Source organism: Dipodomys spectabilis, unplaced genomic scaffold (genome assembly GCF_019054845.1).
Source record: "Dipodomys spectabilis isolate Male_0828 unplaced genomic scaffold, ASM1905484v1 ptg000327l, whole genome shotgun sequence".
NCBI lineage: Eukaryota > Metazoa > Chordata > Mammalia > Rodentia > Heteromyidae > Dipodomys > Dipodomys spectabilis.
Window position 1 is genome coordinate 2345782 of NW_024871004.1, and position 72089 is coordinate 2417870.

The following is a 72089-nucleotide window of genomic DNA, read 5'->3' on the forward strand; positions in this document are numbered from 1 at the left end:
ATTATTAATTCAGATAATGGTTTAAGAAAAGTATAAATGAATCCAAAATATTAGGCAAAATATATCTTGATGAAATCAACGAAGTAATTCAGAGCTACATAAAGAAGAAACTCTAGTAATTTTAATGTTCAATATGGACTTAAATGATTAAAATGAAATTGACTTGTGCACTAAGATTGAGTACAAAACCAGGCAACCAAGCTATCTTTAGAAAACCTATCTAGAAAACCTTCAGTTTTAGGAAGTAAAAACAATTTAAATGTGTGTAATACATTTTGTTTGCAAACATAATTTTCTAGAATTCCACCAGAAGATATGTAAAAAGTATGCTAAGACTATAGCATTGATAATCTCTGTTTAGTGCACTAAGGTTTCAATTGAAAGGTAATCCTAATTTGAATCAACATCTAAATACCTCATTTAATTACTCTGTGCCAGCATAATTGATTTTCTAATTAGAAACTGAAAACTGCCTACAATGGGGGAAAAACATAAAGTAATTTTAGTCCACCAAATTAGGCGTTTGGCAAAGACTTCATTTAAATTTGTAGGATATATCAAGTTATATATATACTATTAGAACTATTATTTCAGCATCACATTACAAGGTCATCTGAACACAAGTATAGTGAGATTTAGTCAAAGATGCTCATGGTGCTGACACAAATCCTGCAATACAGAAGTATCCTGGTAGAAGCACACATAATATTTAGATGGTGATTTGTTTAAAAACATAAACTAGCTGGGCACTGATGGCTCACACCTGTAATCCCAGCTACTCAGGAGGCTGAGATCTGAGGACTGAGATTCAAAGGTAGCCCAGGTAGGAAATTCTGTGCTACTCTTATCTCCAATAAACCACTCAGAAAAGGGGGAAGTGATGTTATAGCTCTAGTGGTAGCTGAAGAGCTGAATGACAGCTCCCAGGCTCAGAGTTCAAATCCCATGACCAACAAAAAATAAGAATAAGAATAAAAATAAAAGCATAAACCACCGTTACTAGAGAAACCGTTCATAATGAATTATATGGTGTATCTTTTCAGCAGAGTGAATTTTCAGCACAGACATATGTAATATGACTATAAAGAGACATGGAGGTAGTTGCATCTATTTTTTCTGCAATTAATCAAATATGATTAGAATATACTCTCTCGTAATTCTTGATTGTCTGCAGGTATCAACTACATATCTGCTCAAATAAAAATTAATTCTTGCCAACCTCAACCCATGCTCAAATACTTTATATTAGCAGAGGATCATTTTGCTAGAGTCCTTTGCTTCCCACAAATTCTCATGACATGGGCAAAGCCTCGTCTGTGCCACATTTTAAGGATACAACTTGCTCCTGTTAAAACTTGAAAACATGTTCAGGCATTGGTGGCTCATTCTTGTAATCTTAGCTATTCAGAAGACTGAGATCTGTGAACTGTGGTTCAAAGACATCCTGGGTAGGTTAATCCTTGAAAACTATCTCCAATTAACTGCTAAGAATCAGAAAGTGGATTTGGGACTTAAATTGTTAAATGCGCGAACCTGGAGAGAAAAAAAATTTCCAGGAACTGTAACTAGAACCTGAATTCAAGTCCTGTTACTGGCAAAATAAATAAATAAATAAATAAATAAATACTACTACTACTACTACTAAAACAAACAAAAAAAACTTGGAATCATGAAGCATGAATTTCGTGAATCTACAAAGTGAAGGCCAGTGTGAAAATATTCTTAGTTGCTAACATCAGGCTTCTTCTACACTATAATAAAAGAACATTATTTTTAAAAAAAAAATGGTTAATTTTGTTGTTGTTAAATTATTCCATCATCTTTAGAAAGTATACATTTATCCCCATCCTCTTACATGCATGCTTGTAGAGTAATTGGCAAAGGTGAATTGGTCACCATTTTATTTCCTTTTGAATGAATGGCTTCAAGAAAATGTGCTCTTTGCTTGGTAAGAAATGTATGCATTATCCTGCCCATGTAATTGTAACCCCTCTGTACAGTATGTTCACAAATAAAATAAAATAAAAATTAAAAAAAAAAGAAAATGTGCTCTTTGACTCCTTAATATGTCAATGGCAAAAACAAAAAGAAAAAGCAAACAAACAAACAAACATAAGGATAGGAGTTGTCATTCCTTACTGACTGGGCAGTGCTATATAGTACATAGTCTCAACAGACTGATTAAATTTTGATCTACATTTTACCACTGTTAATTTGTTCATTAAAAATATATCTAAACACCATAAATTTTGTTCTGCAAAAACATTTTCAATGTTTTCAATAAAAATATATCTAGATTACCAAAAGATACAATTTAGTTGCAAAATTTTGTAATTTTTAGAAAGTGGCAAGGAGATAGTCATTACACACTGCACATTAAAAGCACCTTTATATAATTATATTTATATTATTAATCATATTCTAAAACTATAGTTATGTACTGATATTAGTTTGTTTCATTTTTGTGAATGCATTATAAGCATATAGTATTATATCGTAGTTGTGAATACTGTGTACTGTTTTATTATTTGGCTAGATCATGGTTCTTGTGACTAATCTATTGGAAAATCAAACTAGATTCAAAGTTTGTTATCATTACTATTATTATTTGCAAGTAATCTTTTATAGGATGGCTAAAAACTCATCTATGATTTATGCATTTAATTCAATATTTTCTAAAATATAATTTGAATATACATATAAATCACACTTTTCAGTTCCATAATTATGTTCATTCAGCTTTATTCCTTGCTCTGGTTCATCTTCTGCCCTTTCTATATTTAATCCATCTGGCTAAAACATCTGGACTGACATTGAGTCAGCTGCACAATAAGTTATACACTCAGCATTTTTCTAACGATTCACTATAAATGGGACCCAGCCCTTCCTGAATAACAATCCTGTAAAAACTTTTTTTTATAAATGATCATTCTTATGCTTAAGTATTTTTACAAAGTAGTTGCTAATCAGTACAGCACTTTGTTGGTAAATATTGCCTCTTTCAACATTCTCATCAATTCCTCCTGTACCCATCTTTTCATGCAAAAATTCCTCTTACCATTGGTGCTGCAGATGTCAGTATGTTTTCTCCTTAGTTCTTTCTAACTGTTTTCTTTTCCTTGGATGTTCCCTTCCTGTGGCAGTGGTTTCCCAATCCTTATTGCTCTGTTTTATTTTAGCTGGTGATATACTGCAATTATCACCCATACCCCTGGCAGAGTTCTTGCTCGTTTCTATAGCAATATAGACGGTATTTTCAATTATCTTTGCATTCAGGTCATTAACATTTGCCTTTCCAGTGTGCAGTCATTTGTGAAGAACTCAGAATGTGGAGTCTGATTTTCTGGTTCCAAAACCTATCTGCAACACAAGCGTTGAATGTCTCTGCGGTTTATTTACCATCCCCTTACCTCAATTCCCTGCTCTGTAGTATTGACAGATATTATATCAGATATTATATAGTACAGTTCTGAGGACTGCTTGAATTTTTATGTGTATAATTATATGTATGCATTCATTAGATTACCGTCTTTATGAAGTAGGCTTAGTGAAAGTGTTTAATTCCATTGTTAAGTTCAATTTTTTTTTTATTTTTAGTCCAGCTCAAAATAGATGACATTCTTTGTTGCTAGTGGCAGTATTTTCAGGATCCTTAATCTCAGTTCCAATAATCTAATTCTTAATCTCTACAAACTTCTTTTCTGACTTTTTGCCTCAAGTGCCAAGTCCAGGATTTGTTGTCTACATGGATTTGCACATATTTGCTTCTACCTTATTGTTCGGCCATTCATTACATTCCCTGTCCTGCCTTCTCTGTCTACTTACTTGAAGTCCCTGGAGCATGCATTACAATCACACCAGTATGCATTGCCTCTTTTTTTATTGCTCTCCCACCTCCACAATCCGTGGTGAAATTCAAGCCATCATAAATACAATCTTCATTTTTTTACTTGTACATAGCTGAATATCAATTGGAAAAGCAAACAACCAAACATGATAGGCTTCATTTTAACTTCATGATCATTAACCTCATAGTGTTTTCTCTTTGTTGGTTACCACTCTTTACCTATTTCTTTAGAAAACTCTCATTTTCTATCTTGTTTCAAACTTTCTCATCTTAAATACTTGCATCTCCATTTTGTTCTTACTGATTATTTCTAATATTTCTAATTTTGCATGATGTATTAGTAAAATGTGGAAAATCTTCACAGGATTATGATATTTCTACACAGGAACACTTACTTGCATCTCTCCTTAGACCAATTTTAATTCCTTCCTAACACCAGATAAAACTTTGTGTCTTTGGCTACCTGATGTAGGTGTTTATTATTTCATTCCAGCTCTCCTATTCCTGGATCTTCTTTCAGTTATCTTCCTTCTTCTCTTGTTTCACAGGTTGCCCTCTCATTGAGTAGCCAAGCATGTTCTTTTGTATCTTATTAACCTTCAGTAACAAAACATGTTCGAATGTGTAACTCAATGACAGAGCCCTTTCCTAGCAAGGCCAAAGCCCTCATTTGATCCCCAGTATGGCAAAACTATTCTTGGATTAACATTTTTTGATTAATGAACTTTCTGTGCTCCTCTATCAAGAATGAAAAATCATTATTAATAGCAGTGATAATTCTGTCTTTATTCAGGGGTGAGCCAATAATGATCATAGACTCTCAACCTCTCATTCTCAAGATTTCGATAATAGCTTCCCAAAATACACTCCTGCAGAGCAAGGTGTCCAAGTTAACTTGTAATTTCTTAGAATCTTAAGAATCACTAAAATGGTTTTCAGAAGCAGACATCACTGTTCCTTTGTCATTTGATGCTCAAAACCCATCTGGTCCTCAAGCTTAGTCACTAGTTGAAAGATCAAAGTTTCTCACACAGCTTCACAACACAGCCAGAGTCTGGTGTATTACAAAGTTCTCCTAAATATAGTAGCTCCATTTTCTTTACTCAATATATACAATTCACAGCCTTGACATCTGTAGCATAGTTCCCATCAAAATGGTTGACTTCCCATCTGCCACATGTGACCAAGCACATTCTTCCTCCGGTTGAAGATGCCTCCCCTCCCCATTTCTTCAGAGTGCAACCTGAAAATGAAGCCATTGGTTGGTCATTTTATGGCAATTCTTCACCAACCCCAATTGGTATTATTTTCACATTTCTACTTTATTAAATTTTATTGTTATTACTATGATGAAATACAAAGGGGTTACAGTCTTTTTGGCCATGTCACCCTTCCATTGTTCTTGCTTGATCCCTCTTTTTCCTCTCCCATCCCTACTCACAAATTTCAGTTTACTTTCAACATAGTAAATATCACTGTTGCATTTGTTCCCTCTTTGTCCCTCCCTTGTGTCCCCCTTACTCTCCCAAAGACATATGATGTGAGAAACAAGACAAAATAAAACAGTGGCTCACGCCTGTAATCCTAGCTACTCAGGAGGCTGAGATCTGTGGATCGCGGTTCAAAGCCATCCCGGGCAGGAGAGACCGTGAGACTCCTATCTCCAATAAAATCACCAGAAAACCGGAAGTGGCACTGTAGCTCAAGTGGTAGAGCGCTCGCCTTGAGCTGAAGAGCTGAGGGACAGTGCCCAGGCCCAGAGTTCAAGCCCCACGACCGACAAAAAATAAATAAATAAAACAAAAAACAATAATAACAATCTCTTTATTCCATTTTCTGGAGTTTATTTTAATAAATATTTTATATGATTTTATAAGGCATACAGACATTGAGAGTTTGTATTCATTCACTAAGAATATCCTCTTTTGATCTCACTGTGTGTTATTTTCACATTTTTTTTAATCTTTTATACCATATGCTCAATATTTGACTGTCTTGAATAGTAAAGGCCTCCTCACAAATCCTAGGCAGCATCTATTCTAGCTGTAAGGCCTGGTTGGTCGCCACAAAAAAAAAAGTACCTCTAATGAAGGCTCTCTGACTCCGAGGTGAGATGGGAGACTTCAGAGGTAGAACTGTATTGGGAGAGGAAAGACTCACACTTGTTCCAGCCATGTGAAAGGTAGCCATGCCCTCCCCAGCTGCCTGGCACCTTGATGAATCTCAGAAATGTTGCTCTGGGCATCCAGGATGAGATTTACTTCTGCTCTTTCCTGGTCCAGCTTAGAAAACTTTCCTGACAGAGGACTTCTAGGAGTACAGTCAGCAGAATCCTGTGTGACCTGATGCTCATTCATGCTGGAGGACATGGTGAGTAGGGCAGGGACTGCACTGTGGGCATTAGTGACCATGAAGATGTAAGATTTGTCATGAGCACCACTGACCCATGAGGTGGGATGGTTAAGTCTCCCATGAATGGGGCTAATGAGGGCCAGCACATCATGGGGATACTGTGTTATCCCCCACTCTGGTCTCAGCTAGGGTTGGCACTGACGTGGGTGAAACTGGGTGTCACCCATCACAGGGAGAAGGATGCATCCAGTTGTGATGGCAGCCACAGAGTATAATCTGCCATTATTCCTGAGAAGAGCTTTCTGTGAAACGCAGTCTCTTTGAGGAATTTCTGCCTCACCTGGCTTCTGGGACAGGCATGTGTGAGATACAGCTGGGCTCCTTGTATCAGCCACTGCTATGGCCTCATGATTCTCATCCCAAATAAACATTCCAGGGACACCTTGGGCTGGAATATCTAGATTGTCTGGTGAGACATTATCAACATTCAGATACAGGGCATATCGGTGTACCCGGAACTTGTGATCACCTGAATGTAGGTCTCAGGGCCTGTGTGGCTGGACTTGAACTTTCCTGGGTCAGTCAGGTTCTGGAGGGCATGACTCCTGTTTTCTTAGAATTCTTCACTACACCAGTGTGTCTTAAGAGTCCACAGGAGTGTTGGCCCACGGCAAAACATTGTCTACTGTCCTAGATAAAGCTCCGCACTGACTTGGTACTTCTCAAGAGGACATGGGTCCTAGCAGAAAGAAGATAAAGGCAGCATCTAAGGTACCCACTTAGTTACCCACTTATGGCTGTGACAAAATATCTGATATCAACTAAGCAGGAAAGGTTTCATTTGGATCATGATATTAGGGCTTTCCATGCTAGAAGGTTGTTCCAGAGCAAAGCCTCACACAATGGGAGAGTTGCCTCAGGCAGTCTGTACAGCCATCCTCTTGTTTATACACAGACTTTTAATCAATAGAGATGAAGTCCCATAATCTTTATGCCCATCTTCAATCACAGATGTCCAAAACTGCACCTCCTGAGTAGAATTACAGGTGCGAGTGACCATGCCTGCGATAGCTGTAGTTGCTATTTACTGTCAAATAGAAGAGTGGAGACATACCCATGTGTTTCGCAAAGCATATCTCTTTTTGTGTCTAAGAGCATCTCAAGAGAGCATTAGTTCAGAAAACGATGGAGACCTGTCCTGAATGTGTATAGTACCCTTCTATAGACTATAAGCCTGAGTGAAAGAAAAATGAAAGCAGGAGAAAGCAGGGACAAACCGGTCCCTTTCACTCCCCCCCTACCTTTGTGAGTTCCACAATTTGAGCTGTTCCCCTCTGTTAAATTCTCCCCACCATGATGGACTGAAATAGTCAGGCAAAATAACCTTTCCTGTTTTCAGTTGTCTGTGTCAGATACTTTGTGACAGCAACACACATCTGACCTGTGGAGTTGATGGTGGGAGATATTTGGAAATGTTTGGGACAGAGGATAGAGAAGGTCCCTGATGCTGTAAGCAGAGGTGAATGGGTAATTACTGTTTGAGTTAAAAAATGCCAGAATTATGTTTTGATTAGACAAGGCTTCTGCCTGTCGTGTATGGTCTTTGGCCTCCATCCCTGAGAGTTGTCTGGACGGTCCTTGGATCTCTAAAGTCAGTGTGTGAAGCTGCACAGAATTTTGGCTTTACAGGAGTGGTATTGTGCTCTTGTGTCCCAAGGCTGGGACTCCATGTCCAAGTTCTTTTCCCTTTTGCTATTTTCTGATTGGAGACTGTGGATGCCTGGGTAATGGCTGGATGGGATGGCAGGTCTCTTCACAATTTTCGCCTATCTGGGATGTCGGGTGTATACCATCGGTCCTAGCTTTTTTATTATTGAGATGGTGTCTTGTCAACATCACTTAGGCTCTCCTTGACTCCTTTCAGTCTCTTCCTGCCAAGTGCCTACATGGGATTATAAGTGTGTCATCATGCTTGGCCCCTTTCCCCAATTCCTGACAAAGGAAAGTTCATCTGAAACCCTACTCTAACTGGCAAATAGATAGCTGTGATGACACATAGGAAAAAATCCTGTTCTGGAAAATGCTTCTTATTTTTATCTCTTGCATTCAAGCATCTAAAACAGGCTCAGAAACCACAGGCCTGGTGTGTGGTTGCCATAAAGCTCTGGACTAGCTTCTCCTGAATGTGTGGCTCTGCCACTGCCCCGATTCTCACCTCCCCCAAAGACAGCCGAGATGGCTGTATTCTCAACCAACCCCTTCAACCGAACACTGAAGAAACTCTACAAGAGCTATAACATATTGATATTTTCTCTAAATATTACTTTCTTTAATTTGAGCATGATCCCATGGTCCCTTCTTGAAAGGTTATCTTCAGGCTGAGCTCAATATGTAGACACAAGGTCAATCCTGATATTGCCTTTTACTTTATCTGAGACTTTTTTTAAACTAGAATATGTGAAGAATGAAAAGGGAGAAGAAGAAAAGAAGAAGCTAGAGGTTGAACGATGATTTGAAGAAAAAAAAGGAAAGATGAGTGGGCATGGTGGTGTGTGTCTGCAGTCCCAGCCAGAGCACACGATGTGCCCATGGTCCATGGCCAGTGCAGGGAACTGACCCGTAGGCCAAGCTCCTGATGCTGTGGTCCAGCACCAGCCCTGGGGCCCACATCCACCCTATGCACATATGCACTCCCCAGCCCATGGATTTGGCAAGCTGAGGCAGAAAGATCAGATGAACCTAGGACTTCAGGGGAAGCTTGGACAACACAGGGAAAACCATCTGTGAAACATTCCCTACAAAAACAAGACAATTTCCTACAAAAATGTCCAACTGAAAGCAACAGAAAAAAGAAAAAAAGAACGTGTTCATGGGTCCAGAGGTCAACATTCAAATGAAAGGAAAAAGATAAAAAAATGAAGTATGTGCTGATGGTCTTTCAACATCAAAGCAAGACCTTCCTGTGATGAGTAAAGGAGAAGTGAAGATGGAGAATGACAGAGGGCTGACATGGAGGTGACTAAAGCCTTAAAGATACTTTACAACATCCTTTGCATCAGCACTCACATTTTGTGGTTTCCTATCTGACCAGAGTTAGAGGCATGAGTCCCTTTGGACAGCCCTTCTTCTCCTTTGATACTATTTTATTTTATTTTTGCCAGTCCTAGGGCTTGAACTCTGGGCCTGGGTGCTGTCCCTGAGCTTCTTTTGCTCAAGGCAAGCACTTGACCACTTGAGCCACAGCCCCACTTCTGGCTTTTTTATGTAGCTTATTGCAGATAAGAGTCTCCTAGAGTTTCCTGCCTGGGCTGGCTTCAAACTATGATCCTCAGATCTCAGCCTCATGAGTAGCTAGGATGACAGGCATGAGCCACCGATGCCCTGCTCTTCATTCCTTTTACCCTTTGTTCTCCCCACCACAGCTATGGTGTCTACTTACCTGTGTTCTCCACCTTCCCTAACCCACAGATCTGACAGATGCTCTCCACCCACTTAATTCATGTCCTCCTCTGTCCTGGCCAACAGGTAAAAAGTGTACTTGTTGTTCTGAATGGCAAACACAAAGCCATCTGTCTACCTCTCATTCTGGAAGGTCACACCAGAATTTACAGCTTCACAGAGGCTCAGGTCAATACACCTCTGGGGCTTCTTTGAGAGGTCATTCTTGTAGTATACCACAGCACCTTCATCATTGCTTGTCTGGCCACTCCACAGGATAAACCAGCATTTCCTGCAGACCTAGATACCACTGGGCAAACATACAAGGGAGTATAATAGGTGAAAGATGGTAGGTGTTGGGGCTGCAGCAGGCTGCATTGGAGCCTGTCTCATTTTTAGGATTTCTACACTGTGAGAAATGGAATAGAGATTTAGAAACTGCATTTGTGAAGCAACAATCTCTGGCAAAAGTTCTTATAATATGTGGCACTGCATACTTCCAGCTAAGACATGGGATGATGACCCAACACCACAGAAAATGCATCCACCCAGACCCAACATCAGGGAAAGGACCCTGTACTTTCAGGTACGATCCATCATTTGAGGCCATGAGATCTCAGTCTGCAAACAGGGATTCCCTTCCCATGAGGCATGGTGAGTGGAGCCACAATAAATCCTGGTTAAGCAGCAGATAAGGTTTCCCATCTTCAGTAGAGTATGTTTGGAAACTATGCATAGCTAACATTTGAGGTTTGCCAGTTTGAACTCAGCCCAGATAGGAAAGTTCATGAAACTCTCATTTCCAATTAACTACCAAGCAAAAGCCAAAGGTAAAAGTGAAGCTCAAGAGAGTTAGAGAGCCATCCAGTAGAGCAATCACTATGGGACTGAGCACTTGCACACACATCCCTAAAGAGTGAGTGGATACAACCTACAGCATCCACTCTATCAAGCCATTAAAACAATAAGGTGATTCAACCTCTTTACACTGGCAGTGGGCTACCACCTGAAGAGGCAGGCATTGGGAAAGACTCCTCTCCCTCCCTGCCTGTGCCCCAGCATGAGGGCAACATCTGGGTGACAACACCTCCCCTCCCTCCAAAACAACACTTCCCCCCCTTGGGGGTCCATGCTCTCTGGTTCTGACACCTGATGTGGGAACCTCACTCTGAGGTGTCTGTGGTGAGTCACCCAACACTTGAGCACATGAAGTAGCCTGTGCCATAACCTCCACTTCCCCAGTCCCCCCAACATTCACATCCAGACCCCTTCCACATCTTGTTCTGGGTAACCCTCCTGCCCCTTCCTGAACTCACACATAGTCCAGACTTTTTCTCCTGGGATGACTTCTTCAGCCAGCCAGAGCATACGATGTGCCCATGGTCCATGGCCAATGCAGGGAACTGACCCGTAGGCCAAGCTCCTGATGCTGCGGTCCAGCACCAGCCCTGGGGCCCACGTCCCCCCTATGCACACATGCACTCCCCAGCCCATGGATTTGTCCTCCCCAGCCCCACTGGGAACCCCCAGCCGGCTTCTATTGATCTGGCTCTGGACCTCCTGGGCTGACGTTGGGGATGCAGAAGGCCTTAGAACTTCAACAACAGGGGTTTCCCCAGAGCCTGGGAGAAAGAAGGAAGGGTAGTTCCAACTAAGATGTGGGAGAGCACTTCTGCACACCATCCTTCCCTGGTGGAAACAATGAAGAAACATCTGTGTAACAATCAGGAGAAGAAGGTAGGACCCACACACGTTGCACCCAGCAAAGCTCCCATTGATGGAGAAGGATGGCACACAGACATTTTTTAAAACAAGAAGGAATTTAGGAAAGAAGCTAGAACTCTTTCAGGAAGAATGATCCAACTAATCGACGATAAAAGACATGAATTGGTGACTAGAACCCTTTGTTTTCAGATGGGAGACAGTTTACAAAATCCAAGGACTAGAGAATGAAATCGAGGGAGGCTGAGGATCCAGGCATGGGCACGGAGGTGGGTGACTGCATAGGGTGGGGAGGGGCAAAGCCACGGGCTGGGAGGCACACAGGGCAAGAGCTGGGTCACTGCTTCTGGAGTTTGCCCTCTAGGTCGGGTGTCTGTGCTCGCCATGGATGGTGTACACATTGTGTGTTCTGGCTGGCTGAAGAAAGCGCCCAGGGAAGACAAGTGTGGACCTTTTGTGAGTATGAAAAGGGGCAGGCCCAAAGCTGCTGGGAGGGGCATGCAGGGGGGCGGGTAAGGGTGAGGTAGGGACAGTGAGGGAAAGTTGGGGTAAAGGCACAGGCCAGGTGGCTCTGTAGGTGGGATGGGTGCCCCCTCCCCCTAAGCCTCCTGCTTCATGCAGATATGGCACAGTGAGTGAGGTTCACACTGCATGTGTTACAGCATGAGAGTACAGATCCACAAAAGGGGGGCCATCACCCCAATGCTGCCTGCTGCGGCACAGGTAGGGAGGGGCTCTTCCCCTGTGTCTGCCTCTCCATATGGCAGCCCACAGCCTGTGTAATCTGCTTGAATCACATTATTGTTTTTATGGCTAGATAATGTGCATGCTGTAGAGTTTAACCCTTCACTTATTAGTGTTGGGGGGTGTGGTGGGGTACATGTGTGTGCAGGTACTGGGGTTCAACTCGGGGCCTGGGTGCTAGCCCAGAGCTTTTTTACATAGGGTTAATATACCTAGAGAGCTTGATCCAAAGCTATGCTTCTGGGTATTTTCAACAGCTCGTTCCAGAGTCTGACAGACTTTTCTGCCCTTGCTGACTTTGAACCGCTATCCTCACATCTCAGCCTCCTGAGTAGCTAAAGACAGGCATGAGTCACTGGGACTGCAAAATGTTTTAAATTTTTGTTCTGCAATATTTAAGAGTTTTCTTGCTGTAGGATTGCTGTTGAAAAGGAAATATTCTTTGGGATTTCATATGGAAGCAGAATCTCATTTGCAAATAAGAAAAGTGTAGCCAGGGGCCGGTGGCTCACACCTGTAATCCTAGCTACTCAGGAGGCTGAGATCTGAGGATCACAGTTCAAAGCCAGCCTGGGCAGAAAAGTCCATGAGACTTATCTCCAACAAATCATTAGGAAACCAGAAGTGTCATTGTGGCTCAAGCTGTGGAATGCTCGCCTTGAGCTGAAGAGCTGAGGAACAGTGCCCAAATGCAGAGTTCAAGCCCCACGACTAACAAAAAAGAAAAAGAAAAAGAAAAAAGTTTTTTTTTTTTTTTTTTTTAGATATCTTTACCTTACTGCATTGTTGGTGGGAGTGTAAACTTGTTCAACCACTTTGGAAAGTAGCATGGAGGTTCCTCAAAAGACTCCACATAGAGCTCCCCTATGACCCAGCAATCCCACTCTTGGGCATTTATCCAAATGTTTACAAACAAGACCACACTAAAGCTACCAGCACGACTATGTTTATTGCAGAGTTATTTACTATAGCTAAGATATGGAACCAACCCTGATGCCCCTCAGTAGATGAATGGATCAAGAAAATGTGTTATATATACACAATGGAATTCTATGCCTCCATCAGAAAGAATGACATTATCCCATTTGTTAGGAAATGGAAAGACTTGAAAAAAATTATATTAAGTTAAGTAAGCCAGGCTCAAAGAAACATACGTCTCATTGTTTCCCTTATTTGCAATATCTAGTATATGTTTGAGTCAAGCAGAAAAGGTCAGATAAGGTGATGTTAGGGAAATGAACCCTAAGATATGTGCTCAAATGTTTTTTTCTTTCATGTGATTGTTTCTAACACATTTATAAGATTATTTCTTTTTTGCTTTGTATGTCCCTCCCCCACAGTAGAAACCCTGCTTTCACTGTATTTGATGTTGGTATAACTTGTGGAGGGGCAGGGGAAAAACAAATCGTTTAAATAGGGATACAGGTGGACTCATTTCAACAATAAGATGTCCAAGTTGTTATGTCGAAAACAAACTTCACAACTTTGGTGTGGGGGGGGGCGGGGAGGATTGGGTGGGAAGGTGGGGAGAGGATGGGGAGGGATGGGAAGGGGAAACAAAGGAGGAGGCTACAATGCTTGATAAGAAGTGTACTCATGGGCTGGGAAGGTGACTCAATGGTAGAGTGCTTACCTTACATGCCTGAGGCCCTGAGTTCGATTCCTCAACACCTCATAAGCAAAAAGAAAAAAGCCGGAAATGGCACTGTGGCTCAACTGGTAGAGTGCTAGCCTTGAGCTGAAGAGCTGAGGGACAGTGCTCAGACCCAGAGTTCAGGCCCCATGACTGGACCCACCCCCCCAAAAAAAAAAGAATTGTACTCATTATTTTGCTCATGTAATTGTAACTCCTCTGTACAGTATTTTCACAATAAAAAAGAAAAATAATAAAAAATAAAAAGAAAATATCTTTGTTGTAAAGGTGATGAAGTGGGGGCGGGGTTCAGTTACCTAAGTAAGATAATGAGTACATTTCTTTTTTTGTGACCAAATATTTTTAATGGAGATAAATAATTTTCCTTAAAAACTCGTAAATAAGTGCTTTGAAAAGTTTCAAAATCAGTACCAACTTCTAGTGCAACAAAATAAACTTACTTGCAGAAGAAATGGAGAATGACTTTTAGTTCCAAGACTGCCCATGTAACAGGAGACACTTGCTTGGCTCAGATGTGAGATGCCATCGCTCAGCCTCATGGTCAGAGAACACACTTGCTTATCGTATGTCAGTGACTCAGAAGAGTTCAGTAATCCATGATTAAAAACCTAGAACCATTATAAACCCCAAATTTGCATTGTGGTTTAAGAAAAAAAATTCATATCTCAAACACTGAGAAGCAGCATCTGGAGGCAGGGATGTAACCCAGGGAAGAGCCTTGGTCTAACATATACAAGACTTTGGGTTAGAATGTCAGCAATACCAAACAATCAAGATAAAGTAGCTAAATCACCAGTGACCTTAAATCAACAGATTAAGGTGATGATCCCATCCTACAAGTAGAAAATTCTAAACCATGAAATTTTGTTTCAAATACATTATTAAAAAACACATATAAAAGAGTGCGTTTCTTTATAAATACTGTTACATATTCCTCATTTTCTTCCACTTATCCCCACTACTCCCTTTCACTTCCAACACAGTGTCTAGTGAGTATCATGGTTGCATTACTTGAGCTCTGCTTTTTCTTTGATTCCCTTTCCCTTCCATAGATCAGATAAACTCATATACAAGATAAAGGATACAGAAAACTGAAACAGAAAAAAATAGAAATTGTCTTTGTGTTCTGATTCCTTTTCCCACCTCATAACCCTGTCTAGATGTTCCAGTATTTACTCATGTGAATTCCAAATTCATATCCTGTGGCTGACAATGGCAAAATCCAAAAGGGACTGCTTGGGACATGCAGGCCCAATACCTATATGCTCATATTCAAAGCTTTGATATAAGTCATGTGAATTCTACCTCCTCTGTGTTTCCTAGTGGTCTGAAAGAAACACTGGGTTGTCCTGTTGAGCAGCAAGGTATGGTGACCCAGATGTGTGAAATACTATACGAACAACTGTAAAAGCCTGGCATTGGTGGCTCACGCCTTTAATCTTAGCTACTCAGGAGTCTGAGATCTGAGGATCACGGTTCAAAGCCAGCCCGGACAGGAAAGCCCATGAGACTCTTATCTCCAATAAACCACTGAGAAAACTGGAAGTGGCACTGTAGCTCAAGTGGTATAGAGCTAGCCTTGAGCTGAAGAGCTGAGGGACAACACCCAGGCCCAGAGTTCAAGCCCCATGACTGACAACAACAACAAAAAAACCCAAAACAATCATACCAAGAAGCCCCTGAAGAACATCGATTTGAGCTTCTGCCAGTGGGTAGGTACAGAGGTGAACTTCCACACGATGAGGCAGCCGAATGGCTTTGTGTTATGCATTGATACCACTGAGAGCCCTTTCTACTTGTTGGCCAAGATAGAGGAGGACATGACTAAGAGGGTGGATAGTATCTGTATGATCTGTGGCTTTGTGGAGATCAACCAGAGAATAGATAGGTAGATATAGTGATTCTGTAGTGAGGAGAACCATGATATCACTGAGCCTTTCTCCTCGCCAGGGAAAATAGCCAAGGAGAAGAAGAGGCTGGCTGACTATCAAAGAGACTCCAGTCCCTGATGACTGTTGGATTGGCAATCAAGAAAAGTGGGTTGTGATGAAGCAAAAACATCTTGTAAAGTGTCTTTGTGGCTCTAGACACTGCTTCCTTGGCCATCTGCCATTCTTTTCTTCATTTTTCTTGTACACCCACCACTTGCTGGCCTAAAAAGCACCTAAAAGTACCTAAAAAGCATCAAGTCTTGACTTCTGATCCCAGTTCTTAAAACAAATAAGTTCAAGATTAAGTGTTGCAGAGCAACAACATACATACATATTGAGCAACTAGTACAGTTCTCATTTTGCAAGTGCCTATGTGGCAAACAGAGCTACTTTTTCTATCATGTGTATATTCTCTTCGATTACATAGAAATATAAAGCAAGAGGAAAGCTGGGCACAAGTGTCCTAGGACTGATATTTTACCTACTCAAGCTGCTGAGGTCTGAGGACCACATTTAGAGGTCAGCCCAGGCAGGAAAATTCAAGTAGGCCCCAGTCTCCCTTCAGAGCCCATGTTTTGGTGGTTAAGGCACAGGTGGCTATCCTAGAGGTGAGTACCTCTGCTCAGGGCAGAGTGAGGTTCCCATGGTGAGGGATGGAGGGGAAGAGGGGATCCTACCTGTAGGCAACCCCTCTGGATCACAGCCCACAGCCCTTGTAAAGTGGCTGAATCACATTATTTTTTTATGGCTGGTTTGGATGCCATAGTATTTAAGCACTCACTCATTAGTGTTGGGAGTGAGAGGTGGGATGAGCTGGTGTTCGCTCAGGTACTGGTACTGGGGTGGAAACTCAGGCCTGGGGACTATCTAGAGCTTTTTTGCTCAAGGTTGTTAGTCCTAGACCACTTGGGCCACGGCTCTGCTTCTGGCTTTTTTTTTTTCAGCTTATTGCAGGTAAGAGTCTCACAGACTTTCCTGTCTGGGCTGACTTGAACTGTGATTCTCATATTTCAGCTTCCTGAGTAGCTAGGATGAGAGGTGTGAGCAGCAACTGGAATTGTGTATCTATTTTTAAACTTGCTTCGGTAATATTCAAGAATTTGCTTGTTGTAGGTGTGCTTTTGAAAGGGGAATATTCTTTGGAATTTTCAATGGAAACAGAATCTCATCTGCAAATAGGCAAAATTTTATTTATTTATTTGTCATTTCTTTTTTGGCACTGACATTGAACACAGGAATTTGTATTTTCTAGGCAAATGCTTTGCCACTGAGCTACATCCCAGCCCCAAGTTTTTTGTTTTGTTTTCTTGTTGATCATGATGTTATTTTGCGAGTACTGGGGCTTGAAATGTTCTTGAACTCCATTTTACTCAAGGCCAGCACTTTCCCACTTGAGCCACTGTACCACTTATGTCTTTTTCTGTTTATGTGGTACTGAGGAATTTATTGTTTTTGTGGGGGGGTCCAGTCATGGGGCCTGAACTCTGAGTCTGGGCACTGTCCCTCAGCTCTTCAGTTCAAGACTAGCACTCTACCACTTGAGCCACAGCCAGGTTTCTGGTGGCTAATTGGAGATAAGCATCTCACAGACTTTCCTGCCCCAGCTGGCTTGCAACTTTGATCTTCAGATCTTTGCCTCCGGATTACCTAATATTACAGAAGTGAGCCACAAGTGCCAGGATTCTCCTTAATTTTTGACATATCATAGAGAAAAAAAGTCACTCACAGATCTGGGAGAAAAATCTGTCCGGATCTCCTAATCCCAGTTTAGATTCTGTTCCATCTACTCTCCCAGGTGAGATGACTGGAGAGGAGGTGAGGAGAAAGTCGAAGGCCCTTGCTCTGGTTTTCCCATGCCGCCACCATACATGTGTGGACTGGAAGGCTCAGCACGACAAAGCTGAGGGTACTGGCCTATGTTGCCCTGTAGGCTCCAGGAATGCAGCTGTTCCCTTGACCAGATGTGTCCCCTAGTCCCTGCTCTCATACTGGGAAGGCTACTGGGGAGGAATCCAAATGGCAAGGCTAACCTGGAGCAGCCCCTCACCAGATGCTCACTTAAGCTGGGTGCTGACCTTGCCTCATGGCCTATCTCAAGTTATGATGTGGGGGCCTCAGCCTGATTGGAGGGAGGCAGGGTGAGAGAGCACACTGGATTCTCCCACAGAAGCAGCACCCTCCCCTATGCCTCCTCCCAGGACCTGGACCCCTGGCCAGGCCTGCTCATGGCATCCACAGAAGTTAGGATAATACCCCTGCTCTCCTCTTCCTCTCTTTCATCCTCACCGGGGTGGACTCAGGGTCACTGGGAGCCCTGAGGGGTGGGGAGTGAGGGGGCCTCATGTTTACAAGGTCTTCATGTCACCATCTCATGTCCCCCAACCACACAGCAGAGCGACTCCTCTGAGGTCCCAGGAGGTGATGGTCTGGGCAAAGATAGCACTGCCCCAGGTGGTGTGCAGCTGACATGGAGAGCTGCACCCATCTCCAGTGGAGGCCTCTTCTCGGGGAGCGAAACAGCTCGTGACACTAAACGAATGGAAGGTCATATGTAGCGGGCTCACACCCTTCATCCTACCTCCTAAATGAGGCTGAGATGGGGAGGATTATGGTTCCCAGAGCTAGCCTTGGTGGCTGGAGCAGGCCTTGGTGTGCCCTCGGTGGTGGCTTGTGGGGAGGGGGAGACAGGTTTTTGGGCGGAGCATGATCAGAGATTGGCCAGGAGGATCAGTGACCAGTCCCTCCAAGGGGCAGGGCCTGTCACCTGGCCTGAGAGAAAGGGGGACCCTGGGGCCTGTCATGCTGGGGAGCAGGGTGCTGGCATAAGTGAACTGAGGGTATCTCAGTACTGGGTGCCAAGGATGGGCCCAGCAGGGGTCGCACCTGTTCCATCTCCGTGGTGACTGGTGAGGCCACTTGGGTGGTAAGTGGGGTAAATCAGTGTCCACACTACGGGGCCACATCCAGGATGCCATTCAGGGAAGGCCGCAGTGCAGACAGAGGGATGGACATCCAAAAATGCCGAACTCATCTCCTGGGCCTGGAGCTGTCAGGGGCAGTGGGCATTTTGCTCTGAAAATCACTGGATTGCCTGGAGATAGAGGTTTTCTTCTGGGCATTCGTGGTGATTGAAGGTGGTGATGGGTGACTAAGCAAGTAGGTTTGAATGGGTGGTCTGCAAATTCCTCATAGGATGTGTCCTCACTTGACCTAGAGACCCAGGGTAGGGTCAGCCCCATGAGGAAAGGAGCTGCGCCCATTGCTAGCCAAACCCATGTTCGCAGAGAATCTCTGCATCTCTCACACCTTGAGAATTCTCACCATCAAATGGTGTTTCAGAATGTGTATATGGTTTACCTGTGATCATCTCAGGCCAATGAACGTAACTCCTTAGCGTCTTCCATCTGGGGATTGAGGTTCAAAGCCAGTTCCACAGACTGACTGAACACTACATTTTTTTTCTTTGAAGGAAATTTTATTTTTACTTGATAAATAATTGAATATATGTGTGTTATATAAAGTGCCACACACATTCTAGAATAATTCAGGTTAACTTGTATATCAGCTTAAACAGTTATCATCTCTTTGTGAAAACAACATTTAAAATCATCTACCTATTTTGAAATAGATAAATTATTACTATTCACAATATCACCTTGCTATAGTATTTCAGTCATGTTCACCCTTCATCACATTCTCCTTTTGCTCTCCCTCATTCTCCATTTCTGACACAATTATTTATATATTCATGGTGTGTGTGTGTTTGTAACTGCGCTGTATTAGAAACATTCCAAATATTCACAGTCAAATAAATGTGGTTGTTGACTAAAATTGTGCTATGTCTAACAATGGAGTGCCACTCATCGATGAGAAAGGGAGGAACTGATATAGTTAAACATTTATATTAAGTTAAATAAAAACCAGGGAAAAAGAACTAGCACTGTGTTAGGTGCTGGCAGATCATCCTATAATGACATCTGCACAGGAGACAATTGACAACTTGTGATAGTGCTTTAAAGGCAACACGGGCAGAAAATCCTGAGATGCCCTATCTTCAGTTAACTGGCAAAAATTGGAGGTGTGGATCAAGGGGTAGAGCACTGGCACAGAGTTAGAAAGCTGAAAAAGAGCACAAAGTCCTGAGTTCGACACTGTATGATTTCATCTATATGAAACTTTAGAGACAGGCACCAGTTGTTACTATCGCTAGCTATTGAGGAAGCTGTGATCTAGAGGACTATGATTTGAAGCCAGTCAGCCCAGCTAAGAGAGTCTGAGACTCTTTACTTTTTTTCATTTTTATTCTTATTATAAAAGTGGTGTACAGAGGAGTTACAGTCACATTAGTCAGATATCCAGCCCATTTATTTTTAAAACAATATCCCCCTTTCCCTCACTCACTACTAGATTTTCCCTGTCCCCGCTTACAAGTTGTATAGTTCATTTCCTATGTAGTGTTCTGTCAGTACACTGTTGCATCTGTTCACCCTGGGTTTTTGTTTTTTCTTTTATTTTTGAGATTGTATTGTTTCTGGCCACCTTCTTCCCCTGGATGTGGCAAGTATTAGGCATATATAAGAAGAGAATTCTTTTCTGATTGATCATTTTCTGTGTATGTGTGCCAATATGGGGACTTGAATTTAGGTCCTGGGTGCTAAACTTTAATGTTTCTTTTTCTCCTATTACTTGTGGGCCTTGAACTCAGGGCACTGTGCCCCAATCCCGCCCTCCTTTCTCAGAAACCATCACCATCAGGGCTGGGAATGTGGCTTAGTGGTAGAATGCTTGCCTTGTATGCATGAAGCATGTACTGCATGAAAAGGAAATGTCAGAAATGGTGCTGTGGCTCAACTGGTAGTACACTAGCCTTGACCAAAAGAAGCTCAGGCACAGTGCCCAGCCCCTAAGTTCAAGGCCTAGGATTGACAAGAAAGAAAAGAAAGGAAAAGAAAGAGAGACACACAGAAAGACAGACAGACAGACAGAGAGAGACAGAGAAACAGAGAGAGAGAGACAGAGACAGAGAGAGAGACAGAGAGAGTGCACAAGAGCGAGAGCGAGAACCGGCACCATTTAAGCCACATTTAACCACTGATGATGAACTCCATGTCCTCTATTATCTGCTCTGAGCCTTGCTTTCCTCAGAGGTTCCTGAGATATCCAGCTGCCTTCCCAGCACCTTGGGTTTGGTCTGGTTTCACTGGTCACCCACAAGTCGCAGCCCTGGCCTGCACCTCCACCAAGTGGGGGGAGAGAGCCCTCTGGTGGCTATGGTAGGTATGGCAAGAGTGCATTCTTAGGCCAGGGCAGAGAGGAGAGTGGAGCCTAGGCCAAGCCCAGGCTGCCTGTGCCTCACCAGGAGGAGGAGGCCTGGACCTTAGGGGCCGCCTGCGGATCACGAGGAGGAGATGCCAGCACCACAGCCATTAGACTTCTACCCTCTTCAGAAAATATGCTGGAATTGGCACATTCCACCCTCCCATCCATTCCCATTTCACTCACCTGTTTGGGAAGATTAGACACAGGATCTGGCAAGTGCATTTGCCATGTCTATTCTTTTGGTCTGAATATTTTTGTCTTCCTCATTTTTCATAATTCTCCATAAAATTATGGAGACCACCACCAATGTTGACCACGAATGTCTTTGATATTGCATCAATGTATCATGAATGAATAGTTATTTAGTGCAAGTATAAATAATAAAATAAAATAAAAAATATCATTTTAGTACAAGTATACATCATAACCCTAAATATTATTTTCTATTCATCAGAAATATACAGATGAAAGATAGATAATACCTATATTATGTACAATATACACAAATACCTGAAAAATCAGGAGGAGGGGTTGGCAATTAGAGCCAGTAAGGCTGCTGCATTTCATTCTGTGAGTTTATGTGAACATTGTGAGATTTGCTGGCATTGTGTTCTTAAACACATGATCTGTGAGCGGTGACGTGGTTGGTTCTGCATTCTCCATTCTTAGATCTCTCCTCTGTACCTCACCTGACTCTTCTAGCTGGTGTGCCAGTCCAAGGTATGCTTGCAGGTAAGGCGTGAGACACCACCGGTAACAAAAGGATCTTTTTCAATATCTCAGTAGAAAACACGACACTTACTGGTAGGGTTCCTTGGAGATTTGTGCACCAAGTTTTTTTTTCCTATTTCATGTTCAAGCACCATGACTGACCAAAAAAAAAAAGAGTCTCACAGACTTTCCTGCTCTGGCTAGCTATGAGCTGGGATCCTCAGATCTCAGCCTCTCCAGTAGCTAGGATTACAGGCATGAGCCACCAGTGGACCAGCTGTTGTCAATAATTTGTTTCTTCACTAGTTTATAGAACTCAGTCCTTAACAATGACTGTGTTTAATAAATTGGCTTTCAAGGGCCAACTATGTATTCCGCAGGGGGGCTGTGGCAGCATCAGAGATGAGTTCCACTCTCAGAAGTGTCTGGATTCCAAGCAATAGGGTTTTTAAAGTCTGGCTGAGCCTCTCCCCAGTCTTCTAGAGTCTAGCTCTGGCCTAGGGAAGAAAGCTTCAGGGGGGCTGCAACCTTCACTGTGCCCTGGGGCTTAAGATATGCAAATTAACTTCTATGGAAGACATCAAAGGGACAGAGGTAGCCTGAGAGTTAGCAAGACATGCCTGGAAGACATAGAAAGCAGACAAAAATGGAGCAAACCTAAACCAATTCACTACTCTTCAAAGGCATTCATAGATTCCCCAGCCTAGTCTACAAAGAAGCCTGCAGTAGAACTTCCTGAGCAGCCGGTGGCCATTCCTGAGCCCAGTGGACCTGGAGACACCCCAACCCATGTGCAACTTAACCTAGGACAGAGTGATATATCAGGTGAACCTTCCTGGGACAGACATATGATGAAGTTGAAATAGGATTGTGTTAGGGGAGTGAAGTCTGACACCTAATGGATAGTAATGGAATAGGAATGCTAGAGGAAATAATTACCTCCACTCACCCACATGATGATTGTGCTCCCTACACACACTAGCCATGTTGGTGGTCTCTTTTAAATCATGATGGGTTTATTTTGATCTAACTACATAATGAATGTAGGAACGTCAATATTCTATAATAGACGTTCTATATTCTATAATAAACGTTAAGGATCTGATTTCCATGAGCAAAACTTTTCCCAGGGAAGTGACGTTCCTTCATAACTGGTAATAATCAATAATACTCCTTTTTGTTTTTTGGCAGGTGCTGGACTTGAATTCAGGGCCTGGCCACTGTCCTTGACTTTTTCAGCTGGAGGTGAGTGCCCTGCCACTTGAGCCACAACTCTACTTCTGGTTTTTTGGTGATTCAATGGAAATAAGATTCTTATGGACTTTCCTTCCTGGGATGGCTTTGAACTGTGATCTTCAGAATTGGCCTTTTGAGTAGGTGGGATTACAGGCATAAGCCTCCAGTACTTTCACATTTTCATGTTTTTGACATATTGAATATTCTTGAATATTCTTGAATTCTTCCCTCGCCTCCCCTTCTCTCCCCTTTTCTCCCCTCTCCTTCAATTCTCTTCCCCCCTCCCCTTCTCTCTCCTCCCCTCCTTTTCCCTTCCTCTCCCCCTCCCCTTCTTCTCTCCTCCTTTCCCCTCTCCTCCCCTTCTTCTCTCTCTCCTTCTTGGTAATGGTGCTTGAATTCAGATCCTGAACACTATCTCAGTTGTTTTTTTTTTGTTGTTGTTGTTGTTGTTCAAGGCTGGCATTCAACCACTTGGGCCACAGCTCTATGCTTAGCTTTTAGTGATTAATTAGCGACTCTTCTGAACATTTTTTGTTTTGCCCAAGGCTGGCTTTGAACTTTTACCCTCATACTTAGCCTCCTGAGTACCTAGCATTAGAGGACTAAGCTTCCAGTACCCCAGCCTTGCTTTCTTGAAGCAACCCCAGGCAAGAAAGTCTGTGAGACTCATATCTCCAACTAACCATCAGGAAGCTGGAAAAAAATGGAGCTGTGGCTCAACCGGTAGAGTGTTATCCTTGAGCCAAAAAGCTCAGGGACATCGCCCATGCCCTGAGTTCTAGCTCAAATACTATCACACAAGGCAACCAACCACAAAACTTGTATGGAGAAGGGAGAGTTATAGAGAAGATGAGATTGGAATACATTATAATCATGTGGAAATTTTAACAATGAAAAATTTCACTGTTTAATATAAGCTAATAATGCATAAAAATCTACATTAGAATCATCTCTGGATATAGTTAGCAGATCACTTCTCAAGCTATGTACCAGCCATTTGATGAGGTCTTATTGAACCTTGGTTTCCCCATCTGTCAGTGTGGCTCATGCTTCCTGCCTTGGGCTGTTGTTATGAGGAAAGAAGTGAAATGATGAGTAGACAAAACGTTGCTGTATTGGAAACTCCCATAGAACCTGAAGAAATTGCTATTTCATTCATAGTGATCTTGGATAAAGGCATCCTTACTACTGATATTTTTTCCTAAATTACTCTATGAAAAATCCAGCTTACCACAGGCTCTAAAGAGAGCTGCAAAGTAATTTAAATGATGCTCCAGAAATATACAGACTTGATATACATTTCTCTGTAATCCAGTAATTTGAAATGAAGTGCAGGAAGTGAGAATGGAGAAAACACTTGATACTTAAGAAAAAGGTATTTTTCAAAGAGCTGGTTTTCCAGACAGTTGTACCAGAATTACTAGAAAGCTAGGCTAATTAGCCAAGACACAGCAGTGACACATTAAAAAGATGAATAAACTTGTTTGGATGGCACATGCCCATAATTCCATGCTCAGGATGCTGAGGAAGGAGAATTGTTAATTTGATCAAATTTAACCTACATAATGAGTTCCAGGTCAGCCATGGGTACATAGTAAGACCCTGTCTCAAGATAATAATAATAATGATAATGATAATAATAATAATAATAATAATAATAATAATAATAATAATTGTTGAGTGCTAAATGCATGCCAGGCATTTTATATTGAATTTCCTCCTTAATCTTCACAGTGAAATTTTTTATTCTGATTAATATGCAAAGGGAAAAACATGAGACAGAGAATGCTAAAGGCAGGCCGAAGATCAAGATCAACAGGGCTTGCTTGCTCCACTGCGCCCAGTTGAATCCCTCCCTCCCCCACTCCACTGCCTTTCTGCAGCCTGTCTCTGAGTACACATTCAGGTCTTCTCTTCCTGCTTGTTGTCCTAGTGCTGCTAGTGGAGTCTGTCCCAGGCACTTGTTGCAGTGTCTTTCAGGGAAGCAGTACAAGTGATGCGTGGCTGGCTGAACTGGAGTAGCCATTGCGATAGCTTCACCTCTTTGCTTGCACCTTCCCAGCCTGCCGAAGCATTCATGATCAGCTCACCTTATTGTGGATTTTTTACATGCATTTTGACCAAGTGTGGCAAAAATAAAGAAATCAATCAAAAGAAATTTCAGAAATAAAAATGTTTTCCCAAGTTGGTTGATGAAGAGAAGCTCTCAAGGCATCCTATGTTTTGTCAGTTGTGCTTAAATTAGGCAATCTCCTGAGTGTTTCCTTGTCCTTTACTTTGTGAAAATCAGCTTCCCTCCACTCAAAAAGCCAATGGCAGCCCCCCAAAAAGGTAAAAATTTCATGTGCTTAATTTAAAGGACAGAGTAAACAAAATGAGATTCATTGAGAGGTGTGCCTATTGCAGTGATAGGGGTGTGCTTGGTAGTGGTAGGGGAAAAATGAATCAAGAATCTGCAAGACTGCACTGAATTTTATGTATCCTGAGCATGCATTTTCCCCCTCAATATCTGTCTCCTTTTAACCATTTCTCTGTGGATACCTTGTCTCCCTGCAAAGTCACCAAGGTGTTGTTAGGTTCACCAGACAAAGAGGGCAGGGTGATTTTAAGCAGCTGTTGTGTTGCCATCTGGTTCTATAATCTCTGATTCTCAATCTCTGTGGAACAAAAGCTCACATGTCCACTGCACAGTGTTTCCATGGTGATTAGAGAAGAACAAGATCTGTAAAGGACAAGATAGGACCAAAGTTAGATAAATGGTAGTTTCCTTCCCCGTCTTTCACTTCCTCGAGCAAGATGTAGAAATATATCCTGTAACCAACTATAGCCATTCCTCTTTGTGGAAAACTCAGTCACATTTTCATGCTTCCTTCTCTCTCCATTCACAGGGTTCCCACATATACCAGTGTGGCAAACAACACTGACTTGGCTCTTTGTCTCTAGACAATGGAGAACAAGGCAGACCACATGCCATGATCAGTGCTGAGAGAGGGGACCAGGTATACCAAGAAATGGATTTAGCATCTAAGTAGGTGACAGCTCCCTGAATTGCTCTCTGCCTGATATCCTGCACCCAAAGTGAGTGGAACATCATCTCTTTTGGTAGCTAAAGAGTTTGCCAATGGCTCTGATTTGAGAATGAATGATTGAAACATGAAGTTCTGCTGCACAGACTCCCTCACACCCACCCCATTTCACAGAGATGTGTGTGATAAGATCCCCTTGGAATTTGGAGTTGATGTGGCAAACACACTGTAATGGCCCCAGAAAAGCCACCCTCCTTCCTATTTTCAGAAAACCACGTGACCTGTGCATTTCATCTTTTTCTCTGGCCCCTATGGAAGTCCATAGCTCAATTTAAAGAACAGTTGTAGGCACCCCTGCAATCCTCACACTCCTTTTTCTATTCATGATAACTTTTTAAATCTATTACTTTTAATTTTTTAAATTATCTTTAAGCAGTTGTGCAAAGGAGTTCCCATTTAACAAAACTTATAAATATATCTTAATCAGTGTCAACCCTTTCAATATTCTCACCCATCCCTCCTCTACTCAACTCTTCTTTCACACTTCTTCATTTTGTAGGATATAAATTGGATTCTTGTCTGCATTTCTCCCTTTTTCTCTTCATTTGTCTATACCTTTCCTCTTGGCCCCCTCATCCCTTTCAATTACTTTCTTCCTGGTGTTTTATTTTGCTGGACTTTGATTGGCTTTCTAAAGAATTACATTTTTGAGATCTCCCTTAAATAAATCTACTGTATTTTAGTTAATGCATTTGTATAACTTGCATACTACTCAATATATGTATTATGTGTTTCTAAGATTCTACATATTAAGTAAACATGGTTCCTTTGTCTCTCTGGGCAGGCATTGCTTTTGTTGCAAACTTAGATCATAATGAGAGAAGAGAGACATAAGAATTATCAAGATGACAAGGGAAGTAGATGCTCTTTGAACAGATAGTATGTGCCAGGCAATTTATATGCATCATCTTATTATCATTGAGGAAATTCCTAGAAAGGTGACCATTTTACAGATGAGGAAATTGAGGCTTAAATTAGTGTCCTAATACCTCAAGTCAGAATGGATGTCATTTAGAAAACAAATGACAGGTTCCGGGAAGATGGCGGAGGAGAAGCTGGAATCTGAACAAGCTCTTGCATAGAAAACAGTTTCAGAGTTCCAGTGAACAGTCCCAAGCCAGAGAATCACACCAAGTGTGCCATCACAGGACAGAGAGTTAGTCAAGAGAGGGGAAGCCAAGCAGACACATCTGAGCGCCTGCCAGCAGCTGCTGTGGCAGCGGCAAGGTCGCGGCAGCGACCACCGCCTCAGGGGCACACCTGAGACACAGTCCGGGACGAAGGAGCCAGACGCAGCGGACAAGCGGATTCTACTCAACACCAGCAAGAACCGACAAGGAGCGGACAACTTCATCCTGCACTTTGCAGACCAGAGACGACCCGGGATCCAAGACTCGGCGTGAGTAGAAGCCCCACTTCCTCACTCCTTCCCAGGGAGCAGAGGAGGGAAGGCCACCCCTCCCCCCCAGCACCGGTGATCTCCATCTTGGATACCGACAAAGCTCGGAGGAGCGGCTAGCTCCAGCTCAGGCCTTGGAATTAAACGAGTCATTTAGCAGGTCACAAGAACTTAACGGCGAAGTGACCTCACAGACTCAGTTCCATCCAGGGAAAAGTCACCCAGCTCAGGCGCCAGCCATTGGAGTGGCTCTCCTCACTGGGTAACCAGAGCCAGAGGCTGCCCCTCCCTCTAGCAGCCTCCACAATCAATTGAAAAACAGAAACCCTGAGAATGGCTCCAGGCTGGGTGCTGTGAGTTTTTTTCACAAAATAGCCCCAGGGAAAAGCTACTGTTGGTTGAAAGGCCTCAACTCTACCCAGAACCTAGCCTCATCACTGCATCCCCCTCGTTTGTGATTCTCAAAGCAGATCACCCTCCCAGTAAACTAACCTGGGAGGGGGATCTCAAACTCTTGGGTAAAGCAGAGCATTTTTCTGCCTGTTCCAACAAACTGACTTAAGAAACCAATCAAGCCACAGGACCTCAAGCTGACCAGAGACTCCAACCAGACTCTGGTTACAGACAAAAGGGAGATACAGGACTCTTCCCACCCCTCCCAAAAAAAAAAAAAATCAAAGAACTTTTTTTTTTCTTCTTCTTCTTTTCTTTTTTTTGTTTTGTTTTTTGTTACCTTATATATATAAAAAATTTTTTTTTGCTTTTCTAAAACTTTTATTAATCTTTAATTTTTGCCTCTTCTGAAAAAATAATTGTTTTTCATTAACTTTTTTTTTTCTCCTCTTATAATTTTTATTTTAGGAATACGTGAATGTGTGTTTTCCTTTCTTTTCTTGCCTTCTTTCTCTTTTTCTTTCATTCTTAATTATCTTTTTGCTTTTTGTCTAGCTCTACTGAACTTCTGATCTTTTCTTCTCACTTTCCTATCCTTTCCATCTTTTCCTCTTTGTTCTTCTTTATGTGACTTAACTCTTGTCCTGCACATCCTCAGATAAACCCGTAGTTAACCAGTAGACCCTATCCCCCATTGTGTACACACGTAATCCACAAACTTATTACTTAATTCAAAACCTCTGAGACTTAAATTCATTAATAGCAGTACTACCTCTTTATACCTATATAATATTTTAAGCATTTTTTTAAAGTTTTTCACATCTCCTCTATGTCCCTCCCTTTCTCTCAACATATTCATATTCCTCTATAAATAGATGGTCTTTTAATCTCTAAAATAACATTAATTTTTACGTTTCTATTTTTTTTCTGGTTTCTTTTCATTCCCCTTTCCCTTTCTTCTTTTTCTCTCTCTCTCTACTTGCATCCTATCCAACCTACTTCCTGCATTGTGATTAGGACATAGTTAACTCTCCCTGTGCCTCCCCACACCAATCTATTCCTAATTTTTACGCACATCTCTCCCTAACCCTAATAATTTCTGGTTTTCCAAATTCTTCTCTGCGGTTCGAAGCCCTTTAACATATAGTAGTTTGATGTCGAATAGATGTATCTGTTGAAGTAGATTGTATCTGTAGACTATTGACTGTACAAATGCAAACTTTGGTTGATGGTTGCCTTAAGATAGTGTTCTAGCACAAAACTGGTGCTATCTTCATCTCAAATGGGCAGAGTAAGCCGGAAAAACACAAGAAAAATGGCAAATTCGGGTATCTCAATTCCCAATCTTGATAATCAGGGGTTAGAACAGATAATGAATAATCCAGAGGAGAGTTCCCAAACAGCTCTACAAACACTGCTGGGAAACATGATAAATGAAAAGTTTGACAACGTACAAAGGACTCTGTATGAGCGTGATAGGGAGAGAGAAGAGGCATCCCAGAAGTTTATACAGGAATATCATAAGCGTGAGGAAGCTACTCAAAAACTGATACAGGATTTGCGTGAACAACTTGAGAATACTCAAAGAGAAAGGGAGGAATGGCGTGAGCAGGCTGAGAACACTCAAAGAGATCTGCAGGAATCCCACGAACGGGAGGAAGCTAATCAAAGAGTAATACAGGAATTGAGAGACCAGGTAGAGAACACACAAAGATCACTAAAGGCATTCATGGAATCCATTAACAAAGAGCTGAAGGAAGTCAGGGAGACCACAAAGGGAATGCTGAATGGAACCCAACAGTAGGAATGGGAGCCCAAAGAAACCATAACCAATCAACTAAGCGATTTGAGGACAAACACTGAACACCAAATTAAGGAAGTAAAGAAACTCATACAAGACCTAAAACAGAGCTTCAACAAAGAACTTGAAGCCATCAAAGCTTACCAACTAGAAGGAAAAGAGATAAAAAACAAAGTAGAGAGTCTTGACAGCAGGTTAGACCATGCAGAAGATCGAATCTCAGGGATTGAAGACAGCCTAGATATTATAGAGAAAGAACATACAGCCATCCAAGACAAGTCCAAGAAATATGATAGATCTATCCAACACCTGGAAGACACCATCAGAAGGCCTAATCTAAGGATAATGGGTGTAGAGGAGCACCTAGAAACAGAAGTTAATGGTCTAGGAAATTTGTTTAACAGGATCCTAGCAGAGAACTTCCCAAACATGCAAAAAGATAGGCCTGTCCAGATACAAGAAGCCTTTAGAACCCCAAATAGACCAGACCAGAATAGGACATCCCACCGCTACATTATAATCCACACAGGATCAACTCAGAACAAGGAAAAGATCCTTAAAGCTGTCAGAGAGAAAAGGGTAATCACTTATAAAGGGAAACCAATTAGAATCACCTCAGATTTCTCAGCAGAGACAATCAAAGCAAGAAGAGCCTGGAATGATGTATGCCATGCCCTAAAAACAAACAACTATCAACCAAGAATACTGTACCCAGCTAAACTCTCCTTCATAACTGAAGGCCAAATAAAAACCTTCCATAGCAAAGAAAAATTGAAACAATACATCTCCACCAAACCAGCCCTACAAAAGATTCTTAAAGATGTCCTACACATAGAAAACCAACAAGACCGCAATAAAGGCCAAGAAACTGCACCCAAACTGAGAATCCAAGAACCATAGGAAGAACCCAGTTTTCGCAGCCCCCAAGAAGGTAGATAACATGGCAGGAACTCCCAAATACCTCTCAGTCCTATCTCTTAATGTTAATGGACTGAACTCTCGAATTAAGCGACATAGACTATCTAGTTGGATTAAAAAACAAGACCCTTCTATCTGCTGCCTGCAGGAGTCACATCTTGCCCATAAAAACAAACACATTTTCAATGTTAAAGGCTGGAACAAAATCTACCAAGCAAACGGACCACATAAACAGGCGGGAGTTGCAATCCTAATATCAGATAAAATAGACTTCAAATTAAAATTCGTGAAAAGAGATAAAGAAGATCACTACATACTAATTAAAGGATCTCTCCTTCAGGAGGATATTACAATTCTAAATATCTATTCGCCAAACAATGGAGCACCCAAATTTATCAAAGAAACACTACTTTCCCTCAAATCCCATACAGATCCAAAGACATTAATTGTTGGGGATTTTAACACACCACTATCCCCACTAGATAGATCAACTCGGCAAAAACTCAACAGAGAAACCGCAGATCTAAACAGCTGCATAGATCAACTAGACTTAACAGACATTTACCGAACATTTCACCCAGCAGCATCAGAATACACGTTTTTCTCAGCAGCACATGGAACGTTTTCTAAAATAGACCACATTTTAGGCCACAAAGCAAACTTGTCTAAATTCAGAAACATTGAAGTTATACCTTGCATTCTCTCTGACCACAAGGGAATAAAATTAGAACTCAACACCAAAAGCCACCAAAGAAAGTCGGGTATCACATGGAGGCTGAACAACACACTGTTGAATCATGAGTGGGTCATGGAAGAGATTAGAAAGGAAATTCAAATGTTCATGCTATTCAACAAAAATGAACACACAAAATACCAGCTCCTCTGGGACACAGCAAAGGCAGTACTCAGAGGCAAGTTTATAGCTCTGAGCTCCTACATCAACAAATTGGAGAGATCTGAAACTAACAATTTAATGACACATCTAAACCTCCTTGAAAAAGAGCAGCAAGATAAACCCCAATCCAGTAGACGGAAAGAAATAATCAAAATTAAATCAGAATTAAATGAATTAGAATCCAAAAAAACTATAGAAAGAATCAACAAAACAAAGAGTTGGTTGTTCGAAAAACTTAACAAAATTGACAGACCCTTAGCAAATCTTATCAGAAAAAGAAGAGAACACACCCAAATTAATAAACTCAGAGATGAGAATGGAAACATCACCACGGAAACAACCAAGATTCAGAACATTATAAGGGAATACTTCTCAAAACTTTATGCTAATAAGTTTGAGAACTTGACAGAAATGGACCTCTTCCTAGCAAATATTGACATGCCAAAACTAAACCAAGATGAGCTAAACTATCTTAACAGGCCCATATCAAGCATTGAAATAGAAACAGCAATAAGAGACCTCCCAGCTAAGAAAAGTCCAGGACCTAGCCATAAAAGAAATGCAAATCAAAACAACATTGAGATATCACCTCACTCCAGTTAGAACAGCAAAAATCAAGAACTCTAACAACAGATGCTGGAGGGGATGCGGACAGAAAGGAACCTTACTTCATTGTTGGTGGGAATGTAAACTTGTTCAACCACTTTGGAAAGCAGTATGGAGGTTCCTCAAAAGACTCCACATAGAGCTCCCCAATGACCCAGCAATCCCACTTTTGGGCATTTACCCAAATGATCACAAACAAGGCCACACTAAAGCTACCAGCACAACTATGTTTATTGCAGCATTATTTACCATAGCTAAGATATGGAACCAACCCAGATGCCCCTCAGTAGATGAATGGATCAAGAAGATGTGGTATATATACACAATGGAATTCTATGCCTCCATCAGAAAGAATGACATTGCCCCATTTGTTAGGAAATGGAAAGGCTTGGAAAAAATTATATTAAGTGAAGTAAGCCAGGCCCAAAGAAACATAGGTCCCATGGTTTCCCTTATTTGCAATATCTAGTATAGGTATGAGTCAAGGGGAAAAAGTCAGAGAATGTGATGTTAGGAAAACGAACCCTCAAATATATATTTTAATGTTTTTGTTTCTTTCATGCATGTGTTTCTAAAGCATTTATAAGATTATTTCTTTGTTGCTGTGTATGTCCCTCCTCCACAGTGTAACCCCCGCTTTCACTATATTTGATGTCAGTATAACATGTGGAGGAGACGGGGACAAACAAGTCGTTTAAGGATTCAGGTGGACCTGTTGCAACAATGAGAAGTACAAAATGTCAGGTCAAAACCAGCTTTACAATGTCGGTGGGTGGTGAAGGGGGGGTATGATTGGGTGGGGGGGAGGGGGGAGGCTGGGAAGGGAGGTGAAGGGTAAACAAAGGAGGAGGCTGCAATGCTTGGTAAGAAATGTATGCATTATCCTGCCCATGTAATTGTAACCCCTCTGTACAGTATGTTCTCAAATAAAATAAAATAAAATTAAAAAAAAAAAAGAAACTCTGACCAAATTAAAAAAAAAAAAAAAGAAAACAAATGACAATAAATGTGAAGATGCAAAGGGAAAAGGAAATGTTATTCACTGATGGTAGTAACATAAATTAGAAGAGCTAGTGTTGGAAGCAAGTATGTGATCAAGTTATAGCACTTCTGGGTATATATGATAAAAGATTCACGTCAGCTTGCTATAGAGATACATGGGTGCCAGTGTTTATTGTAGCACTATTCACAGGCAAATTATGGAATCAATCTAGGGTTGCATTGGTAGATGAACTGATAAAGAGAACATGGCATACATATACAATGGAATATTTTTCAGCTATCAAGCATAATGAAATTATGTCATTTGAATGAAAATGGATAAAAAACAGAATTTGTTATTTCAAGTGAAATAAGCCCATCCCACAAAGAGAAGCATTGTATGCATATTTTCTTTCATTTGTAAAACAAAGCATCCAAGGTCAGGACTACTAGGAATGTAGAAAAGGAAGGTAAATTAAGGAGGTCAAGAAGGGGGACAAGAAATAAAGTGGCAGGGGCAAATTTGATGAAAATGCATTATATGCACATATAGAAATACCATTATGAAACATTTTCTAATGTACAATTTAATATATAGTGATTTTAAAAAGTGTCATAACTCAGTTAAGACAAGATAACTGAGAAGCCAAGCAAGACCTTAAATCCAGTTTAACCAGAACTCTGCCCTGGACCTCCTTGTGTGCTTTTGAAAGGCTTACTGTGGTGCTGATGGAGACTTTCTAGGAGAACAGTTCTGAAAATGGTGCACAGCTCAAATTGCATGCAGATTTCTAGAATGCAGGGAATTGAGTCTTATCCGTAAAGTTCTTCTTTCAGAAGGCCATTGTAGGGGCCTAAGAACTTGCACTTAAAGCCAGCTCTGATGTAATGCTGGTGCTGCTAGCTCCTACCACTACCAGTAGGAGATTTCAAAACTGGTTCTTCATGAAGGCAGTACTGAACAATGTTGGAAACGTCTTGTGATGCTCAAGTATTATGTAGAAATAAAGATACCAACTTGGCTTGACAAGGCAAAATTTCCTTCTGCATGTTACTGATAGGGAGCCAAGTAAGCAAAAGCTCCAGGTGGGCATTTTGTCCAAACTTATTCCAAGTAAATTACTGCCATTGTCAGTACTGCCATTGGTCAGAACTTTAGGTTCACAACTTGTAGAGTTGACTAGTTTGAAAGGGGTTAAAAGTTTATCTGAGAAATCAACCAAAACAGGACACCTGTGGCAAAAGCTGGAAAACAAGTCTTACTCATCTAGCATTCTACCACATTCTGAGTTATGACTGTAGCGACTAGAATGATAATTCTTACAACAGCTTAACTAAAATAGCTTCTTGTAAGATGGCAGTGTTTATGTCAAGCAACCAGTTTTACAGCAAACATCCTGACTCCTAAATAGCACTGAAACATAAGTGATTTTGTACAGGGACTAATAAAATAAGAACCAGGGAAAGATTACAGATCACATTCATTAGATATTTACTGAATTCCAGCCATTGTTCCTTCAGCAAATTTGTTAGAATTGTTGAGATTAACTGGACCACACATGCTGGGGAGAGGTTCAGCAACTAGTGCTTCTGCTTTTGTTACTTTGCCCATTCTAGGTCTTGAGCTCAGTGGTAGAGCACTTGCCTTGCATGCCTGAGGCCCTGGGTTCGATTCCTCAGCACCACATAAGCAAAAAGAAAAAAGCCGAAGTGGCACTGTGGCTCAAGTGGTAGAGCACTAGCCTTGAGCTGAAGAGCTGTGGGATAGCACTCAGGCCCAGGGTTCAGGCCCCACGACCGGACCCTCCCCCCAAAAAAAAAAACGTGGCACGGATGGAAAGAGAGGATCCAGAATTTGAAACCAAGGACTCAGACTCTAAAATCTATGTTCTTACCCATTGGTTGGTGGAATTCCATACCTGTTGGAGCTCAATGACCACAATGCAGGAGTACAGACTCTCTCTTTGGTGATTTACAAAATGATTTTTCCCTGTTGCCTCTTTATTTTATGCAGTAATACTTCAGTTGACATTATTAATTTCATCTCCAGACTGGAGAGGAGAAAATCACACTGCTGGTGAAGCTCAACTCAAAGACGGCTGTCACCTAGGGCTTGGAACCTACACCCTCAGATCTCTTGTCCAGAGGGGGCAGTACAAGGATCTTGAGGTAAAGGTGTGTTTCATCATCTTCATTATTAAGCCCTCATTTTTCCCCATCTAAGTCTGAGAGTACAGTTCAACTATTACTGAAGTTTCTGGATTTAGGAAGTCATTCTATGTGTTTAGCTCCCTTCAGAGTACAAAAATAGCACTGAATACAACTTTTGGAACCAGGGAAAGTTCATTTGAGAGCTTGATGCTTTAACCTCAGCTTCTTTTCTTGGGATACTGTAGTTCTAAAATTCAGGTGTGTGTGTGTGTGTGTGTGTGTGTGTGTGCATGTGCGCGCGTGCCCGTGCATGCACGTGCACACTCATGAGTGAGCTTGCTGTTCTGTAAGGTTTCATCTATCTCAGGGTCTGGATGCTAACCTTGAGCTATTTTACTCAAAACTAGCAGTCTACCACTTGAACTACTGCTCCATTTTGAGCAATTTTCGTGGTTCATTGCAGATAAAGGACATTGGATATTCCTGTCCAAGCTGTCTTTGAACTTCAATCCTCATATACTAGCTTCCTGAGTAGCTTGGATTACAGATGTGAGCAGTGGTTCCCAGCTCCCTTCAGTTTTGAATATGGGCAACAGAGTGCCTATGATGTTGTCACTCAAAGAAACATCACTTTATCGACCTTTCAAAAAAGCATTTGTATTTGCCACTACTTTGAAAGGATGAAGTTTTAAAACTACCAGTAGATTTTTATTAATCATGTATTAACAAATGAGCATATTTATTATTATTATTCTCATTTTTATTTTGTTAAATACTACTGGTTATCAACTACAAGAGCTCCTGTTGACTCACCTCTATAAACCTAGCTACTCAGGCAGCTGAAATACAAGAATTGTGGTTCAAAGCCAGCCCTGGAAGAAAAGTCTGTGAGACATTTTATCTCCAGTTTACCAGAAAAAAAAGATGGGAGGGACCTATTGCCCAAGTGGTAGAGCACCCAACTTGACAAGATAGTTAAGGGACAGTTTTCAGGTCCCGAGTTCAAGCCCTAGTACCAGAACAGGAAGAAAAAAACCAAAAACAAAAACAAAGGATCTTTGTTTCCTTGTGTATGTTATTTTGGTTTTAAAGATATTTTATTATACAATGTATTTCTCTGTAAATGTTGGAAAAGATAAAAAGTAACATACTATAGTGTTCTTATATGTAAAGTGGTATAATATCATTTGAGTTTAGATTATGTTATTAAAATATATGTTTTAGCTAGGTACTAATGAATTATACCTGTAATCCTAACTTTCAGGAGACAGAGATCTAAGGATCTTGGTTTGAAGCCAGCTGAGGAGACTATGAGAATCTTATATTCAATAAATTATAAGAAAAGCCAGAAGTGGAGCTGTGACTCAAGTAGTAGTACAGTTATCTTAAGTTTAAAAGAAGCGCAGGGATAGTGCCAAGAAAATGAGTTCAAGCATCAGACTGGCACTGCCCCCCCACCCCACCCCATATATGAAAGTGTCATAAACTCCAAAGCAAACACTGGAAAAACTAAGAGTAGTGAGCTAATGAAGAAGATCAATGGAAACATGAAAAAATGCACAATCCAAAGGAAGACAAGAAGAGGAAAAGGAAACAAAGATGGCAATTGGAAGATAAAAAGCAAATAGACAAAGATAATGAAATTAATTATATCAAAATTCACATTGAATGTAAGTGCTTTAATCTTTTTAGTTGGTAGTCTAGATTGACTGTTTAAGAAAGCAGGGTCCAACTCCATGCTGCCTGCAAGCAACCCAGTTTAAATATAAAAACACAAAGTAAAAAGTATAAAATATATGATAACACTAGTCAAAAAAACATGTCAGTGGCAACATTAATAGCAATCAAGGTAGATTTAAAAGAAGAGAATGATTATGCATACAGAAAGACATTTCATAAGAAAAATTCACTTCTGAAGAGATTACATTTTTTTCCTGTCATGGGGCCTGAACTCTGGGGCTGGGCGCTGTCATCAGCTCAAGGTTAGTGCTCTACCACTTGAGCCACGGCACTACTTCGGGCTTTTTCTGATTGTGTGGTACTGAGGAATCAAACTCAGAACCTCATGTATGCAAGGCAAGCACTCTATCACTGAGCCCATTTCCCAATCCTAATTACAACATTCTTAAATGTCTGCATACCTTGTGAAAGAGTTCCAAACAATGTGAAGCAAAACAGTATAGAAATGTGAGGAGAAATAGAACCACAATTAGTAGAGTACAAAATCTCTTTGTCAACCATTGATAGGACACACAAAGAATCAGCACAGAGATGGTAGACTTGAATGTCACTATTAACCAAAATATCCTAATTGATATTTATAGGACACTATCCAGTAACAGTTGAATGTACAATATTTTTTAGTAAATATGGACTATTTACCAAAGTAGAGAAAATTTTAGGCCAGAATCAATTCTCCATCCATTTAAAGTTTTTGTTTTGACTGGGCACCAGTGGCTCACACACTCAAAAATCTCAGCCACTTGAGATTGGCAGCCTGTATATACACATGATACCTCATCTCAACCAATAGCTGAACATGGGTGATACATGCTTGCCTTCTATCTATGTGATAGGCTAAGATTGAGAGGATCATGGTTCCAGGACAGCCAAAACAGAAACATCCAAGAGACTCCCTTTCAGTGAGGAAACTGAGTATGATTACAGACATTTCTCATAAGATAGAAAAGTTATAATAGGAATTTTGAGAATTGAGATTCAGCTCAGTGCAATACCACTTGACTGTCAAGTGCAAAAGCCTTCAGTTCAGTTCTCATCTCTGCAAAATATAAAAATAATTATAAAAAATAGGAAGTTCACAGCTCAGGATTATGCCTTGATGGAAAGTGAGAATTTTCCTTAAAAAAAAAGAAAAGAAAACCCAAAAAGGAAAAAGAACTAGATGGATATCAGTGAAAAAGTGCCTGCCTATTAAAAGTGAATCCCTGAGTTCAAATCCAAGTATTGCCAGAAAAAGAATTGACCACATGTAGAAACTCAGCACCACCAGCTTGTCCCTGAGGCTGAGTAGAAGAAATAGCCAGGTAGCTGTCAGCATTGTTTGGCATCTGCTATCCTGGCTGTGACCTCCCAGCTCCCCCAGAACAAGGGAACATTGCACATGGCCCCCCTCAACTCATAGCAGCCCACATCCTAAGCATGACATGCTGCCCAGATGTTCACCAGATGACCAGGGACAAAACATTTATCTTGCTCTTTCTCTCTCTGTTCCTTTCTAGCTCTCTGCTCTCTCTGTTCTATTCTAGCTCTCTCTGTTCTTACCTCTGCTCTCTCTGTTCTATTCTAGCTCTCTCTGCTCTTTTCTAGCTCTTTTCTCTCTTTGCCAGCTCTCTCTCTTTCCCTGCCACGTGGAGTGCCAACCTTGTCTGGTCCCAGCAGGTCTACTGAATAAACCTACCACTTACCTGAAAAAAAAACATTTATCTTAAAAAAACATTTATCTTCCTCCAAGTCTGAGCCACAGGAAGACTCCAGGAATCCAAGATGGATACTGACCTTCCAGGCAAGGTCATCATCATTGGGGGATACTGCAAAGGGTGTCAGACATGACAGCCAGCAGGACTTCATGCTCACCCGAGGGCCTTGATGCCCTAGGCCCTGTGCCCTAGGCAGACACCATTTCTGCAATTTAATGTTCCATTTCATTCATCCAACTCATCATTTATGTGATTGCTATACCTAAGGGCAATTTCTCCATCTGAAGCTTCAAGAACAAAATTATTTCCATTTAAAAGTTAACAAGATGAATCTAGACATTACTAAAGAGGTCTGGTCAGGTCACCCACACAAAGCATTCCATCATTCAAACATATATTACATGACTTCTCTCCACCCACAGCCACTAACGAATGATAAAAATTTTTCATGTAAACTTGCAAGTGGTAGACACTCTGAAAAATAAATTAATATTTCTCTCTTCAGAGAGATCTCACTGAAGTAAGACATAGACTCAGTGATCCCAGAGATAAAATAAGATAGTGTTAATAAAAATTATTGAGTTGAAAGGTATGTTAGACAAATCTAAGCTGATGAACACTTACCTGGTGAAGTTTTTCTTGAATGTCTGGGAGCTGGGTTACCAGCATTATCCACTTTTCTTCAAACTGTGCTAAGAAAGCCCAAAGTGTGGCCATGTCTGCTGCTTTCAGGTAAAGAACTTGGTTTCCAGAACTCAGAGCTGCAGATTTCCAAGGAGAACTGTTGGTCCACGTCCTTGGAAAATTCCTAAAGAAAGGTTTCCAGGATCAGAGACTTATCAAATTTATGTATAGTCAGAATAACTATGTAGAGTACTAAAAACTAAATACAGCAACATTTTAATACAGGTACAGGTACATTTACACACAACATACACACACATTTTTTATAAGTGTTAGGATTATTCCAGGTACCTAGTAGACACTAGAGAACAAGAAATTTGTTACCAGGTAGATTTCACTTTTGAAAAATATATAAGCCATTTCAATTTCCTCCTTTGTTTTGGTCCAAGACTAGGACTCAAAGCCAGTACCTGACACTTTTTCTCATTGGCTAGTACTCTATCAATTGAGCCATTCCTCTAACGCAGCCATTTCAATTTCAAATTTTATAAGGAAATATAAAACCCAACACAATTAACATAAAATTTTACTATCGTCTATTTCAGTCCTACAATAATTTATTACTAGAATAATTATATTATCAAAGGCATATTATCTTTTATTTTTTTCTTAATGGTATAGGTGATGAACCATTACATAAATAGGGAAATAGGTACATTACTTTTTAGACACTGTTAGCCGCTCCGACATTTTCTCCTGCTTACCACTCCCCACTCTCCTTCCCGCCAGCTTGTAAAGTTCATTTCCAACATAGTGTCTAGTTAGTATCATTGTTGTATTAGTTCATCCTTTGTCCTACTGCAATCTAAAATACTTAAGACAGGTTTTTCAAAACCTTATTAGAGTATAATATTTTATATTATGACTAAATCTGTACCATCACCACCACCACCACCACCACCACAATGGCTTTTCAAGCTCTTCTATTGTCCCTGAATATTCTGTTTTTAATTTACTAATATACAATTTTTCTTTTAAAAATTATGTTGCCGGATGCTGGTAGCTCACACCTGTAAACCTAGCTACTCAGGAGGCTGAGATCTGAAGATCGAGGTTTAAAGCCAGCCCAGGCAGGAAAGCCCATGAAACTCTTGTCTCCAATAAACCACCAGAAAACCAGAAGTGGCACTGTGGCTCAAGTGGTAGCCTTGAGCCAAAGAGCTGAGGGACAGCATCCAGGCCCAGAGTTCAAGCCCCATGACCAACAAAAAAATATACATCATGTTATTAAAAATGTTTATTTAACATATTTGAAATTTTCCTGTGTGTAAATTTTTTCAGCTATATTTAAAATTTTAAATTTATTATCAAAGTGAGTTTCCATAGTTACAAACCATGAAAAATAAGAAACAAAAAACTAAGGGAGAAAGACAAAAAAAGATTTCATACCTACATTTGTGTGTTTATTTGCTTAGATGCATCATGGATAAATCCCAGGACTTCATGGATGGTAGGCAAACACTCAAACACTGAGTGCAGACCCAAATTCCAAGTTCATTTTATAGTACAAAAGTATCTTTTTTTCTTTACTCTTTATTATTCATTCATTATTATTATTATTTTTTTTTTTGTAGTGGGGCTTGAACTTGAGCTCTTTTTGCTCCTAACATTCTACCACTATGAGCCATAGCTCCACTTTTCTGTTTTCTGGTGGTTAACTGGAGACAGAGTCTCACAGGCTGAGAAGTTAGGATTACAGGTGTAAAGGATCATTCTTTATTGTTATTATAAAGGTGATTTATACTGGTGTGGGCTGGCTGGCATGGAGGGTGCTGATTCCCTCCCACCCTACCTCCCTGCATCCCTGGCACTGGACTGCCTAGCCATGGTCGTGCATGGGTTCAGGGCCCTGCTTGCAGGCCATGAAGGAAGGAGGTGCCAGGGGGAAGGGAGACCCATGGGGTGCCACTGGCCCCTACCTGAGGTGCAGGGGCAGTGCTTGTGGCCTGGCCACAGCATCAAGGGCAGCAAGGGGATGGAGCTCACTGCCATGGGCCTGGCAGGGCTGCAGGAGAAGGTGTTTGCTGGGCAGTCAAATATCTATTCCTACATGAGCCCCAACAAATGCTCTGGAATGTGTTCCCCTTCAGGAAGAGACCTCACACATCACAAAATCAAGTGCCAGGGGAAACCATTAGCTGGAATCTACAAAATGCAAGAAGAAAATACAAATGCTGGAAACATGACAAGAAGCTGGCTTCCTGGCTATGTGGAGATGGGGGAGGAGCTGCTGTACAACTACTGTGACCACAGCAAACCTCCATCGAGGCCTACCTGTGGCTCAAGCAATAACCACACTGCCCTCCTGCGCAAGACTATGTGCCTTCAAAAGGAAAGGATTATCTTTTACACATTTAATCTTAGAAGATTACTTCAGAATTTTTGAAGTATATTAAGATGCCTTCTTACTGTAATATTTAATATCTGTTACAGGTTCTTGAGCAGGCTTGAGCAGATGGCCTTATATTACCAAAACTTTTATATAGTACTTGCTGTTTACTTTTTTGCATACAAATGGAATATTTGTGCTTCCCATCCATGCAGTCCAGGACTCTACACAGTTTTAGAAGGAAGAGTCAGGCATGAACTAGGAACCTGGCAAGTGTGCCCTACAGCTCTTCTGGAACATGCAAGGGTGCAATGTACCAACCTGGCCTGGACAGACGTCTCCAAGCTTTGACAGGCCCACCTTGAAGTATGAATATGTTTTTTAAAAGATTTCCAGTAAGTTAGTCTACACTTCTGCTTTCTCAAGCTTAACGACCTGCACCAGCCAGCTTGCATGGAGGGACCCAGGTGCACTTCCTCAGAGGCAGCTGGTCCAGGCACCTCAAATTGGAACATGAGGTGGAGACCCCCTGGGGGAAAGGCACTGCCCAACACGCCTGGGAGGGCTTTCCTGAAACGGAGTTCCTTATAGAAATGTGAATACTGAGCTAATAATAATAATAATAAAATTTAAAACTAATCTTTCAAAAACAAACAGAAAACAACTTAGATGCATATAGGTCTGGCAGTGTATGCAGTTTTTGGTTTCATTTGGGGTTTGTTTTTTGTTTTGTTTTTGTAGAGGAGAATGAGGTGGTACTCTACTCTAATCAAAAATAAAGTTTTGTAGAGGACCAGAAATTACTTACCCAATGCCCCACCCACCAAGTTGTGCTGGGTTAGAGTTCCCAGCCTGCTGTGGAGAACTTCTGCCTGTGAGAACACAGCCTCAAGCTGAAGCAGGGTACAAGGAGCCCTGCCCCAGTCACCACAGCCATCCATGGCCCTGGGTTAACAGTTCATTGAGTGTGATAGCAGAGGCAGAAGCTGCCTCCTCCCTTGCCAGTAGGGACCAGTTTTCTCACTGCTCACATCCAGGCCCCATCTCCTGCCTGCCCTGCACCCGGGTAAGTGTGAATAGAGACAGGTATGAGAAATGGCCCTTGTCCTCAATCCTCCACTCTGGACCTTACCATGGTGCTACCTAAGAAAGACTTCCCCCACAAGCCGCTAGCATGGTCAGTGGTCATCAGACTGGAGGAGGTTTTGACAAGGGTGTGTAAATGTGAGATGAAATGACTTAGTTGTAACTGTTTGTAGCTTTGTACTTAAGCAAACAAAAAAGGAAATAAAACTTGACACATTTATAAGATTATTTCTTTGTTGCTCTGTATGTGCCTCCCCACAGTATAACCCCTGGCTTCACTGTATTTGATGTCGGTATAATTTGTGGAAGGGAAGGGGAAAAACAAATCGTTTAAATAGGGATACAGGTGGACCCATTGCAACAATGAGATGTACAAGTCTTTATGTCAAAAACGAAATTCACAACTTTGGGGGGATTGAGGGGGGAACGGGGAGGATTGGGTGGGGGTTCAGAGTGAGGATGGAAAGGGATGGGAAGGGGAAACAAAGGAGGAGGCTACAATGCTTGATAAGAAATGTACTCATTATCTTGCCCATGTAATTGTAACTCCTCTGTACAGTATTTTCACAATTAAAAAAAACTTGAAAATTATTTATCATAAAAATGAGAAAAATTAAATTCTTTATTCTAGGACAAAAAAAGGTTATATACACAGGGGTTACAGTTCCATAACTCAAGTAATGAGTACATTTCTTTTTAGACAATGTCACACCTTTCCCTCACTCACTCTCAGTTTTACTCTTTTTTTCCATGACAAGAAAATATTTTATTGTTTTTTGTTGTTATGTGTTAAATTTCCACTTACTTTCAATCATAAAATAAAATAACTTAATCACAAAAATTTGTTGTATACATTACTTTGTGGTGATCAAAAAATTCTTGATACTTTTCCCTTGATGGTTATTCCTGGCCAGTAATTATCTAAGCATGTTCTATTGCACCTTATAAAAAAGAAACTTGTCTATGTTGCTCCTGATTGTACCCATGTCTAGAGATGCATTGAGGGACTGTTCGTTCCAGTAATTCAAAATCTGCTGAGTAGATTCCAAACACTTAGTTAACTCATCTGAATCTCTGATATAATTCACAGGAGCAAAGTGGGAATGAAATTAAATGATAAGTGCACTCTGCTAATGGCAGATGTACCAGCATCTCTCCTTCTGCTGTTAGTGTACATTTTGCTATCACAAATCAAGTATAGTGAAAACAGGGGATATACCACAGAGGGAAGAACATACAAAGGAAACAAAAAAATCACATAGTACATTCAAAACAATAACAACAAAGAAAAATTTCTTGTGTTCATATTTTGGGGTTCATTTCACTTAGCATTATCTTATATGGACATATGGACATACTTTTTCAGCTTTTCCACTCATCTCATAAAATTATCCTAGATGTACACTAATTATTGCAAATGAGGGAAGCCATATTTATTTTGGTCTGGCTTACTTCACTTAATATTATTTTTTCCAATTATTTCCATTTCCTAACAAATGGGGTAGTGTCATTCTTTCTGATGGAAGCACAGAATTCCATTTTTGTGTGTGTGTGTATGTATCTCACATTTCCTTGATCCATCATCTACTGAGGGGCATCTGGATCAGGGTTGGTTCAATATCTTTGCTATGATGAATAATTCTGCAATAAACATAGTTGTGCTGGTTGCTTTAGTATGGCCTTGTTTGTGATCATTTGAGTAAATGCCCAACAACTTCGAAGTGGGAGTGAGGGAGGTGGGGGAGGGAAGGGATAGTGGGAGAACAACCAGGGAAGGGGTAACAATGCTCAACAAGAAATGGACTCCAGGATTTGAACCAGAGGAATCTTCACAAGGACCAACAAACATGAAAGCAAAACTGCAAACTCAACTGCTGCTGGTAGAGAGATGGCATTTCCTACCGAGTTTCTACTCCAAATATACCTGGTCTGCACACTAATGTCCACAGCACTACTTGAAAACTAAAGACAGATGAAAACTAAAGACAGATGAAAACTAAGCACTTACAGACATTTGTTTTAATACACATGTTAATATTTCATATCATGCAATCCATTGGTCATTTTTCTAGTTATTCATTGTGTTTGAGAATTGAATAATACTGTAGGATAGTTGAATAAATGAGAAGGGAACAGAAATAAATGTGTTAATTACCAATATGTTTGAAAAAATGGTGGAAATTATTTTCAAAGTGATCAAATACTCCTTTCTGCCTTTAATTCTGCTCTAGACCCCAATAATATAATTCACATGCAGCCCTCTGATGATCTGGCTTCACAGCTTTTGCACAGTAATCATGGGTGTGCTAAGGCACAGATCCAGGTGCTGACTTGACCTCACTTTGAGTGCATTATGACTCAATATCTTAGTCAGGCTGTGTGGATAGATCTTGACCTCTTACTTCAGCTTGGACCAATGGTCAAATTTCATCTCTGTCTAAGAAAGCTCCTGTAGATTTAGGGTTTCCCCAATGCTGAGCTCTACAGCCCCTCACACACTCATTCCAATGCTGTAACATGTTTATTTGTGATGCTGTTTAGGGGTCTTACTAAGAATTAAGAGGCAGTGGAATAGTGAAATGTAGCAAAGCAACAAGCTTATATAAAGCTAAATTAGAGAGGAGTCTAAAAGCCTGGAATATATGAAATTCCTCAGGGAAGTGCTTTATTTATTCTTCTTTTCCCCTGGCACTTATTAAGTGAGTCAGCACCCCCTGTGAATTTGGGAGTCCTCAATGGTGTCTGCTACTTGCAAGGGTAGTGGTAGTAAGTTGATTTGTCATGCCTAGTCGTGCAGCAGGCACTATGTATCCACACATTTAGAGAATTGTATGAACAAAAACATTTCAGTAGGAAGTTAAAGAAGCATTATATTGGAAATCCAAATTGTTATGAGAAGCCTTGGTATGAGAACACACAACAATCATCAAAAAGTGGAGATGTGGCTCATGAGCTAAATCATGACTTTTTGCCAGTCCTGGGGCTTGAACTCAGCTTCTTTTGCTCAAGGCTAATACTCTATTCCACTTGAACTACAGTGCCACTTCCAGCTTTTTCTGTTTATGTGGTACTGAGGAATTGAACCCAAGGCTTCATGCATGCTAGGCAAGCATACTACCAGTAAGTCACATTCCCAGCTCATAGATCACCAGCTTTGAGAGAATACCACCAGGAATGGATGTGGAGCCCTGAATTCTAATCTCACTACTGGGGACCACACATAAATGTGAAAAGAAGGATAGTAGGAAATGAAGGAAAGAAAGAAGCAAAGTTTCAAAATATGGAAGGGAAGGGAAGGGAGGGGAGAGAGGAGGAAAGTGCTTAGTTGCACTAACAGTTTTTCTTTTCCTCAAGGTGACTTCACAGTCTGGGCATCTGCTAATGCTCACCAGGTCACCCTCAGTAGATGGCAATTCTCTAGGTGGGATGGTTGCCAACCTTACTCCTCTATAGTGGCTGGACTCTCAGAGCCAGATTTTCCATGAATAACAATGGAAACAAGGAAGAAATCTGTGTTTTCTTGCAGTATATACCTATGAAGAAGTATCCAGGCAGGCAGAGGGATTCTGGCTGTTGGTCCCTCTGCAGGAAGGATCAGAGACCATAGTATGCCCCACCTCCATCAGACTAACCTCCCCATGGCTACCGCTTCCACTCCCATCCTGAGGTGTCCAGTCAGCTCCACACCTCTAGTGTTGACAGCACAGAGGATCCAAGGGATTCCTGGGCCATGTCTAGAAAGCCACCCCTGAAAACGAGCAGAGCATTGAAATATCTCCAAGTCTTCCTGGTATCATAGCTATCAAATATGCAGATTGGGGCTCTTTCTTGTAAGTCTGGGTCTTTTAGCAGATATTGTATGGGAAGAGCCAAAGTAGGCATGACTACTGATCCCTCATCCAATTCCTCATCCCCATGCAGAGAGGCCAGGTGAGTCTCTCTTGATTATACACTGTTGCAAACCTGTTCCCATAATCACTTCAAAGACTGGAGATGCTCACTCAGGGGAGAAGATAGAGTGTGGATGGAGTGTGCTGGGTGGTGGCAGAAAAGAGGGCACAGGGTAGCAGTACTGGGAGAGAAACCTCCTATCTTTCACGATTCTGGTTATAGCAAAGAGATTAGTTGGAAAGCATGTGTGTGCCAAGGCCATTTGCTCATGCCTGCAATCCCAATCAGGAAGCTAAGATGTGAGGATCAATGTTCAAAGCCAGCTAAGCCATACAAGTCTGAGAAACTCTTTCATGTAACCAGCACATAGACAAACTGAAATAGGTATACACACACACACACACACACACACACACACACACACATATTATGGAAATGTGTCATGTATGTGAATGCATTTTGTGTACAAGTGAAAGTTTGTTATAAATGTACATCCTGTTGAAGATTTTATTTAGATTTTCCAATTTGTTCTAATGCGCAGAGTCTGATTTTTCTTACATTCATGGCTTTGTTTTACAGTGGTATTATTGAAATGACATACTTCGGAGAACAGCCAGAACCCAACTAGGCAGAATGTGATTCTCCCTGGACTTTTATAGGCTCAGTTGAAAAATGCCATGTAGATGGGGTCTTGCACAGGAATGAATGTAGCAGTAACTGAAAGTTTTGTTGTATGAAGTTGTTGGGTATCAGCTATATTCTCAGGAAGTTTGTAAAATTACAACTTTTTCAGTCATGTTTTTAGTAGTAGGTTTGAACACTTTCACGAGAATATTGTTATTTTATTTATTTTTGTGCCAGTACTATGCTCGTGCTCAGTTTCTAACTTCCCCATAGTTGGCATTGTACCTCTTGAGCCAAAACTCCACTTCTGGCTTGTTCCTTGTTAATTGAAGAAGAGTTTCATGGACTTTTCTAATTAAAATGTCTTCCAACTGCGAGTCTCAGAATCTGGTCTTCTAAGTACCTAAATACCTTCGAAGCCTGAGAAAGGCATCCAGATATAAAGTTTTTAAGTGTACACAACCACAATTTCAGTGATATTGTTTTACCTGATCTTCAAATACAATATTATATTCACAAGTCTCTCTTGAGTTTTGGGTAACATCTATCTGAAATATGATATTTGAAAAAAAGAGAACCACAAGCAGAAATTTTGGTATTATTATTTTTATTTTTGTTTTTCATTCTGTTGGTAAGTATTCAAGGCCAACAAAACACTTTTGGAAGCACTAAATATAATAGCTTAATGATTTCCTACATAATTTCTGAATTGTATTGCTCTGTCAAAAAAATAAGTATCATATTTTAATGTTATTCCTAAGGATATCCTTTTCAGTGATAGCCTTATACATTTTGGTCATCAAATTTATATTACTAATAGTTTCAAAGGTATTGATATTTGATCTGTTGGAATATGTGAAGCCTTGTCATTGACATTGAGTGAAAACTGGGTCACAAGGGCTTGGATGGGTGTATATATTTGATTTCTATAAGTGTATGATAAAGTCATGGTCTGAGTTTTGGTGGTATTTTCAGCCTCATTGATGTTAAGTTTTTTGTATGATATTGCAGCATTGAGCGACATTGGAAAGAAAGACAGTGAGAAGCAAAGGGAGGCTCACCATCAGCATGGTCTTTGTGTACCTCCTCAGGTTCCTTTCCCTAAAGGAGGTCTTGTTGTGTTCACTGCTTATATTTGTTCTCTCCTCCGTTCCTGGACTACCACCAGGGAAATTCCTCTTCAATAAGATTTTCAGCTTTGGAAGATTTTTTTTGGCAACAGTTTTCTCCATTTTGTTCCTTTTGATAGAATGAAAAGGTAGGTGCCACATTGTCAGGACCTCTGCAATCACTTGATCTCCTTGTTTCCAACAACTTTCAGAACTGTTTCTACTTCCTAAAACTGCTAGTTGTGGTGTAAGGCAGAAGAGTGGACCATAAGTGAGTACTTGAAAGCAGGTAATTTAAGTTTAACCTAAAGGCTACATTTTATTGTTAGGTTAGATAGAGGTACACAAGAAAAGAAAAGCCTCCCCTACACCGTTTCCAATCCAAGGCAATGCATGAGGTCACGGTGGATTTATATGCAAGGTATTCTAACAGTACCTGGCTGAACCATGTGGAATTGAGGACAAATGGGGAAAATTCTTGTGGGGTTGTGCACAGATTGATGGGACACCAGTGAAGACCTCCACCTCCCAAGTTAGTTCCTGAACAAAGTGACAGGTCACTCCAATGCAGACGCCCTAGATCTTCATGTGCTGATGCCCCAGAAACCTTAGCCATTCTTCAGGCCTGAGAACAAAGGTGAAGAGGAAGATGGCCAATAGTTCATTATATTCTAAAGATGTGCTGATGTGCTATCTCTTAATTGCTTACATACAATAAATTTCCTTTCTCTTCCTTCTCTGTATATCTTTATTTGATAAAATGGGAAAGTGGCCAGATTCAAGTTGGGACTTCAAATCAATAAAAACCCACCCACAACAGCTCTAAAGTGTTGAAAGAATGAATTTGTTGCAAGGATTGCCTTGGAAAGACAGTCTTGCTGCTCTGGTTAGCCCAGGAGCCTGGGGAATGGTAGGGCTGAAATTCCTTTCTCATCTGGAATTTTGAAGGCTCGCAGAGGCTATTATAGCCACGGTTCAAACAGGAAGAGACTTTAGTGTGAGGGCTAGTTGTGATAATGCCCTCATCAAGGGAAGTTGGCACACTGTTTCCTTTCATGTGTCCCTAAATATGTGTTATGAAAGAGCAGGCTGGAACAGTGATGTCCAAAACAGTCACAATCAGTAAGTGTTATATGTAATTTCTAAATTCCTAATACCTTACTTCAGTAACTTAAACAGAACCAGGAGATATTTATTTAAAATTGTTTTATTAAAACAAAATTATCAAACTTATATCACTTGAACATGTGTCAATTCAAAACAACTATGGAATTTTATATCTTAATTGTGTATCACATTGTTATTTTTAGATTTAACTGAATATATTAAGTGTGTATTTTATCACTCTATTAAATCTTCATTTCACTACCTCATTCTATATTTTTTTACATTTTCTGATTTAATAGTATGTTTTTGTAATAATTTTATTGTATTTTTATATGTTTGCTCATTATGGCATTAAATACACAAAGAATAAAATTTATTCTTACTAGGATAGGACTCAGTGTCTTTTGGAAAATACAGACTTAAGGATGTAAAATCATGAAGTGTGCAACAATGTGAATCACTTTAAAATCACTTTCTAAAACAATTATTCAACAAAACTCTTTCTATCTTTCCCAGATTCCATTGCAAAAAACTTTTGCTTTTGTTGTAGCCCTTATCATGGACCCCTCCTTTCAAATGTGCAGCTTTAATCAATTTGCCATAGTTTAGCTTTTATTTTGGTATTCAATAAGGAATCTCACTGTATAATTTGAACACAAAGGGAAATTCCAGTTTTTGATAAAGAGTTCAATTTTCTGTGACAAAGGGAGACCCATGAGTAAACTGCCATAAAATACTCAATAATATTCATATAAAATATAAACTTATTCAACAAGTTTATATAATTACCACATAAATGTACTTCATAATATTTTTAAAACACAATACAATTACACATCTATGTCATAAAATAATTCAGATCACAAGTATAGGATACTAATCTAAATCTATTGCATCATCCTCAATATATCCTTATAAAAATTTTTGTTTTTTCATTACCCTTCACCTTGGGCCCCTTTTTTCTCTTGCAAATAATGGTCTGGTGATGCCCCTAGAGTTTGGCCACCTCTCAATAGCCTCTTCCCTTTTCTGCCTCTAGGTAGTCACTCACTTATAAGACCTGAAGGAATGTTCTCAGTTAACTTGTCCCAATGTGTCTGTCCCAATGCCTCAATTTGACTGACTGTGCCCACTCTTGCTTCGGTTGGTTGGGGTCTGTGGTAAGAGCAAAAAGGGTGACAGGGACAGGCTAGAACTGTGGTATTATGAATTAATGGTAGCAGAAGAGAGTAATTGAAACTAGACTACCAGGGAAAGGATATAGGTGACTGAGACACAGGATTGGAGGGGCATGGAATTGGGTGGCAGAATTATATGTGCAGGGATTGGGGTTGCAAATACAGGCATCTGGAGCAGTTTATCAAAGAAAGGGTAGCAGAGACAGAGTGGCAGTGAATAAGTTGTCAGGGATTGAGGTAGCGCAATCAGGGTAACAAGGACATGGGTGTGGGATCAGTGTAGCCAGTACAAGGGTACCAGTGATTGGCATGGCAGTGAATAGTGTGGTGCAGAGCTCTGGGCTTGCTCTCTAGTATTGGATATTAGAACTTTTGAGACCTCCAACAGCTCATCATCAGCTCTTTGGAAGTGAGCATGTGTCATCTATCAATGCACATGCTAGGTGTTTCAGGTTCTTGGGAACCAGCTGTAGGATCTTGCCCTTATGTCCTTGAGAATCCAAACCCCACAATGCTGCAAAACAGGCTCCACATAGTGAGCTCTAATCACCTCTTGCAAGCCATACTACTCCAATCTAATGTCAATTATCATGGTTGCACTATGTGCCTTGAGATGTGCTCAGGGCACATTGTGCTCTGGGCAGCTACCAGCTTCTCACCCAAACATTCTGGGGTTCCCTGGCAAAGGACAAAAACAGATCCTGCTACTTCTCCATACTCTCACTGTTGTCCTGGACAAGCAATCTGTGCTACTTTGATCTCCATATCCTCTTCAAGCCTCAGACCTTGCTCTGTATTTTCTCTTTAGGCACTCATTTGTTCAAACTGCCCCTCCTTTTCCTTCCAGGTGGTGCCCTCCATGTTCCCATCTTTGTTTTCATCTTGCAATCAACCTGTGGCTTTTGCACCAAATCCTTGAAGTTCCTCAGCTCCCCCTTCAGTTGTGACTGATGCATGAAAAGCTTCATCTCCCTTTTATGTCTGTTTGTCAAGGTTTGTTCTGGAATCCAAGGCAGTACTAGGTAACTAAGAATGTGGGTGGAGCCTAAATACTCCCCTACTATTTGTTGTAAAGAAAGATGCAAATGAGGTGTCATCAGTCTCACCTACTCAACCCTTAGCTCAGCAGAATAAAGTGATGTCACAATGGAGACACCACCCAGCAGCTATAACAGTATGTGACCCAACCATAGATAATTTAGTTAGTAGAGAGTAGCCAAATCTAGTGGAGTACATGCACAGATTTATAGAACACTACTAAGGGCATCATAAATGAAGTTAGTTTATAGACAAAGTGGCAGGCCAATCTTAGGCTTTGCTCTACACCTTCCTGTTTGGCAGTACCCCTAGACACACCTCAGACCTAACGACATGGGTGAATAGAAAAGGAGGTGAGTATTGCTTAGTATTCTGAACGTGTGCTGAGGTGCTGTCTTGTCATGGCTGCCATCTAATAAATGTCCTTTCCCTGACCTTCATTATGTCGCTTTATTTGGCATAAGAGGAAAACTGGAAGATCTAACAAGAATACCTAGATTTTGGGCCAGGGGTTGTATACTCCATTTTGAGATCATCATAATCCCACCACTTACTGAGCCAGGAAGTTGGGTTAGGAATTCACAAGCTGATAATTGACTCCAGTTTCCCTACCTAAAAACATCCCTCAGCACCCCTCATAATCCCACTTCCCAAATGTGTGGACAGCCTTAAACTCTGTTCTCCTGGAGAAGGATTTGAATATGGGATATCATTAACTTCTCCTGTGTGGCTGCCTTATAAATGCAGATTTTCTCAGGCTCAAAACAACTTCAGTGGTGGGGATACTCTGTAACAGGTTATACAGAACTTGGTCAATGGTTCACACCCCTAGGTACAACTGTCAAGTGCTAAGGACTACTGAGGGCTCACTTGCTGTCCATGGTATTGCACCAAGGACTTCACTGTCAATGTTGCCCACAGTGCCTAGGCCAACGCCTCTCAAAGACTCCAAGCCCACCCTGCCATGGCTGAGTCTGTGTGAGTTAATTATCATTGAACAACTATGTTTCACAGTCTGTGAGCAACTCACTTCTATAGGCATATGCATTTTAGGGCCTAAGTATAACTCTTTAGAACTCCTTTTACTTCCTCCTTTGTTCTGAGAGCAACAGTTAGTACAGTGCATCTGTCTCCCAGGGGCTGCTTTTCTCTTCACAAATTTCTTAGAATAAACAATAGGTGGAAGCTGCCATTAAAGCAAACAAGTATGAAATAGGACACAATGCTTCCCCTGCATTCCTGGACCTGAGAAATTCCCAATTCTGAGCACAAACTGTTCAGGGTTGAGTTCTAAAAACTTCACTGATTGGTGAACTTAAAACACTTTTCACAACGCAGGTATCATCCAGTACAATAGTTGCCACCTATAATCCTAGTTAGAATAGCTGAGATCTACTAGATCAATGAACTTACAGACAAATCAACACGGAAAATTCTAAGATATTAATCCCAAAAGAAGAAACTGAGACAAGGAGAGACAAGTGGAAATGGTGGAAGCCTTAACTAGGAGAATGTTTCTCTGAGAAGAGACATGGATAGTTATTCCAACCAAGTTCTAGAGTTGTAGCTCATCAGTAGAGACTATCAGGTCAAGCCTGATTAAAGCCAATAATAAAACATATAAAAATAAAAACTTAGCTGGGTGCTCACACCTGTAATCCTAGATAATCAGGAGGCTGAGATCTGAGGATAGCGCTATGATAACCTCTTTTAACACACTATGTGCTTTATCTAAGACTTAGTTAAGGTTCCTGTGTGCAAATCTCACTCTCACAAGTAAATGTTTGTCTGTCAAAAATAACAAAGTCTACAAAATCTACCTAATGTATCATCAGTAAGTTTACAATAAATATTTGTTAAGTGTGAGTGTTCAGGCATTAGACTAATTCTTTAAAAAATTATGTTGTCCTTCTTTCCACTTCAACAATTCAGTAGAAAATAGAGGCATCTCTGAATTCCTTTGGTTCTTTCTAAGTCTATATTTTCCAGATTGTTTTCCATTGATGCAGAAAACTCCAAAACTGTTGTTACTATTATGTATTGTATTGCTAGTATGTAGAGTAATTTTAAGCATTGAAAATGGATCAAAAGGATTTCAAACTTCATTTTGTGAAAAACTTCCATTCATTATCTAAATTCAAAAAACAACAATTACTAAAGGAACTATTGCTTTGGTAAAAAGAAGAACATGCTAGTCAGAGATGGTCTCTTCCATGTAGGAATCTTGGAGGAGTTGAGTTTATAGTGTGCTGACTTTGAGAAGGAGGTTGCCATGATGTGTCTTTTTTAACACTTACTTTTTGTTTGGCAGTAGAGGCCTGGTTGAAAAACACATTTGTCTCTGATTGATTCTCTTTCAGAAAATCCATGGCTAAAATTGATTGCATAAGATAATAATTGTCCTACTACCATTTCCTTCTTAGTAATTGTACTTATATTTGTGATTTTGGAACTTTTACCTGCTTATATGTAAGAGTCTTCTATGGAGCGATTTAAAAAGATAAATGTCAGTATCTCTGTTATAAGGTAGTGATATGGGTGTTTCTTATACTTTACAATATAAGGTCAGTAACAATGATTATTTTAACAAATCTAGTTTAATTATGTAATCATTATGGTCTGGGAAGGTGGCTCAGTGGTAGAGCACTTGCCTTGCATGCATGAGGCCCTGGGTTCAATTCCACAGCACCACATAAGCAAAAAAGAAAAAAGCCGGAAGCGGTGCTGAGGCTCAAGTGGTAGAGTGCTAGCCTTGAGCTGAAGAGCTGAGGGACAGCACCCAGGCTCAGAGTTCAGGCCCCACGACCTGACCCCCCCACCAAAAAAAATTATGTAATCATTACACATTATGTTAATAGTGTCTGAGAAAATTCAAGGTCACTTTATTTTCAAGAGAAAGTCAAAGTAATCAGAATATTGATATTTTTGAAATGTATACAATGAGGCATTTATATTTCCAAAGGCAATGTTACCCACAAGACATTTCCAGAGTTTCTTATTTTGTCATGTATCTCATATAATTTTACTTTTTGTCTAAATTAAAACTTACTATGTATTTTTTCTGCTATTTATTTGTATTTATCATTAAGTTGTATGCAAAGAAGTTTCAATTCAATGAGTTTGGTTATTAGTACAATAAATCTTGATTATTGTTGACTCTTCCATTGTTTTTCCCATCTTTCCCACTACTACCCATCCTCTCAAGTTATCTGGTTCCATTTTACATATGTACCATCAATGTAACGATTGTATTTGGTATCCAGTCTTTTCATTAATCTGTCCCCTTTTTTCTTAAACGTCTTCCCCAGACAAATATGATTTCCCTTTGTGCTATTTATTTTCTTGCACTCTTCATTTCTTGTTATTCAAAGAACTTCCATCACTGAAATACTCTCATGAGTATACCAAGTTTTGTGTTTTTTTAATTTTGTATTTATTTCAACTTGTACACGGGAGCTGACATTCAATACACTAGTGCATGTATACAGTGGATTTTGATCATTGTCTTCTCTTTCATAATTTCCCCAACCTTCTCAATCCCACCTTTTCCTCAAGTTTCTTCATTTGGTAGAATATGCATTAAGTCATATAACTGCATTTTCTCCCACTTTATTGCTTCCTTTATCTTTTTCTCCCCATCTTGATCCCAGCCCTACCTCTGAGTACCTGGTTCCTTGTGTTTATTTTGTTGGAATATGAGTTAGCTTTTCTAAGGAATTATATCATTTGAATTCCTCCCCAAATCTACCACATTTCAGTCCATATCTATTCTATACTTGAAATCCACCCAAGTGTGTATGTTGTATCATTATAGATTATATCTAACTTCCTGGGCTTTACTTTCTTCTCTTAGTTCACTTAACATGATTTTCCCCCAGGTCCTTCCCTTTCTTTGCAAATGATAGAATATCATTGTAATGCATGAGTAAAATTCAACTATGTGTATACATATAGATATGCATTTATATCCATATAGCTATCACATTTTCCTGATCTACCTGCCACTTGAGTGGAATAATCCATGTCTAAATGTGATTTCTTGTAGTTACTGATGTAAAACAGTAGTTCACTGCAGCATTTAACTTTGTGCAGTTCTTGTCTCTTCTTACTTATAGCCATGTGTTTTATGTTTTGGTTTTGTTTTTATTTTGGTTGCCATTTGTGGGACTTAAATTTAGGGCCCTGTACTCTTGTTTGACTTTGATTCAATCAAGGCCAGCATTGTACCCCATGAACCACAGGTTGATTTCTAGATTTTTGCTAATTAGTTGGAGATAAGTGCCTTATGAACTTTCTCTTCTTTTTTTTTCTTTGTGACAGTCGTGGGGCTTGAACCTTGGGCCTGGGTATTGTCCCTCAGCTCTTCAGCTCAAAACTAGCACTCTACCACTGGAGCCACAGCACTGCTTCCTGTTTTCTGGTGGTTTGTTGGAGATAAGAGTCTCATGGATTTTCCTGCCTGGGCTGGCTTTGAACTCTGATCCTGACATCTCAGCCTCTCCAATAGCTAGGATTATACGAATGAGCCACCAGTGCCACGCCTTATGAACTTTCTGCTAGGCTGGAGTTGTACCTGGATCCTCACATGTCAACATCCAAAAATACCTTGGATTAGACACAAGTGCAACCAGTACTTGGCTACTTCTCATTATTTTATGCTTTTGTTTTCAATGTTTTAGGAACTAACAATATCATCTGTATAATCTTGTGTATACAGTCTATTTTCTAACAAAAATAATTCATTTTGTCGTCTGATACTTTACATTTTTATATATGTTGACTCCTATAAATGAAATAGTTTCATAATTGTATATGAATCTGTTTCTAACAGAAAGACTAAACATGTGCTTATATATATTACACTTTGTAATATTTTAATATATAACTATATACATATATATAATAATAATTCATGTATAATATATTAAATATATATCTTTATACATTTATGTACATATATATGTGTATATATGGTATATATGTGCTAGTATTAGGACTTAAACTCAGCGCCTATGTGCTTTTGCTTTTCTTTTTTGTTCAAGGCTGGCACTATTCCAATTGAGCCACAGTTCCACTTTTAGCTTTTTGGCTCTTAGTTTGAGATAAGAGCCTTATGGTTTATTCTACTTGGTCTAGCTTGAAACTATGATCCTCATCTTTCAGCCTCCTAAATAGGTAGGTTTAAAGGCATGAACTACTAGCACCAGTCCTATTATACTTGAAATGAAAAATATATTTAAAGAACAAAGATTTGTAGTATTTTCAAATTAGTATCTTTTCATTTACACTAAAACACATTGCTTTCAAATTGATTTGTTTTTGTTATTCCAACTCACTTACCAAGGAAGGAAAAGAAATGGAAAAGGAAAAATTAAAAACCAAGGAACCTCTGAATATACCAAGGCTCATGCCTGCTAGCTATTATTTCTTTGCTAGAAAATATAACAAGATGATATAGTCTACAGGTAAAGCAGAAGAACAAGCTCTCCACTGAGGCTGCAGAAAGGCTGTTGAGGATGAGGCAAACAACTTTATCTAGGAAGTTTCACAAAGTGTTTGCTGTGGTAGGTTGAGTCTAGTAGGTAAATGTAGCCAATCTTAGAGGAAATTCATTGTAAAAGGCCATATAGAGATGAGGAGAATAACTGAAGGTCAATATGCGATTAGAGGGGCTTGCTTTCTTGAAGATAGATGTTTATAGAGTAGGTTTTAGACTGTTGAAAATGAGACAGTTAAGGAAGGGATGTTTGTTTATTTTTTAGGTCCAGGAATTAGAAATATTATAACATTATCTTTGAAAATTGATAGTAAAGTAAGTGTATTTACAATTTCTATTGCAACATATAGTTTTACCCAATAAGTGGTTGTTTATTCTGAATGGGTTTAGAAATGAAACATCATAATATATTTGAACACACAAAAATAATGACATACAACTTGCCGTGCATGGGATTAAAAAATATGTAACAAGGCTCATGTCTGAAATCCCAGCTGCTCAGGAGGCTGAGATCTGAGGATAGCTGTTTGAAGCCAGCCCACGCAGAAAAAAATTGTGAGACTCACACTACCAATTAGCCTCCAAAAAAAAGTAGGAGATTGATGTGTGGATCAAGTGGTAGAGTACAAGACCTGAGCAATGCAGCTCAGGGACAGCACCTGGGTCCTAGTTCAAGCCTCAGGACTCTTACAAAACAATAAATTATGTGACTAAGGCATGTTGTGCATATTAAATAGAGTTCTCATTCCTTATACCCTTCATAATATACATAACACAAAATTCAGTTTTGTACATGTATTAATTATAGTTACTATAGTAGTATCAATTGTTATAAACATATTATACATATATTACTTATATTATATATTACATCACATTAATGATATTATACATATATTATTCCTACATTATTTATAGTAATTATAGTAATATCAGTAATATAGATGTATGTTTTAGAAAAGCGAATACATTTTCTTTGTTATAACGAGGAAGTAACAGTCACAAAAATTATTCCTTTTGGATTACATATATATGTATATATATAACTATTTCTTTTGCCTTCAAGATACTGAATGATAAAAGCATGTTCATATGCACTGGTGTCATTGGCATGGAGTTGTTCTCCTAAAGCATTTACTCAAGGCAGAATAAACAGTGAAAGCCTGAATAATTGTCATGCAGGAATTTCTTTAGAAAATTAACCAATCTTGTTTTGATTATTAACAAATTTGTGCCCAATAAATTCCAATTTTATTGACATTATAACTATAATTAGAAAGATAGTGTGGATTCATCTGCTCCATATCTCTTAAAAGGTAAAGTGACATTCACAGAATATCCTCCGATAAGCAAGATGGAAAACTGGATTGGAATTCTAGGTCTACAACTGGTCAGTCTTAGGTACTTGGGAAATTTGTTTGGCCTTGCCTGCCTAGTTCTTTAGGTAGATAGATAGATAGATAAATAGATAGATAGATAGATAGATAGATAGATAGATAGATAGATAGATAGATAGATAGATAGATATAGATATAATGAAGTACTGAATAAAAAGAACAGAATCTTTTCTCAAGTATGTATATTTACATTTTGAAAAGGTAATTTAAAAAGTGTAGCCATTATTGTGTATTTCTTTGAACAAACGAGTGCATTTCAGGAGTATTTTTACTTCGGCTTCTATAAGAAGATGGGAAATTGTATCTTTTGTATGTTTGCCACTTGGTTTTGCATGTGTTTTCAAAAATACATACACATTTTAAATAATGGTATTTATTTCATAGGTCACAAACCAAATAATTGGAGTGGATGACCCTAATGTCTTATTTCAGTTGCCTGAATCAGACTCACAAGAGTCTAAATTTTCTAGTTATGAACATTTCACCATGCAAACTTAACAACATAGAATGGAGTGTGAAGGTAGAGCCTTCACATACCTCTAAAGCTTTATATATATATTAGAGTCATATGCACCTACACTAGTCAGCATTCATGAAACACTGATATATTATAATTATGTTCATATCAGAAATATACTTTAACTTAAAGTAAAATGAGATGGGTTGTATACTCTCAATCAAAGAGTAATGATCTCCCACTGCAATTTTTCTCAGGAGGCTGAGATCTGAGGATCACGTTTCAAAACCAGATTAAGCAGGAAAGTCTGTGAGATTTTAACTCAAGTGAACCACCAGAAAACTGGAAATGGTGCTGTGGCTCCAGTGGTAGAGTACACACCTTCAGCTGAAGAGCTGAGGGATGGCACACAGACCCAAAGTTCAAACCCCATGACCGATGACCAAAAATAACGTGGCTGAGGTTTCTTCATAGCGGTGTGTATAGTAGGAAATGTCATGCTGTTTTATGAGCCATTCCAGATGTGTGAGAGGCTCTGAGTTTTGTCAACATTTGGTCTGAGGATGGTAGTGCCATCTTCTCGGAGGTGGGATGTTCGGTTGCTCAGGGACTACTGAGGCCTTGGGCTACCCGTGTTTGTGTGTGTGTGTGTGTGTGTGTGTGTGTGTGTGTGTGTGTGTGTGTTTGTGTGTGTGTGTGTGTGTGTATTTTTCCCTCATCTTTCTCTGCCCACTTCCTGGATGCTTGTCTGCCTCTTCCTGACCTTGGATGGTGCCCTTCCTCAATAGAAACCTTGTCTATAGCCCCCCATCATTGTCTACAATGAGTCCTAAATTGCCAGAAACGTGCATATTCCAGCTTTTCCTTGGGACACAAGTTCGGCTGTCCATATATTTGTCCTCATCCAGGGGATTCTGGGTCAGCAGTGCTGGCTGGCATACGTTTTCTCCTGCCTCTGCGGGGGCAGGGTCAGTCATGCTGTGTCCTGTCCTTTTCTCAGCTGGGCCCCTAGCTGCATGTCCCACTCCCAGCAGGTTGGCAGTCGAGTGGGGGAAGGGTGGTTGCCAGTGGCTCTGGCCACCTCAACCTTGATACCTGACTGAAGGCTCCCCAATAAAGGATGATCTGTGGCTACATAAGAGGTGAGGCCAAGGTGGATTGGATATACTGTTGGATGCCTAGGAAATGTCAACGTACCTTATCGTAGGCAAATCTCTCTTCTGGCCCCAGGTGGGCCTCTCAGGTCCTTCTAGACAATTCCGGATGCCCATAATAGAGAGGCATATACTTTAGATTCCAGGGTCAGGGAACTGAGGGATGAGAGATTGGTATGGCCAGTATCTCAATGTTTTGGGGCATTATTTTTGACCTGGATGAGCTAAGCTAGAATTGGGGGCAGTCCTGAGTCATAGTCACAGTAAACTCTCAAGCCAGATCAAGTGGTATCTCCCTAAGTCCTTCTTGGGCTGAGGGGTTTGGGCCATGGCAGTAAGTTCCATGGATCCTGCCCCTCGATCTCAACACGGGGCCACAGGATCAAGGGAAGGACACTAGGGATGCTCCTTTGTAGTTGGCCCATGTATGCAGACCTTCATCTGCCTCCCTTCCCCAAGTACTGGTGAGGAAATCAGGGCACCGAGCCCTCGGACTCCTGGGATAATGACTGCTACAGGCAGCAGCCAGTTGGCTGTGGATTCCTACAAAATTTTCATGAGCCCAACTCAACACCTGTCCAAGGTCTGACTAATTTGTACTCTTGTGATACTCCCGTGAGTGGGTATTATCTGGTGTGACATCTTGCAGCTCCTGCCCCTCCTGGCCCAGAATCGTGGTCTGAGACAGTGATTTACTATTCCGATCCACATTACACCCATGACATATGCCATTCTGATGATCTTCATGCCCCAAGGTTTGATACTTATCTGGTACTGTGGCCTGCTCTGTAGGCAATGGCCTCCAAACAAGGCTGCTATCAAGACTTGTAGGACACCTAGACATTAGGAGACCCTCAGGGGCCCACTGGAAAGTACTTTTCCTAGAGCCACAGAGTAAAGTCCAAGCAGGCCAGATGTTTGTCATAGGGCTAGGACTCTAGGCCTGGGCGCTGTCCCCCAGCTCTTTACCTTACCACTTGAGCCACATAGCAACTTCCAGTTTTCTGAAGGTTCCTTGGAGATCAGAGTCTTCCAGACTTTTCTGCCTGGGCTGGATTTGAAACGTGATCCTCACATCTCAGCCTCCTGAGGAGCTAGGAGGACAGGCGTGAGCCACCTGTGCCTGGATGATGTGGCCTTACACCACAGTGGAGTAGGAGCTCCTGAAATCTTTTCTTTAATTTTCCTGTGCTAGTTTTTGGGGCTTGAACTCAGGGTCTGGGCTCTGGTCTCTAAATTTTTCCTTCAAGGTTACCACTTTATCAATTGAGCCACAGCTCCATTTCTGGATTTTGGTAGTTAATTGGCAAGAATAGTCTCATTAACTTTCCTCTCCTGAGCTGGCTTGACCCTCGATCTATATCTCAGTCTCCTGAGTAGCTAGGATTTACAGGGGTTGAGCCACTGGTGGCATTGGGCTAGAAGCTTTTCTAAAGCAAGAGGTTTTCCCTGCGTTTGCCCTGACTCCTCCTTGCAAAGGCGTCATGAGGGAAAGGAGTTGTGAAAACAGGTTTCCAAACAGAGGAAATGGCTTTGGGTCCCTGGAGAAAAGAAAAGCTATTCTTCCCCCTGGACGCTATTCTGGGACCCCACCCTCTGCCTTGTGACTCATTTAAACGTTGACCTAGCCTTGAATATCCTGCCAGACTTTTCTGAAGCGATAAAACCTTCATACCATTCACACCACCTATGTTACAACACACCTCAGGACCTTTGTCCATGCTATACTTTGTGCCTGAGGCTCTCTGCCTTGTACCCCATATTAGAACTACTGTGGAATCTTGGCACAGGGTATATCACTTCCTGGAGCAAGTCTTTCCTTCCTTTCTCCATCTTTTTTTTTTAATATTGAGTTGCTAGAGATGGAATTTGTGCAGGCTGATTGGCAAATGCTCTATATTGGTGTGTGTGTGTGTGTGTGTGTGTGTGTGTGTGTGTGTGTGTGTGTGTGTGTGTGTTTGTGTGTGTGTGTGTGTGTGTGTGTGTGTGTGTGTGTGCCAATCCTGGGGTTTGAATTCAGGGCCTGGATGCTATCGTATCCCTGAGGTTTTGTGCTCCAGGCTAGCACTGTACTACTTGAACCACAGCTCTTCTTCTGGCTTTTTGGAATTTTAATTGGAGCAAATTTTCTTAAATTGACTTTCCTGCTTGCAATTAGGATCCTTATATCTCTTCTTCCTGAGTAGCTTACAGGGGTGAGCCACCAGCACTGCCCTCTACCCTACCTCTTACCTATAACCTCGGCCCTCCTCTGAGTCCCAGAAGAATATGTCTCACCAGGCTCAATTTTTTTTGTCAGTCTTGGTGCTTGAACTCAAAGCTCATACTTGGGAGAGACTCTAAACATGTGAAGACTGTGACAAATGTTTCCATTTAATTATGTATCATGTTTCAACACTTAATACAATGTTAATGAAAAATGAGTCAATGTCCTAAATTATTGTGTACAATTTTATAATAGATGTGCAAAATATAATATTATGTGTATAATAATACTAAATACAAAAATCAATAAATGAATCAAAGAAAAATCAAATACAAAATCAATAATAAAATTCATAATATGAAATTAACATACATATATAAGTATATATCATGTATTACACATGTATAGAAATATTTCTTCCATTGCAGGGCCATCATTCAGGCCCTGGGAACTCTATCCTGAATTTCTTTTCCTCAAGGACAATGAGCTTCGCATTCACCCATGGTACAAAAGGGTTACCTGGATGGTGAGCTCAAAAAGTAGCAATGGCAGAAATACTGGCCCCAGTTCCAAGAAAGTGACTTAATTTTTTTAGTGGAAGCAGTTATGATTACTCAGTTCCATACTGAACATTAAAAAAAGCAGTGTAGAGTTTTGTACAGCTATTCAAACATCCTTCCCTTACCTCCAAAGTGCTTCTCTGAGAACTACATTGTTTTTCTTTTTTTTTGTATGTTTTTATTGTAAAAATGTTCTACAGAGGGGTTACAGTTCCAGGAGCAAGGTAATGAGTACATTCCCTATTAAGCATTGTTTACTCCTCCTGTGTTTTCCCCCTACCATCCCTTCCCTCCCATCTCCACAACTACCTCCCCCTGCTCAGAGGTCAGTGACTTATTTTTTCATTTTTGATTGGCATGGGGTTTGAACTCAAGTAATGGCAACTCTTCGCTCACATTTCTACAGAGTTACCAAGACCCTGAGTTCAATTCCCAGGCTAGAAACGAAAACTTGCAGAAATTCCAAACCAGGGAGCTTTATTTTTTTTAATTTAGTTAAATAATTGTACACACACACACACACACACACACACACACACATGTGTGTGTGTGTGTATATCTATCTATCTATCTATATTATATATATATGTATATTATATATATATCTATATATCTATATCCATACCTATATCTATATGTATTGATTTTGGCCAAGCATGGGTCTTGAACACATGTCATGGAAATTCTACTTCACCTTGAATCTCCCTTGGCTGGGGTGCAGTCTCTGGACCCATAGCCAATCCTGGGATCCTGGGCCAAGAGGGCTTTCAGGAAGAAAAAATGGTTGGAAAGCAAAAAATGTGGCGAACTGTAAAGAGCTGGGATTTTATGAATTTTTTCTTTGGACAGTGACCATCCTGGGTCTGAAAGACAAAGCTGCAAAGTGGACCTGACCTGCCATTGCTGGTGGCTGGCAGGCTATCAATGAAGCCATAGGCCAACCTGTCAACATAGGCCCTGGGTTGAAATCGCAGTTCTGACATCAATCGCAGGAGATCACAAGAGACTATTCCTATGCATATGAATACTGATTGAAAGAGTAGTTTATACATCGATCTTCTCTAAAGTTGGATGCAGTAATCCTAGAATGCTGATTGAGCTTAATTAATAGTTTATTAAGCATGAAAAGAACAATATTCCTTCAATGGCGGTTTAATAAATACCTAAGAGTTGGTAGGAACATAGTGGGTGTCAATCTATCATACATAGATGGCTATGGAACTCTTTACAAATATATATATTTATTTGTATACCTCCGTCTGCCTATCCATGTATCGCTGTTTTGGCCAAACCTGGGGGTCGATCTCAGAGACTGGGAACCACCTGATATCTTCATTGGCTAGAGGCTGCCAAGCTCAATCATGAATTGGGCCTGTTTGGCACTAAGTTCAGATCCTGGCATTGCCAGGCATGATGGAGAACACATCTAACATCTAGAGTTTATGTGACAGGATGTAAACAATGTAATAAATGGTATAGATGTCATCAGAGTCAATAAAATAATTTCTAAATAAATGAATGACACAAGAAATAAAATAAATAACCACACCAAACACAATATGGACTGAACATCTGTAAGGAAGTATAAATACTATCTTTAAAATATCTATAAGGAGGGCTGGGAAGGTGGCACAGTGGTAGAGCTCTTACCTTGCATGCATGAGGCCCTAGGCTCGATTCCTCAGCACCACATAAGCAGAAAAATAAGCCAACAGTGGTGCTGTGGCTCAAGTGGTAGAGCGCTAACCTTGAGATGATGAGCTGAGGGACAGCACCCAGGCCCAGAGTTTAGGCCCACAAGTGGACCCCAAAAAAATTGTATAAGGAGTATCTTTTCCAGGCCTGAGACTTGAATTCAGTCCCCCTATGCGGAGGGAATGGCGGGAGATCCTGAGGTACTCATTTCTGGCCTGGGAGGAGTCATGGAATGTGATCAATCTCATCCTTGAATGAATAGTTTTTGCATGATGCAGGTAGGAAATGATAGGCAAGACTTATGGGGTATCGATTATTTGTAAAGAAGTTGATGAAGCATGACAATAATCATCATAGTCATGAAATGGACACATCAGGAAAGAACCAAGAATCAGTAGTCACGCAGTTTGGATTCCACAACAGGTTACCATCTCTCCTACTCTATACAAATATGTACTTATTTGCATACTTCCTTCAGTTTATGAATGGATGACTGTTGTGCTCCCCGCTGTCCCCTCGGGGGGAGGGGGGGCCCAATCGCAGTTTCCAAAGGATGGTGTGCTCATGTGGACCCATTCGCCACTTAGTCCTGCTAGGCACCGAGTTCAGATTCCCTGCCATACCAAAAGATTCATCTTGATGTCAGAAGTCAAACATTGCACCTGTTTTCTTTCCTGTGCAAGTCCTGGATCTCAGGTAGGATGGACATTGCTTGGGCCACCCTATGGCCATGGGAATAAGTTGTTATTCATGTCAGCCCAGTTATACCTGTCATCATATTCTCAAAAAAATACACAATACACCCGTGAATAGCATAAAAAAATAAAGAGAATAACTACACTCAATGCACGATGCAGTCCACATACGGATGTGAATATACATCCCATGTTTCAATGATCATTGAGGACTATTTTGGCCTCCCTGGGTCTCGATCTCAGTTCCTGGGAATGACCCAGCTCCTTAGTGGCTCACAGTCTGGTGTGATCACGTAGACCCATTGGGCAGTTGGGCTTCCTAGGCCCACAATTCGAATCCCAGCACTGCCAAAAAATCACCATGATGTAAGAAGCCAGTCGTTGCACATGTTTTCCTACACTGTGCAAGTTCTGGGGCTCAGCTAGGAAGGAGAATGTATACACAACTCTATACTCATGGGAATAGGTTGTCATCCAGTTCTCCACAGTTATATCTGTCATCCTACACTCAAGGAAGTACACAATACATCAATGAATAAAACACAAAATGAAGAGAATGACTACACCACACGCAAGATGCAGCCCACCCATGTTTGGAAATATATATCCACTGTTTAATTATGAATTTATAACTATATTGGCCCCCACCAGGGCTTCATCTCAGGTCCCAGGAATGGCCTAGTTCCTTAGAGGCTCACAGCCTGGTGTGCTCACTTTGACCCATTCACCAATTGGGCCTGCTAGGCTTTGAATTCAAACTCCTGCACTACCAAAAGATTCATTCTGATGTGAGAAGCCTATGGTGGCACAGGTTTTCCTGTCCTGTGAATGTCCTGGGTTTCATTGAGGATGGAGAATGCTATACTGGCAACTCTTAGCCATGGGAAGAGGTTGTCATCCATGTCAGCACAGTTATATCTGTCACCCCATACGCAATAAAATACACAATACATCCATGACACAAAATAGAAAGAATAACTACACTGAATGCAAGATGCATACCACACCTGTACGTAAAGAGAAATCCTGTTTTAAAAATGTGGGCTTTTTATTTTGTCCAGTGCTAGGGCTTCAAATCAGGCCCTGCACCAGGCCTGACATTCTACTCTTCAAAGATGATGAGCTTCCCCTTCTCCCAAGTGCATCAGAGTTACCCAGACCTGAGCTAAAATCCCAGCACTGACAAAAGATTCATACTGATGTCAGAAGACAGTCTTTGTGCCTTTCATCCTCTCCTGTGAAAGTCCTGGGTCTCAAATATGATAGAGAATGCATAGACAACACTGTAACCTTAGGAATAGTTTGTCATCCATATCAGCACTGTTATATCTGTCAACATACTTATTAAAATACACAATATCTCCATGGATTAGAGACAAAATAAGGAGAATAATTGCACTGAACACAAGATGCTGTCTATACATGTATGTCAATTTAGATCCTATGTTTAAATTATGAATTTCTGACTATAGTGGACCACCCTGGGGATCAATGTCAGATTCTTGGGATGGCCACATTCCTTAGTTGCTCACAAGTTCGTATGATCACCTTGACTGATTGGCCAATTGGTTTTGCTCTGCCCTGTTTTCAGATCCCAGCACTACCAACAAGTGGATCGTGGAGTAAGAAGGAGAGTGTGAAACTTTTTTTCCTTTTCTCTGAGAATGTTGGGGGTCAGGCATGATGGAGAACATTTCTACAAATCTAGGTGTTCTGTCATAGGTCATCATCAATGTAATAAACAGAATGTGTAAATAAATGAATAAAACAAAAGATACAAGGTACAACCACACCAAACATGTATGGACAGAACATCTATAGGTAAGTATAAATCCTATCTTTACAATATATAGAAATAGTATGTTTCCAAGGCTGGGTCTTGAATTCAGGACTAGTGAACAGGCCTGACTGTTTTATGTTCATGAAAGGTGATCTTCCCCTTTATCCACATTGCTGCAGATTTACCCAGATCCTGAGTTCAAATCCAAAGCCTGTAAGAATAAACTGTGTGAATTGCAAGACAGGGAGCTAATTTTCTTTTCTCAGCATGGGGCTTGAACTCAGGTTGTGGCAATTCTGCCTCCGCTTAGATCACCCTAAGATGGTGTGCAGCCACTGGACACACAGGTGATTCTGGGATCCTACACCCCCACGTGTTGCAGGAAAAACAATGCACAGAAAAAATGTGGCCTTTTATGTTTTCTTCCTTTGCATAGTGACCCTTCTGGGTCTGAATGACACTGCTGCAAAGGGTACTTCACCTTGCATTGCTGAAGGCTGGCAAACTATCAGGGAAGCCATAGGCCCACGAGGCAACATAGGCCCTCATTTTGAATCCCCGTACTGACACCAACCAATGGCAGGAGGTACTAAGAAACTGGTTCCCATCCAAAGGAATAACACTGGAATTTTGTCAATGTCACAGTTGAATGAGTTGATTGTAAATGATGATCCTATAAAATTAAACAGCATCATTTCAGAAGGCTTGTTGATTTTATTTAATAATTATGAAGCATTAAAAGAATATTCTTACTTACAGGAACACAATAATTTCAGGACACTGAGTGCTTTCATTAATATTTTAAGGATAAAAACAATAACATTAATTACATGGACACATAATAAATACCCAAGAATTGGTAGGAATATAGTCTATATAACTGAATAATGTATAGACATCTCTGGCACTCTATAAACATATATATATATATATATATGTATATATATATATATATATATATTAGCATACTTCCATTTGCATGTCACTCTGTTCTTCTTTGGTTAACCCCTGGGGCTCGTTCTCAGTTCCTGGGAACAACCTGTCACCTCAATTTCCCCCAGGATGGCATGTTTGCACTCACCCATTCATGAATTTGGCCTTGTAGGCCATGAGTTCAGATGTCAGTGCTCCCAAACAATGAATTGTGGAGTAAGAAGCTGATAGTGACACATGGTTTCCTTTTCTGTGAATCTTCTGTGTGTCAGGTATGAAGTGGAATACATATGTAGACCTATATCCTATGTAGTCAATGTTCTATGTGGTATAATAGTCAATACAATAAATGGTCAATACATGAATAAAACAAAAAATAAAATAACACTGAATGCAATATGGAGTCAACATATATATAAAAATATAAAACATATATGTAAATTGTACACGAATAGGGGGTTTTCTAGTGCTGGTGATCAATTTCAGGCCTAAGGAACAGACTTGAATTTCTTGACTTTAAGAAGGCAAGCTTCCTCTTCCCACACAGTGCAACAGAGTTACCCAGATTATGAGTTCCAATCCCAGTCCTGGTAGAAAAAAACATCACCTTCATAGTATTTGAGGCCCCATTCTTAGGTATTTCATTATGCCTCCATTTGATGAATATGATTGCTTAAATGTTTAATAAAATATTAACTGAAATCAATCAGTGTCGTGTAATATAATTGTGTATAATTTTATCCTATAATCATTCAAGAACTGTTCATTCAATCATGACTTACATCACATTCCGTTGGTAATCATATGGACAGGAAGAAGTTTCTTAGGATCTCCTACCATTTGGAGGTGGCATGACCAGGATTCAAATTGTGGGCTCCAGCTCCGGCCACTTCAACCAGAGGATAGGGAACTGACCAGTCTGTCCAAGAACGTCAACAAGACCAATGATTAGGCAGGCACAAGTCGCTCTCAACAGTCCTCCTTGATACTTACAAGGCTGTGATAGGAGGATCCTGGTCAAAGTCACCCTAAGCAGGAAAATTCTTGAGAACCCTGTCCAACTTCAGTGCCAACAAAGCCAGAAGCCTTGTGGCTCTGTGTAGAAGACCAGCCTTGAGCAAAAGCAGCTCATGAACTGTGCCCAGATCCTGAGTTCAAAGTCTGAGACTGACAACAAACAGAACTACACAACAATCTGTGTAGCCATCCAGTTAAAGCAGGTTACCCTCTTGTCTCCAACTGAATTGGACAGAATTCCCTGGGAAAAGGGCTGGGAGAATCTCTGTCATCTTGACTCCGCCCATGCTGCTTGCTTCACAGGATTCTGGGCACACCCCCATTCTTTCATGCTTCTTTCTGACCAATGGGATACAAGAATGGTGGCCACGCCCACATTCCATGCTCCCAGGTACCACTGGGATTCCCTATGTTAGTTTACACCACTACCAGCAGTTGAGGAAGATAGAGGTTGCTGAGAGGTGAGGAAGGGACTCGAGGCCACCTGGCCCCTCCCCTCCTTTCACACAGTGCCAGGTTTCAAACCTCAAGCAATGTCGTGCTGCCAGCCGGCCTAAATCATCGACCTGGTCCTTGCCGCTTGTCTTCTGCTCTGGGCCCGTATGTCCACAATGCTGCTGCCATCGAGGCTGGCACAAATGGAGCAGCTGTCAACAGCTTCTCCCAGCAGCACAGGTGAGTTTCCGCCCCAACAACAACCTACCCTGGGTCAAACACCCCTCTGGGGGCACCATGACCCCCCTGCTTGTTTCCTCTCCCCGGCTCTGATGAGCCACCTTTCTGTCTTGAGGATTTCTAAGATAGAAACTAAAAATATGCTCTGGCTGGGCTGGATCGCAGTCCTCCTGTGGAAGGTATGCTCCACCAGGCCTGGTCCTCTGTATTTGGGATGGTAGACATGTGGTCTCATGCTCAGTCATTGGTTTAGATAGATTATCCCAAACTCAGTCCATAGCAGCGGATTCTTGACCACACATGAAGCTCTTGGTAGGGCCTCAACCATTGGACCTCAGTCTCCTCACAGGACAGTAGTGAGGAAACAAGGGCTTTATACAGAGCGATCTCTGGAAAATGGCTAGACAGAGAGGGAGCAGCCTTCAGATAAGTTTTTGGCGATTCTGTGAGCATATGACAGGAAGATACCAGAAAGGGCTCAGGTGGGGCCTGTTATTAATCATGCAACAGGTGTGGGATTATGAACCGAAATATAACTCTCTTTCATTATTACCCTATCCCAATGAGGAAGGGGATCCTTCACTTTGTTCAGTTTTGCATCTGGGGAAACCGAGGCACAGAGAAACCACGTGACCTAATTATGACCTCAAGTTCACAGGAAGCTTGGCCTGACTTCTCTACCAAGCTCCCTAGGACAATGGGTGCTATTCAGTCCACTTCTTGTGGTGGGAAGTCCACTTCTTTTCAGTTGTGGGTCTTGAACTCTAGGATTGGGCACTGTTCCGGAGCTCCTCAGCTCAAGGCTAGCACTGTATAACTTGAGCCCAGAGTGCCACTTCCAGTTTTCTGGTGGTTCTTAGGAGATAAGATTCTCAAAGACATTCCTGCCTGAGCTGTCTATGAACAATGAGCCTCATATCTCAGCCTCCAGTGTAGTTAGGATTAGAGTTTTATGCCACTGATTCTCTCTCTCTCTCTCTCTCTCTCTCTCTCTCTCTCTCTCTCTCTCTCTCTCTCTCTGTCACTGTCACTCTCAGGAACTGGTAGAATGTGTGCTGTAGGAGGTGGGCCAACCTCCCCAGGTTGCTGGAACCCAAGATGGCCCACTCATTCTGGAGGTGGGCTGTGGGTCAGGAGCTGTCTCATTCAGCGTATTGATACATCTCCATGAGATAAGCCCTATGTGCCCTTGCAAGACTGTGAGGGTTATTCATTTTCCATCTAGCCTTACTGGATTTATTGTATTCTTTTCTACATTATTTTCTAGCACCTGGCCAATATTATGGTACATAGTTACTGAATGAAAATATAATGTCAAATTAAGAAAGTCATTTAGGGATCTAGGAATGTGGCTTCATGATATGGTGATTGCCTAGCATGCATAAAAGCCTGAATTCAATTCCTCAGTACCACTTAAACAGAAAAACACTGGAAATGGTGCTGTGCCTCAAGTGGTACAGTGATATCCTTGAGAAAAAAGCAAAAAAAAACCCAAACCAAAACAAAACCAAAAAACATTCAATTAGTAAATGCAAAATAAAGAACCCATACTTGGAATATATAATTGCTCCTGTCATACTGACACCTGACAATAGTCCCTAATTCATGTACTTTTACTTGTATTAGGATATTGTGTTGAAACAAAGTTTTGTTCATTAGGTCACAGCAATTAATGTCATGAATGTGCTTAGATGTCAGGTGAAGATTAATTCTGGAAATTCGAAGATTCCAGGTTTTTGAATGGTCACTGCCAATCACAATGAGAAGGGTAGTCTAAGTGAGATTTGGAAATCTTTTTGGGTATTCATGGCCCCAAAACGGCAGAGGCAAATTAACAGTTGTGACAGAAGAGAAGGAATAACTCCAAAGTTAAGTAATAAATGATAGTAACTAAGTTATACCAGAAAGTTTTTTAGAGAACCATTTTTGGTTATTGAACAAATAGTTATCAACTAGTCTTATACCTCATTACCTTTATCATTCTAAATCTCTTAGGCTACTTCTTAATCTCTGTGTAATAAATGTATCTCCTTCTGTGCTGTTTTATCTTACCTTAACTTCTTTAGTTTTTAAAAATCTCAGTCTTTCTATATTTCTCTATGAACATTTCCTGATACTAAATACACCTACACAGTTGGCAGAGAATGATTATTGAGGATCCCATAGCTCATGAGTTATTAATGAAACAACGTGGAAAAGGAGGACATATTTATTGTTACCTCAAATTTTCTGAAAAGCTGCAATGCCATCATTTGATTCAAATTTCCATTATTTGTCTACATAGTGTCATTCATTGCACATAAGGGCAAATATGAGCTGGGTGCTGGTGGATCACACCTGGAATCCTAGCTATTCA